Source organism: Orcinus orca, chromosome 5 (assembly GCF_937001465.1).
Source record: "Orcinus orca chromosome 5, mOrcOrc1.1, whole genome shotgun sequence".
Taxonomy (NCBI): Eukaryota; Metazoa; Chordata; class Mammalia; order Artiodactyla; family Delphinidae; genus Orcinus; species Orcinus orca.
In genome coordinates, this window is record NC_064563.1 from 113,890,948 (window position 1) to 113,963,036 (window position 72,089).

The following is a 72,089-nucleotide window of genomic DNA, read 5'->3' on the forward strand; positions in this document are numbered from 1 at the left end:
AGAGCAGTTTTATATTCCCCTTTAGATTTCAGCATTTTTTTCTCTTCCCTTAGCTTCTTCCCTGTTCTGCTTCTTCTCAGACCATTTTTGACATTAAAAAAAAAATTATAACTTCAGGGAGTTTACAATCTAGTTGGAAACAACAATACAAGACAGGAATCTGAAAACATACTTTATGCTATAGGGATTAAGAAAAGATCAAAATGTAGAAAAATAATTAAGGATAATTTTAAGACTGAATTATCCTTATACAATTATATTGAACACTGAAGTGTTGCAAGGCAGACAAATATATAGAAGACTGAAAAATCCAGTTGGATGGAAAACAACAGTGCATACAGGAAAAATCATTTTGTTTTTCTGGAGCCAATACTTTGCACTGTGATGTAAGGACTCCTAGGATTATATTAGTAGTATAGAACCAGAATACTAAGGACTATGAAAAATACTTCAAAGAATTGGAGACCAGTTATCAAAACTTTTAAAATTGCTGACTGTCTCAATACAAAATGTTTACACATTCACTAAATACATAAATATTTTCATTTATATAAAATTATTATATTAATTGATATAAATATTTTTTCATAAGACACTGTATAATGTGCATTATATATATATATACACATTTAGAAATTAAAATTATCACATACAGAGGAGCTAAGTAACATTTTAAAATGTAAAGCTATACACAATGCTACCATTAGCTAAAATTCCATTTACACTTAGGGAAACTTTTACACTTAGGGAAACACACTCCTGAGAATTGCTATTTGGGGGCTGAATTCTCGTCAGATAGCACTGTCTTTTTAAAATGTATATTAACTTAACAACATACTTGCTGAATTCATAAATAGTGTTAAGTGTAACATTAGGTCTGCTCATTTCTTGTTTAACTCTGCTGATTCAATATGCTACCCAGAGGAATCATTTTAGACAACATCAGCACTTTATGGTGATAATTTCATTGGTAATATATATTTAAAACCCTGGACACAGTTAAATTATAATACATAGAAATGCACTTAAAGCAAACAGAAGAGTGGAAGTATCACTGTCGACCCTTCTGTGTGGTAAAACCTCAACCATTCCTCAGGATGCCTTTGATACCTTGTGTGACACATACAACAGCATTGATATTTATGTAACTTATTAATAAAGAATAATTATAGATTTTAAGTCAAAATGTTGACGTAAAGATAAATTCTCATGTTTCCTTTACACATTAATGAAGGTAGACTGGGTAACCAGGATTTAATGCTTAGAAATTTAACATGAAACTTTAGAAGGAAACAATATAAGACCTGTAGGTGACTATGGCTTCAGACAACAGAGAGTAACTGTAAGAAATTTATAAGGAGATAGAGTGTCCCTGTTAAAAATTGTCTTGTATAATTTGATAGAAAAGTGCTCAGAAAAAAGAAAATCTGAGTGAGGAAGTGTGGTTGACTATTGATTCCTGCCTGACAATGCTTTGCTTTGCCCCATTTTCTCCTGATCATTTATTTTCACTAAGGTTGCTGATATTACCTTGGCTTCCTCCAGTTTTGAAAGGAATGTTGAATCTCATTTATAATTTTAGCCTGGAATCTCCAATTTAAAGTCATATTCATTCAAGACATAAATTATAGAAAAAATAAATAAAATTGTATCACCCACAAAGACAAAAAGATTGGAAGGTGATTCAGATGCAGAAAACAACGTTTGGGCTATGTCAAGCGACTTTGGATATGGGGTAAGTTGGCAAAACAGCTTGGATTCTTCTCCAGAGTTAAAAACAAAATTTTGATGAAATGTAGGGAAGGGGAAAGACATGATTCAGGTTTTAGCCTAATTAATTTAGACCAATTAAATTAGACAAAATTTAGAGAAGAAACAAAAAGAGGCTTCAGAGGAGACAGACATTGATGAGATACCTAAACACGTAGCAGAGGTAGACAAAGAAGAAAAGGGGAAAATGAATATGAAAAGGAGAAAGACAAACTCTAAATTTACAACCATATCTAGGACCAGGCTAAGAATGGGGTCTTGAACGTGTTTGATATGTGTGTTCAATTGAAATGGCAAACAATTCTTTGCTTTTACTCCCATCAGTAGACGAGATCTAATTCCTCTCTGCTTGATGACTCAGTTTACCAATAAAATTTGGCAGAAGTGATGTTCTGGGCTTGCTAATACTAAGTCAAAAGAAGATTTGCATGTTCTACCTGGCTCTCATAGCACACTCACTACTGGAATCCATCTGTAATGTTGAAATGACCATGAAGTCTCAAGGAGAGACTCACATAGAGAGAACGAAACCTCCAACCAAAAGCCCCAGCTGAGCTCAAAACAGACAGCCAACATCAACTTGGCAATCATATCACTAAGCACACATGCGAATAGGTCCTCCAGCCCAACTGAGCCACTCTAACTTATGCTATAGAAGGCAGAGATCTTACAAGCCATATTTTTGTTCAGTTCTTAACCCCTAGCACACTGACACATATAGAAAATATTTAATGGATATTTGTTGAATGAATGAATGAACAAATGCACTGTTATGCTCAAAAGCATACTTCACTGACCAGTAGGTTTTTAAAAATTAGGAGTAGGTTATCACTCGCAAGTCTCAGGAGTTTCTCACCTTCAAGCAGTCTCACATATTGGGTAAGTTTCACTTTATTTTGGCACATCCACCATGATATGGCCATTTTGATGGCGTGGCCATTGAGAAACAGAATGTAAAAACCTCCAGGCAAAACTGTTTTTATTTATATTTGGTGATAGTCTCCACTCGTCAATCAGAATTGGCACTCTGGTGGAAACTAATTAACCAACTTGACCTAGATTCCAGAATATACTCTTAGGAAAAACCATCTTTAATGTACTTTATGAATCTTGAGGATGTGAATCAAGTTGTGGCTCTAACACTCCTCACCCCATTTTTATTAGATGTTGAAAAAAGAAATTAAAATATATCACAAATTATAATTTTTTTTTAAAATGTGGTTGAATAAATCTATTTTCTCCTGAAAATTAGATGTTTTTTAATATAAGTTTAGACTTCTACAACTGATATTTGATCCTAGGCATCAAATTTTTCAGTCTGATGTAAACATTTGTTTTTAAAGTGTACATTTAAAAAACTTTAAAATGTTAAAACCAGATTTTATTCTATCAAATATTATCTTTGTTCATACCTGTGGAGGCACTTCATGAAGTCAGATATAGCTAGGAAATGTGAAACAAAATATATAATTTTCCAATGTTTAATACCACAGAGAATGAAATATTATTCAAACATACAAACGTCCTTCTGTGGATGATGACTACTGCAGTAAGGATAGGGTTTCACAACTTAAAATTTGGTTTTTATTTTAAAATGCTTTGTAAAACTAAAAAGTACAGAGTAATTTAACATAGACATGTAGTATCTCCAAAAAAGACAGAGTGTAGATAATACTCATGCCTATTTTAGCCTCCTTTTATGCCTTTTCTCCATTCTACATGCTGCTACAACCAATTAATTCAAAGTTCTCTGCACATGGCAGTGTTTTTCAAAGTGTAGTTTATGAAGTTCTCTTGGCCTATGAAACAAATACAGTAGCAAATGTTACTTATACTACTACTAACAATGATAATATATTTTTAGCCTCATAATAATATTTTGAATATAGAATAAATAATAGAATCATATTACCTTCAAGTGTGCCTTCATGACACTTTTGTTTCACTGTATATGTTGGTATGTGCTGATCTCACGTGTACTATAAATAAATATACTTGAGTAAGTAATACCGAAGAAAATTTGAAAGCCATTGTATGAAGAGTGATAGCAAGTTGAATTGGATATTCTGCCTGTTGTTAGAATTAGAATTTGTGCCAAAGCCAAGAGTTCACTAAAGAGAAGCCAGCTGATATTCTCTCCCAAGTTTCTTGTTCTTAGAGAGGAAAGTTATTGCCACTTATTCTTAAGCATGATTTAGTCTATTTCTGTACTTCAGATATTTAAAGAGACTATTTTCAGTGTTGCTTTGAAATTAAGTGACTCACAACTTCAATCCCATAATCTTTAGACTAGTTATGAAGCTCTTGGAAGTATAATCATGCTTCAGATATTTTCACCTCCATTAAGATTGAAGTTACCCAGTAGAAAAATCCCCAGAGCCCACGAGGGAAGAAGAGGCAAGTAGGTCATCCCAGCTCCTAGTCAAGTCTTCCAGAATAGTTTAGCTGGTTCAACATGCCTTTTATGATAAAGGCACAGAATTAAAGAACAAAGTCAGTAATGAGAAATGTCACATGAATTGTATGGAAAGGAGTTTATAAGAAAACAGAAGATAATAAATTTGGATAAACTCAATTTAGGCTATTAAATAGACGTAGACACTGAAATGCATTTCAAAATGAAAAATAGAGGTAAGCTTTGATGAAAATATGATAAGCTCTGGCCTTGAAGAGGTTCCATGAGTCCACAATCACTCACTTATTTTTTTACTCAACAAATATTAAAGGAGAATATAATGATGAAAATTCTAACTTTAAGGAAGTTTTATAAAAAATTTGATAGAAATATGAGCCAAGTGCATGTAATCCCCATAAAGCCTTGCTACCTGCAGTCAAGTCTGAGTTTCACATAAAATTCAAAGAAATGCCAACCAGTTCAAAATCTAATAAGGATTTGAAAGGCATTATATTTACTGTTCCTTAAAAAATGCAAATATAACTTATTATAAAATCCATTATGCAATTTATTATAGGTTATAAAAACTTATCTACCATATGTTCAAGTTTTTCTTTCTATAAAGTCTCTAAAACTTTTCCCCAAACTAAGCACATACTGATTTTCTCTTCTCTGTTCATCTCATCTTTAGGTCTATTAACTGATCTTCTGACTGAGATTGCCTGTACTTGCCTATTTAAACCTATCAAACCTATAAATATTCATACATATTTTCTGTCCCATGTAAAAGTAAAGAAAATATTGATACAATATGGAAAATATAATGGGAAAATGATACTAATAGAAAAAAAGAGCACTGAAAAAAAATAATGTTGAGAGAGAGAAGATTCATTCAGTGCCAGAGGCATTAATGCAAGTTGTTGGTAAAATTCAAAATGGATTATTTCCAATGAATACTTTCAAATGTTGGGTATAAACTTTAGTGAGGTAAAATATTTGGATTTGTAAGAATAGGGAGGTATTGTTACATCGTAAATTGCATGAGACTGCAAAGAGTGAGAGTTTTGTTGATGAAGAGACAAGTTTTAAGGAAGATTCCTGGGAAACAACTCTATTAAGTGGATAAGACAAAAGAATGAGCCAGATAACAGATGGCAAGAGGAAAAGAAGACTGAATAATTCTGTGTCAGGTAATAAACAAGTTTAGAAAATAACAGATGCCACAAAGAGATCAAGAAGTTCAATTATATACAGGGCTATCTGATATATACTATGAGACTATTCTTGTGCTGTGGGTAAAATTTCCTTTGAAAAATATAAAAAATAATGTCAGAAAATTGTTCACTTTTTCAAACATATTAACAATTTTGCCTATTTTTGAGAAAAATGATTGTAGGATATAAACTGTCTGCTAAGACTAAAATAAAAATTACAATATAGCAATACCATACTCTATGAACGTACTTAGGGAATTTTTTGTTTGCTTATTTGATATTTTTTGTTTTTTAAAATTAAGATGAGCTATCAAAGAATGAAAGATGTAAAATTACTCCTAAATAAATGTGCTTAGAAAATAATATGAACAACAGTTTCTTTGACTCAAAATTATGTTAGTGAATATATCCTGGAAAAGAATTAATGGAGATATAGGAATTACTGTCTTGTTTTGCTTTAAGTAAGCATAATATAATTCAGTATCCCATTTTATATCAAATAATAATTGACAAAGATCATTAATTACCTGAGTCTGTCCCCTTTTTTCTACTTTTACTTCATATGGATTAATGAATACTAGAAATTGATAAAACACTGTATGCTATTTAAAATATAGCTTTTTACTTATTCTAATATGTAAATGTATTCTAATTTAAGCAACAAAGTAATTTTTATCTAAGAATATTACTTCTCTGACTTAAAATCAGTGACTCCTTCAGGTTATCAGATGGATTTATAGAAAATAAACATAGCTGAGCAACTCTCATGTGGTATCTAACAGTTAAGGAATGCAAATGACATTTGTTGGATTTCATTCACCACAGTGAGGCAAATTATAAAGCCAGGTAAGAGTGAGAAATAAGGAATACTTTCCCCTAATCTAAGTAAACATAAGAACATAAGCTAGGAACATAAGCTAGGAACCTACTGCCGAAAACTTAACTTTCTTATTTTTCTTGTCTGTCTTCAGGCTTGATTAGCTGAGCTGCTCTGAGTCAATTTTAAGATTAATCCAGGTAGTGTTGATCTGACCAGCTGACTGAAAAATATCTGCCCTTGGTAAACAAAGGGACCAGGAATTAGAAAGTGAAAATTTCACTACTATGGGTCAGGCAATTTAAACATGTTCTACAATAACTCCTAATATGTTAAAAAAATATTATATTACCTTATGTGCTGTGTGTTATTTGCACTTACAGAAAGTTAGCCTTTGTGATTAAATGAAGTTTTATTGGAAAAATGGTTACATGAATGCATTCTCACAGTTTATTCACCCTTCTTTTGAAGAATGTCATCTTTCAATTTTTTCTTTTTATGTTATTAGTTTTTGAGCTTCTTCTTTTTCACTTTAGCTCAATTTTATCTAACACTTTGGTTTTGCCTCAGTGAGATTCAAACTTTTCAAGTTTATACCTGTCTTAACATGTTAACCTTATAAAGCCTCTGTATCCATCTATTCCTCTAGAGATCAGATTGTCAATTATAGTTGCAATTTACAATGCATCTACTTTTTAAAAACTTCTACTAGCACCAGTAAGTTATACTCCAGTAATTACTCTACTTCACTTTTTTCCATGTTATTTTCCCTAATTACTTAACTGGAATCCAAATGATTAAGATAACTATGTTCAAAAATCAATAGTTTGAAATCATTTTTAACCCCACTGAGGTATAATGATTTTAGGAAGATTCTGTAGTTATTCTTAAAAAGTAGTATATAAACCTGTCTGGTGCATTCCATATATCTCGAGTGAGTCTAGATTTAAACCTGAGGTGGCATAACAGACAACTAATTTTATTGAAACTTGCTAACAAAGAATCCAATGTCTAGGTAACCAGAAAATGATTTGATTTTTGTTTTCAGTCTAATCCCCAATATTCTTATTTTACCAATCTTCCCTTCAGCATTCTACTACTTTCAAAGTTACTTGTTATAGGATGTCTTTTCTTTTGCTTCATAAGCAAAGTAATTTAAACAAAAAAAGAAGTATTCAACTGCTCTCAAACTAATGCATTATCTTTCTGCATAACAGGATTGAAACTGTGACTTTAGAAAAAGGACTTGAGAAATAATAGCTAAAAGACAATTGTCACATTTGACACTTACACCAAAAGGCCCAAAACTTTTACTCTCTTAGATGAGGGGAAATAATGTACAAAAATAGCATCGGTTCTTAAAAATTGATTCATTCACCCATTCAATAAATTGTTGTTAAGCATTTCCAAATATTCTAACAAATAAATGGACAATCACATGCTGAGAAAAGTGTTCAAAAGGAAGTGATAATAGTTTCACAAAACATTACTTTAAAATCTTGATTCATTTTAGGAGGGGAGAATAGGAAAGCTGTCTCTAAAAAGCAATAATTGTGCTGGATTTGGGGAGTGAACTTATTATCTCAGCAAAGTTATCCCAATTACATTTCCTTACACAAAACTCTTTTTAAAGAATTTATAACACCATACCAGTAAGGAAGGTTTAAAAAATAGGGTAATATATTACCCAGGACTCTCTCAGCTGCAGGTATGAAAACACAGTTCTCATGATGCTAAAAGAAGCAACAGTATGTTCATAGTTGAGATCCAGCTATTGAATCCAATTGTCAAGATTAATGCCCTGGTTCCTCTTGTGAAATCCTGAACTAGTTACTGTGGTAGACACAGTGATATACACCCAGATCCCCCTTCAGTGAGGGACTTGATGCCATGTCTGTGGAAAGTGCCCTGGCAGAAGCCTTCAACTGTTAGTCCCTCCAATAATTACCTCAAGTGAAGAGATCCACCTTTTCTAAAGTCCCACCCTCTTCCCGAGATGAGGCAAATCTAAGAACTGATGAATTGGTCTATAAAGAACCAATCTCTTGCCCCAATGGCATATCAATGAAGTAGAGTTACAGACCCAGAGCTCCCAGAGACAATTCCAAGACTGTCTTTAGGTCTGCACTACAGCTCAACTTCTCTCTCTACCCACTTGTACTTGCTTCCCTTCCCTTTCACAGGTATTGGTCTCAAGAGCAGTCCTTAATAAACACCCTGAATGCTAAACTCCATACAAGGGTCTGTTTCCTGGGAAATGTCATCTGTGACACCTATACTCTCTGACCTCTGTTTTCCCATCTATAAAAAGAGAATAAGAGAACCTTTCTCCCTGGATTTTTATGAAACTTCATTGAGGACATTCATAGAAGGTACTTAGTCTGATTATTTATATATAGTAAATAGTCTATAGATTTTATTTATGATGATGATGATTATGATGATTGGGGAAGAGAAACTGGGATGTACAGGTATGGTTGAATTCAGGATTCCAAATGATGTCATTATCTTCTATCACTTTCTTGCTCTCTCCAATTTATTTATTTATTTTTTAACGAGCAACCATATTTTCTCAGCTTCATGTGTTTTCCTCATTTGTTCTAACTACAAACCAGCACTATCTATGTGGTAGAAAGAGGCCAGACATGAACTGAATGACAGAATAAATATTTTCTTTTCCTCCTCTTCAGGAGGGATGTACTTTGATTTTATGCTTGGTCTGGGTCATGTAATGTTACTTATTACCCTGTAACTTTTACCAACACTCCAGATAAAATCTACCTGAAATACTGACAGTGGTCAAATTTTTTCTGCAAGTTAAAGCTTTTGTCCTTTTTGAAATGTTCATCTTCTAGGAAGAGCTAATTCTTTACATACTTTAATAGATGAATGAAACTTTTTTCTTTTTCTCAGATCCTTTCCTGAGAGTAGACACTGACAAAGAGAATAAAACAGAGAGAAATGAAGGGTACCATAGGGGAGGGCTGGAAAAAAGGGGAAGAAAAAAGAACTAAGAAGCTAACACTCCTAAAGATACATGTTCTCTACTTTATAATACAGAATTGGGCCAGTGTTACATCAGTGTCAAATATAAATATTTGTGAAAAAATGTGTTCTTCCTTGATGGTGACATCAAAATTGATATTACTATTATAAAGTACAGTAACACTTAACCTATTCAGAAGATGTTTATCTATCTGTTGGCTATTTGGAAAACAAACAGTGAAATAATAAAATGGAAAAAATATACATAAAAATATTAATACCTTTTTCCTCTTCACAGTCACAAAGTAAGGACACTGGAGGAGAAGGGAAATATTACAAGAGAACTCAAGAACCCTGAACTGACTTTCATCAATTCAAGGATCCAGAGGAGACTGCTCCCTTGCTGAAGGATATGCAATTCCTACAGATGCTGTCAGACCCAAGGAAGATGAAAACATAATCTCTGGACATAGGAACTTGAATTTGTCTTTCAAAAATAAAAAATCCTAACTTACAAAATATTTTTATCTTGGACTATGGTAGTTTGGCTTTCTACCTGAGTAAATCATGTAATTTAGCTTGCCTGGCAGAATAGGGCAGCCTCAGGTTAAAAAGAAAAGTCTTTATTCCATTCACACTTTTGTCTGAGCACCTAAATCTCCTCAGTTAGTTTTTGTGTTTGCCTCTTGACCCAACTTTCTGTCTACCTAGACAGACAAGTCTGTATTTTTTTCCTTTTTTAATTTATTTTTTTAATTTAATTATAAAAACTATTAAACATAATTAGGACTCCAGAAGAAAATGATTAAAATAATTATAATCCAACCATTCTACTGTAACTCTTCCTATCATTTTAATATATTATTTCGTAGTCATTTTTTTCTCCAATGCATATTCTTGTTGTCACTGAATGATATTTTCTATCCTGCGTTTTCTACTTAACATCTTATAATATGCATTTACTTGTGTATTTACCAAGGCTTCATAACTAATTTCTAATGGTTGCAATTATTCCAAACAAATTTTTTATTATTTTCCTAATTCAGATATCAAAAATATCTGTTTGATATTTTCCAATATTCACAATTGTAATTAATACTTACCTGGCAAAATTTTTTACACACACAAGTTTTTCTATATTTTGTATTATTTCTTCTTTAGAATAAAGGTCTAATAAGATATTGTTGAATAAAGTTAAGAGCCTTTTCAAATTTGACAGTGAACTGGATGAGAAAAAACTGTGTATGTTTAAATGTTTCAAGCATCAGGGTAACATTTCTTTTTAAGGTGAAAGCGCAGTGGTCAGAGACACTGCCCCACGTGCTCAGACATTGCTTGCCATCCGTCTGCCTGCAAACTATGCTCCTTTCTTTGGAAGTTTATCTCTTACAGTCTTAGGAAATCCTCCCCTCAATCTGATACTGATCTTCTCTGGGGCACTTGGTTTCCTTGGGCAAAGAGCCAAGCCTCAGCTTCCTTCGATGCTACACACTTCACTGAAAGCTTAGAAAAAACACAACTAAATTCCAATAAAGATATTTTTAAATGTCACACTAAATATGACTTCCTTAAGAGTCCAAAGGCCCAATTCCTCCTACAGAATTTTCCACAGATTTGCAGTTTCTTACTAAGCTTCTGTCTTGTTTCACTGCAGTAGAGGAAAGACAATCACATCTGGCCAGCATTCCCATTCACAGTGAGGAAGGCCCTGGGCATCAATTCCTCCTGTCTCTCCAAGGTTTAGAGAGAGACAACTCTTCACCCTTCACACCAATGTAGTCCTACCCTCCAAGTACTAATCTTCTGCTAGAGAATTAGATTTGGACACCAAGATGATAATCAGGAGACAGTAAACACCACCTCCAGCCTCAAGAGTATGGTTACGAAAGGACAAGGATTTAACTTCCAAAGTATACAAATAGCTCATACAACTCAGCAACAAAAAAGCAGACAACCCAATTGAAAAATGGGCAGAAGACCTAAATAGACAGTTCTCCAAAGAAGACATACAGATGACACATGAAAAAATTGTTCAACATTGTGAATGATTAGAGAAATGCAAACCAAAACACCACCTCAGCCAGTCAGAATGGCCATCAATAAAAAAATCTACAAATAACAAATGCTGGAGAGGGTGTGGAGAAAAGGGAGCCCTCCTACACTGTTAGTGGGAATGTAAACTCATGCAGCCACTATGGAAAACTGTATGGAGGTTCTTCAAAAAACTAAAAATAGAGTTGCCATTTGCAGCAACATGAATGGACTTAGAGATTATCATATTAAGTAAAATAAGTCAGAAAGAGAAAAACCATATGATATCACTTATATGTGGAATCTAAAATATGACACAAATGAACTTATCTATGAAACAGAAACTTTCTCACAGACATAGAGAACAGACTTGTGGTTGCCAAGTTGCAGGTGGGAAGGGATGGACTGGGAATTTGGGATTAGCAGATGCAAACTATTATATATAGAATGGATAAACAAAATGGTCTTACTGTATAGCACAGGGAAATATATTCAATATCCTGTAATAAGCCATAATGGAAAAGAATATGAAAAAGAGTGTATATATATGCAAAACGGAATCAATTTGCTGTACAGCAGAAATTAATAAAACATTGTTAATCAACTATACTTCAAAAAATAAATTTTTTTAGAAAACAGAGTACAGTTAGAAAATGAAATAAAAAACCCAGTCTAATTTCAAGGTATTTGCAAAGGTCTAAGTTATTGGGTATGAAGTAACTCCACATATAGGACTTAACAGTATAATCCATATTGCACAGCATAAAGCTTTTTTCTGCTTCTATTTGGTTTCTCCAGGCTTTAGGTGGAGGGACAGTATGGCTCTATATGTCTCTGCCAGCCTCTCCTTGTGATGGCTCAAGTAACAGTACACAGAACACTGAATAGACATGTGTTCATATATAATCATGGCACTTGTGGAAAGGAGAGGTGTGACTCCATATTTTAAGACACAAATATATACCAGGAACATAATTTATGGAGGGAAAATTACTTAAAAATACAACTAATTATATTACTAAACAGGATTTTTTAAGAAGATTCTTTGTTAAGTTTTAGATGCACTTAATTTAAATGATCACTCAAAGGCTTTTTCAAAGAAGAGAGAGACAATTAGCTCCAAAGTTAAATTTAAAAACCCACTCAGCAGAAGCTGCTTGCAACTTTTTTTTTTTAATTTTTATTGGAGTATAGCTGATTTACAATGTTGTGTTAGTTTCAGCTGTACAGCAAAGTGGCAACTTTATTTTCTTTCATATATTTACTGCTATTCCTGAACATGTTTAAGATAATAATAATACCAACCACAACAACAACAACAATGAAGATACCCTGCTATATTGGGACTCTTCCATACCGATATCTAAGAAACTTGAAGTTTCAAAATGAAAAGCTGTCTGGAAGTATTAAATAGAGGTGATGAAAGCTGCAAAAATTTGAATGAAGAGTGTTGAAGATTTCAATATATTAGAATGTTTTAAAAGGTGACTCACTTATTTGAGGACGAATTGGGTTAAATACAATTCTTAGGCTTTGGGGTAGGCTGTGGCTGTCAATGAAAAATTTAAGGCAAGTAAAAATGACTTACACCCACCAACATTTTGCTGCCAAATTATAACTAGAACACACTTTAGACCAAACTTTGCCACGATTATTTTTACCATACAAACACTTGTTAAACAATATTAACAAGAAAGTACATAACATAATATATCTTATTCTTTAAAACAAATGAAGTCAGCTTTTGGTCATTTTAGTTGTTTTGGACACTACATTGCATAAAAGGTTTATTTAAATCTTACCAGCCAACGGTCTGGAAGTAGGACTCTGTTACATTTATAGTTGACATTAGGCAACCGCATCTTCAATATTCTCAGCCAAACAAATTTATTTGGGAAAGTAGTTTAGAATATCATCCTTAAAGATATATGCTATTTACCTAGCAGAGTTGTCTCTTTCATGTAATAGTCAGAGGCTGTCTCTAAGATACTTCAGTCATCCAGATATGTAGGATACCATTCATTTAATAAGTGAAAGTCTATTTCTAACATTTGTTACATTAGTTAGCAAAGCCTTGGCTTTTGATCGAGATATGGATTACAAAAGCAATTTTTATAGCCATCTGTGGATTAAGTAGAATTCTGCATAACTTTGTCTTAAGTGTGATTGCCTTATGATGAATCTTGAAATCAGTTAATTAAGTCCTCCAACTTTGTTATTTTTTTCAAAGTTGTTTTAGCTGTTCTAGATCCTTGTATTTCTATATGAATATTAGAATCAGTGTGTCAGTTTCTACAAAAATGCCTGATAGGATTTTGATTTAGATAGCTATGAGTCTAAACATTAGTTTGGAGAAAATTAACAGTTTAGCAACATTGAATCTTCTGACCCATGAATACATTATACATCTCCATTTATTTATTCTTTGATATATCATAGAAGTATTTTGCACATTTCAATGTATAATTTTGCATGGCTTTAACTCATGTTTATCCTAAAGTATTTCATATTATTGATGTTGATATAAATTTTATTGAATTTTTATTTCAATTTCCCAGTGTACACTGTTAGAATATAAAAACAATTTATTGGGAGTATATGAATCTTTTACCCTATAAAATTATTAGTTTATACTACTGGTGATACTAAAATACCTATTATTTTAGCAGCTTTTTTGTTGATTCCATAGGATTTCCATATAGATGACTTTCTGAGAATAAAGATAACTTTACTCCTTTTACCCATCTAAGTGACTTTAATTTATTTCAGTTTTATTGAGGTAAAATTGACATACAAAATTGTAAGATTTAAAGTGTACATCATGGCGATTTAATATATGAGTACATTGTGAAAGGATTTCCCCCCATCTAATTAATAGTTAATTGACATATCCATCAGCTCACATAATTATCTTTTTATTTCCTTTTTCCTATTTTTTCTTTTTCTTTTTTTCTTTTATTTTGGTGAAAACATTTAAGTTCTACTCTCTTAGCAAACTTCACTTATATGATACAGTGTTATCAACTATTGTAATCATGTTTACATTAGATCCTCAAACCTTACTTACCTTAGGGTATTTTTTTTCTTAATCACAAGTGGAAAACATTCATTCTTTCACAATTAAATATGATATTAGGTATGGGTTTTTCATAGATACTCTATGAGACAGATTTTTTTTTTTTCCGCAGATTGCTGAGATTTTTTTTTTAATGGATTTCTTTTTTGTCAATTGTTTTTTCTGTCTCTAGTGAAATGACTATGTGGGTTCCCATTTTCATTTTTTGAATGGCAAACCACCCTTGCATTCCTGGAATAACCCTCATTTACTTGGGATATAGTATCAATTTGGTGTATTATTGAATTCAATTTGTTAAGGTTTTATTTAAAAATTTTGTATCTATGTTGTTGAGAGATATTTATCCTCTAGTTTTCTTATGATATCTTTGTCTTGTTTTGGTATCAGGTTAAATTCTGGCTTCATAGAATTGTGTTGGAAAGTATTCTATCTGTGATTTCTGCAAGAGTTTGTTTAGAATTGCTTTTTAAATTCTTTCTTAAATGTTTCTTTCATGGCATTTGCCAAAGGTAACTACTTGATATTAATTTCAATTTTCCAACAGAAATCATGCCTGTTTTTCTTGTCATTATATCTTTAGAGTCTAAAAGAATGCTGGCTTCATAGTAGCAGCCCAGGAAATATATATGGATTGTATAAAAGATTAAAAAAAAAAACAATACAATGAATTCCAGTCTTATTATGTTCTTTGCTGTTGATTTAGGAAACACTGAGTTTTCATCTTAACATTAATTCAAAATTCTATTACCATTAATTAATTTTTAAAATGTACACCTGAGGTCTTATTTTATGCATTTATTTATTTTTTTATATCAGGCATAGCTTTAACAATTTAGTGATGAAATTATTTATTGAAAGTAATTAGCAGCTTCCATATGTAGACATACAAGTAAAATACCTATCACCTTTTCTGCCTTTTTAAAAGAACAGTATTCATTTAATTATTGTCTTACTAAAAAGGACATAATATGTTTAAATGCTTAAATATTTTCTATTGCACATGCCAAAGAACAAGTGGCTTTAATAGTGTTTTCTCAGCTCTATGTTTGTAGTTCAACAACATCCAATGTTTCTGTTCAGTTTCACTACTCAGTATAAATTTGCAACTTCAACTTGGTATTTACTAATTATCCACCACCCTGACATCTAATTTTTTAAAATAATTTGAATTTCTAAATCACTTCAAAACCTAATGGAACTCAAATGCTATTACAGCTGAAACCACTTAATAGGGCCTTGATAACAAAGACAATCTAGTTAAATTAGGCCCTTTCAGTGAACATATTTTATCTTGACCACTTGACGTAATCCAAAATAATAATAATGGCTAATAAGTACATCCTGATAACAGGATATTTTCTCCATTAACCATTTGCCTGGGTTGTTGGGATTTTTCTTCTTCAGGGTTAAGAAGAGTCACTGATTTGAGAGATTCCATTATAAATTCTGATTTGTGGTTTACAGAGAAGAAAACAAGTACTCATAACGTAGTGATATCAGTATAATTTAAGTACGTATACAAAAGCCTGTTCAATAACATATAATTGTTATATCCCTTCCCAGAAAACTAACCATATTTAGATCCTTCTTGAAATAGGTCATTGCTATTTTTATTTTAGTTCTATTAGCTATCAGAATTGAAATATCACAAACTCTCATTAACACTATCTTACATGGGTGAAACACTTTGCAAACTGCAATATTATAGTTATCAATTCTAAGATACTTAAAATACTACAAGTTTATAGAACAGCTAACAATTTCAAAAATTCATCATAAACATTGAAATACAATGTGTCATATTAGAGTTTATTTTTTCTATCTCTTCATTGTAATTTAGTCAAATGTTAAGCTGCTTTTCTAAACAGCATGACACTTCACTTAAGTGCATTTTATATGCTCCGTTTAAGAAGAATAAAGGAGATATTTCATTCAAACAAAAGTTTTGATGAATATTATAGTGACAATATAATATTATAACTACTAAAAGTAGTTTTCTTTTTCCAAAAGTTTATGAATCTTTAAACAAATTTGTATAACCAATTCCTTACCAGAACTGATTCTTTCATTCAGTCTTCAATATTTATCAAGTACCAAATACATATTAAATATTACGCTATGCTTCATTAACATAAATATGAATAGTGCCAAATTTTCCATTGTCAACTTGGCATTATCCTACCCATTCTATATTCTTTCCAGTAGGAGAGAAGCCCAGAACTACATTTGTTTGAATTCTTTTACACTGTTATTCTGGGTTAGATCTACCAATGAGGGCTCTCTAATGAGATCTTTAGGAGAAAACTAGGCCATTTTTCTATAGTTGTGCTGTGTTCAGGCAGTTAAGATCATCTACAATGTCTTCTCCTGGCTTTCAGGGGTCCTTCTGGAAGTCACTGTTATGAGCATCCAACTAACATCTCCAGTGCAGACTTCTCTTGGATTCCAAATTGGTAAGGTTGGTTACTCTGGAAAATCACTCACTATGGGTTTGTAGGTCATTGACATCACTAGAAGAAACTTGCCAGAAATTTTTGTACTTTAGGATATCTTGGAAAAGGTTTTTCTGATCTTAGGCTCCAAAACTCCCAAAGGTTGTATGATTTCTAATTCCTGATTTAAATTATTTTTCTACTTTAGCTTTTAGCTAAAACCGAGAAATGAATTTGCCCTGTCATCTAAAACAAATTAAAAAATGAGATAAACTATAAAACAGGGGTCCCCAACCCCCGGGCCACAGACTGGTACTAGTCCGCAGCCTGTTAGGAACTGGACTGCACAGCAGGATGTGAGCAACAGCTTCATCTGCCACTCCCCATCGCTCTCCATTGTTCACATTACCACCTGCACCATTCCCCACCCCCGTGCCATCCGTGGAAAAATTGTCTTCTACGAAACCAGTCTCTGGTGCCAAAAACGTCAGGGACCGGTGCTATAAAACATGTTTTTCAAGGATTGTGTACCAGGCAATCCAAAACATTGATCCTTGTAAGACAGAAAACAAACAGAATTCAATGATTGGCTCACTTTACTGTCCAGAGAGAACTTTTTAGCCACAGTCCAGGGAAGGGGAACACAGGTAGATCTTGGCGGTCTCCCTGAGTTGAGGATATGGAGAAAAATGTTCACGAACTTACCACAAACTTGGTGGCTTGAGGTTTACAAGACAGTATACCAAAGAAGAGAGACTTACACAGTCTCTCTGGAGGCTTCTCCAGAGACCTACAGAAGATTCCTTTTGAGTCTTTAGCTTACTGAGAAAATTACCCAAGAACTACCTAAAAGGAGCCTGTAGAGCTATCTTCAGAACTTACACAGGGCTGCTCTCAAATAACTTAGAACCTAGCAGAAGTCAGAAATGTTACATATACTAAATTGTGTGTAATACAATGTGTTACAACAGTAGTCTGAAGAATATGAACACACGCAACTAGGATCTAAAAATAAATGGCTAATAGGCAGAAGATAAGTAGCTCAGTATAGCTGACATAGAGGAGAAGAGGAGAATATAGACAAAATACAAAGCTCAACAGATAAATATGAAACCAATCTTGAGCAGCCTTTTTTGTACAAAGAAGGGCTATAGGTGTTAAGAAGTCATAAAGGATATTTATAGGAGAGCAACATGAGGATATATATCAAGACACACATGGAAAAATTAACTGCAGTTTAGAAACTTTTGGTTGAAAGTGACAGAAAATTGAACTCAAATTGTCTTAGGCAAATAAGTTTAAAAAATTTATTGGCTCATATATTTTAAAATGAAATATTCGGCTAAACCACTGTTTGATTCAGAGACTAAAATGATGTTTCTGGATAGGGTTTCTCTCCATTATTTTGCTCTTTAATATCCAAGCTCACTGACTTCTCAATCTCCATTTAGTATTACGATAATCTACCAGTAGTTCTCATTCTATAAGTTCCAAGGTATAAAACCAGTGAGAAAAGGTCTACACTTCCTTTCCAGTAGTCCTACCAAATATTTACTTGAATCTCAATAGCCTTGATTGGGTCAAAAGTCCTTAATTGATCCATGTCAAGATAGTGCTATGTTCTGATTATCTAACTTGCAAACAAGTCATATTGTTACACCTGTTACTGTGAGGTTAGGGGATAGAGTGGTTGCACAAAGGGAAATTTGGATAATGTTAGCAGAAAAATTGAAATGACATGTAAATGACAAAAAGCTACAGGGATAAATAAAAGTTTCCTATGGGGAAGAAATGTGTAATGAGTGCATTTGTAAAGTTATCTGTAGTTCCAGAGGCTGTTAACTGTGGGATTTCCTTTATTTTTTGGTGTTCTCTGGGAAGTAAAAATGACATATATTATACCAAAAAATATTTACTGAGTGTCCACTGAGAGCTAATTATTTTGCTGTGTAATAAAGATACTAAATCAAACAAGATGTGGTTCCCGTCCACAGTACATTTATAGCTTAGTGTGGGAAATAAGCAAGTTTGTTAAATGCTACAGAAAAAATTTGCAAGGAGCCCGAGGAAGAACTTCAAGATCATAGTCGGAGTGAGCACTGTTGTTTCTTCAGCCAAATTTGAAAGGACAGGAGTTAGTTAAATGAAACAATATCACAGAGTGGGGATAATAAGAATATTACGGCAGAGGTATCAGTATAGAACCCGTTAAAGACTTTGTATATTAATGATACTGATGTAGAGAATAGTGGAGTGTGGGAATATGAGAGTAAATAAAGTTAGACACATAGACAGGGAGCATACCAACAAAGACTCTGTATACTAAGCTAAGAAGCTTGAAGCTTTTGTGGAAAGTATTGTGGACCTACCAAGTTATTGCAGTGATGGAATAACTACCAAGTTATTATGTTACAGGAAGACCCTTTTGACAACTGAATGGAAAATACATATATTGGAGGAGGTCCAGAGTGTCAACAGGGAGATTCCCTAAAAGGTTCTGGCAATAATTAAAATGAGTGACAATAAGAGCCAGGAAAATAGAAACGAGGCAGTTGAGCAGATGTTATGATAAAAGACACTATGCTCCTCAGGAGAATGGAGGCTTTGGTGATTTTTGTCTGGATGGGATTGTGAAGTGAATGAGAGAGTGCAAGGGAAGAACTTATGGTGATTCTAAGTTTTATGTCTTGTAAGAATGAGGAAATATGGTACTATTTAACAACAACAAAAATAACTGAATTACTTTTATTCTGCATTTATCACTTAGAATCTGGAAACCCAAAAATGGTGACCTTTTAATTATTTCCTTAAAAATAATGTATCTCCCTGCCTTTGTGTGTCCAGGTTCCTAGGATTCATCTTTTACTAAGGTTATATACTTGTTTTAGCCTAAAAAACCTCACTTATGTAAAGTTCCAGCCTAGGGGTTGAGTTCCTACTACTACATCTCCATGGACTGGGGTCCTATTCCCAAGGGATGGCAGATCAGGAAATGTGCTAGGAGAAATTGTTTTTCACTTCCGTAACTAGAAGTTTTTTGATTACCTTTATGTAAGTAGTCAAACAGAAAATATTAGGAGCAGAATCAAAAGTGCAAAGACCTGGGCTTCCCTGGTTTCGCAGTGGTTGAGAGTCCGCCTGCCAATGCAGTGGACATGGGTTTGTGTCCCGGTCCGGGAAGATCCCACATGCCGTGGAGCGGCTGGGCCCGTGAGCCATGGCCACTGAGCCTGCGCGTCCAGAGCCTGTGCTCCGCATTGGGAGAGGCCACAACAGTGAGAGGCCCGTGTACCGCAAAATAAATAAATAAATAAATAAATAAATAAAGTGCAAAGGCTTAAAATGTTAATGGAGATCAATCTTTCAATAAATTTAAAGAAAGAGTTTCATGGGAGAGTTTGAGAACAACTCAAACCTAACCAGGTGTGGATAGGGGGTTACCTCTTTAAGAATATAGGAGATCTAGGCATCCATATGAATAAAGTGATAGCAATTATGAGAAAGTTACTGAAAATGTAAGAGTTAGATAATTGAAGGAACAAAATCCTTCCTCAGTCTATAGTAAAGGTAAAAAAAGAAATAGGTGATACTGAAGAGAAATTTTGAGATGGAGTGAAAAGAAGTTGCAGTGACATTTTGAGGGTCTTCAGTTTTATTGGTTGAGTAGGAATCAAGGTCATCCAGCTATACATTGTTCTACTGAAATGTGCTGAAAAGCTGAGAATACGAACTTAAGCACATGATTACATAAACAGAGATAATGTTCTGCATTTCAGTTAACAAGATCTCCTGTACCAATCTGCTTTAATAGAAACCTACCTAAAAAAAAATCTTTGTGTTCTGATTGACTATAAGGTCAATATGAACCAAAAGATGGCATGGCACCTGATGCAATATTGAGCAAAATATCACAAGTCTAGAGTCAGGTAAAAAGGGTAATCATCCTACTGAAATCAGCAATATTTGGGCCACAACTGAGTGTATATGTTCTATGCTGGGCTCTACAGTTTATGCAAAGTTTATTTTTTTCTTAGTCACAGTAATATGCTCTTTGTAAAATGTTTGGAAAGTGTACAAAAATACAAAGAAGATAATAAACATTTTTCACAATCCCACCAACCTTAGATGATGACTAATAACAATGCAGAATATTTCTTCAAGTTTTTTTCTTAATGCACACAATCATGCAGAGGCATAGCAAATCTAAATATTGATCTGAACTAAACACCCAATTACTGAACTATATTAAGCATTAAATCATTTAGATGATTCTGAAATCATTATTTACTGAATTGGGGTCTTTTCTGGGAATATTGTGTGGATATTTGCTGTATAATAATCCAAAATTATGTACTCAAGGACATTTGTCCAGAAATAGACAGTACATATCAGAGGAAAATCCAGACCTATAACTCTTAGTAGGCAAAAAGTTGCTACAGTTTTTAAGTGAGAGTATTTCCCTTTTCAATAGTCAAGATTTGAAAGAAAAATTTTAGAGTTCAATTTTATCCAGGATATCTACACGCATGTAAATATGTATACCTATATTTACATAAAGATCTTACATGTTATACAGTTTTATAATTACAATTCTACAGTTTACTCATTTACTTCAGGTTTTTTTTTATTTTATTGTTATTTTTGGTTGTGTTGGGTCTTCGTTGCTGCATGGGCTTTCTCTAGTTGTGGCAAGTGGGGGCTACTCTTCATTGTGGTGTGCAGGCTTCTCATTGAGGTGGCTTTTCTTGTTGTGGAGTATGGGTTCTAAGTACAGAGCCTTCAGTAGTTGCAGCACATGGGCTCAGTAGTTCTGGTGTGTGGGCTCTAGGGCATGTGGGCTTAAGTAGTTGTGGCATATAGGTTTAGTTGCTCCACGGCATGTGGGATCTTCTCTGACCAGGGATTGAACCCGTGTCCCCTGTATTGGCAGGTGTAATCTTAACCACTGCACCACCAGGGAGGACCTACTTCAGATTTTAAGTATAAAAATACCACACATACAAAATGTATAGAATGTGCATGTACAGTTTTACAGCAACAATATAAAAAATTAGTATGTGGTTACCACAAACTAGCTGAAAATAAAATATTGCCAAATCCTTTGAAGCCCCTCTGTGTCTTTCACTAACCATATTCTTCTTTGTCACCCAAAGATAACCACTGTCCTGAATTATTCCCTGTTTTTCTTTTTAGCTTTGCCATACACAAAAAAACTGTACCCCCAAACAATCTATTTGTGAAGTTTTACATTTTAAGTACATGACAATCCCTGGCTGGACTTGTATTTAAATGATATTAAATCTACACAGCAATTTTGGGAGAAATGACATCCTTTCATTATTAAATCCCTTCTCTGTGAACCTAGCTTAGGTTTTCTTTAATGTTTTTCTATAAAATTTTATATATCAATGTATCAAAATTTGTGTCATATTCTTCTATATTTTTTGCAACAGATAGGATAAATTATTTTTAAGAAATATATGCATTTATGATTTAAATTTTATTTGCATAAGATTTTTATAACATATTATCACTTTAATGTTAGTATAATTTTTAATAATCCTTTACATTCCTTTTTTTTTCTTTTTTACATCAGTCTTATATGATGTTCAATTTTATTGGTCTTTCAAAGAAACATTTCATTTTGATAATACTTTGTATTTTATGTCTGTATTCTATTTAATTCATTTCTTCTATTTACTTTGCATTTATTTTATTGTTCTTTTTTGTTGAGATGGAGGTTTATTAATTTTCCACCTTTCTTATTTTCTGTCCCATATTTGTAAATTTGTCTACTTGTTAAAATTTATTTGTAATAAGCTATAGACTGAATGTTTGTGTTCCTCCAAAATCTGTATGTTGAAACTTAATCCCCAGTGAAATGGCATTTCAAATTGGGGCATTTTGGAGGTGATTAGGTAATGAGGGGGAAACCCTCATGAAGGGAATTAGTGTTCCTATGAAAGAGACTCCAGAGAGTTCCCTCAGCCCTTCTACCATGTGAGGAGGGTACAACAAGAAGACACCAATCTATGAACTAGGAAGTCACTCTCACCAGACATTGAATATGTCAACACCCTGATCTTGATCTTGGACTTCCCAGTCTCCAGGACTGTCAAAAATAAATTTCTGTTGTTGATAAGTCACCCAGTGTATGGTAGTCTTTTATAGCAGCCAAAAAACACTAAGACATAACCTCAAAATCAATACTTATGGTGTTTTTACAGTCACCTGTGGACATGCACAAAGATGTGAAATATTTGAGTCTCTGATATGCGTATGTTTCCAGATGAGTCAAATGAAGTAACATTCTGCCCTCTTGTTTCAGTTCTCATGCTGTAAGTAAGTGCCCTTTTCATGGTCTATATAAGTGTTTCATTTTAGTGTCATATTTTACATGTTTTTGCTTTTCGTTGGTGATTTTGCTGTTTAAAATACCCCCAAATAAATGGAAAAAGAAATTTCACGGAAACAGAAACGACAAGAAAGCAGGGGTCACAATACACATATCAGACGAAACAGACTTTAAAACAAAGGCCATAAAGAAAGATAAAGAAAGGCACTATATGATGGTAAAAGGATCAACACAAGAGGAGGATATTCTATTCATCAACATATATAGGAACACTCAAATATATTAAACAAATACTAACAGACATAAAGGGAGAAATTAATGGGAATACAATAATAGTAGGAGACTTTAACACCTCACTCATATTAATGGATAGATCTTCTAGACAGGAAATCAATACGGCAACAGAGATTCTAAGTGACACAATAGAACAGTTAGACTTAATTGATATTTTTAGGACATTACATCCAAAAAAACCAGAATACACATTCTTTTCAAGTGCACATGGAATATTTTGTAGGATTGACCACACACAAGGGCACAAAACAAGCCTTAAAAAATTTAAGAGTATAGAAATTATTTCAAGCATCTTTTCTAAACACAAGGGCATGAAATTAGAGATCAACCACAGAGAAAGAAATGAGAAAAAAATGGTTACATGGAGACTAAACAACATGCTACTAGTGGGTCTAATGGATCACCAATGAAATCAAAGAGGAAATTAAAATGCCCCCCAATATAGTGCTGAAGTGCTGCTTAGTATTCCTAAGCATAAGAAGGCTGTCATGTGCTTTACAGAGAAAATACATGTGTTAGATAAAATTCATTCAAGCATGAGCTTTAGTGCTGTTGACTACAAGTTCAATGTTAATATATTTTGAAGCATCTTTAAAGAGAAACACACATAAAACAAGGTTATGTATTGATGAAAGTTGATGAAAATGTGACCAGAGGCTCGTGAGAACCTAATCCCATATTTCCCTTTGGAACAATGGTTTAGTATTCACTAATTTAGTGTTTACAGAAAACTTCTAGAACATAACTACTGTAAAAAATGAGAATCAATTGTTATAGCTTTAACAGTATCTTCTATGTCACTTTCTTTATTTTTCTTTCTTTTCTCTCTGTTTTATTCTGGATATTTTCTTCTGATTTATATTCCAGTTTTAATCTGTTAGCGAATTCATAATTCACTTATCTTATTTTCTGGTGCTGGAATATCTATACTTTTTCATGTTTACGTCTATCTTATTTCAATTTATCTGGAAATTCCTCAATCTTGTCTTTTGTTTTCTTGAAAACATTAAACTTAACTTTTTTAAAATCTATATCTGATAATTCCAAATAATAGTAGCTGTTGTGGGTCTGTTTTTATTGGCTATTGTTTCACCTGGGTCTCACTCATTTGTCTTATCTCATTGGATGCCTGGTTATTTATTATTATTATTATTGTTTGCAGGACACTGTAGTTGAAAAATTACAAAAATGATGTTAAGACCCAGGATGATGTTATCTTATTTCAGATTTTTTTTTTTCTTTTTTTGCCTCTCACAGATTCCTGGGGATATAGCAATGTCCTATGACCTGAATTCAATTTCAAAGATTGAGATGATTCAGATTTGGGCTAAAGTCCCTGTGGAGAGTGAACTACTTTAGATTCACTGTTATTTCTGATGTATACTTCTTTGGAGTCCTTGGCGGGTACCAGTATTCAGCTTGTATCCTGCTAGCCCAGAAGGTTGACAAAAGTGCTATGCAACTTCTTAGTCTCTCAACCACCAATTGTGACATCGGCAGTCATCCCTAGGGGAAAAGTGGCTCCCAACATCATACTTATCGCCGAATTTCCATCTTACTTCAGATGTTGGCTTTACAAAAGCCTTTTTATAAATATATATATTTTGATCAGAGTGACAAACTTAGCACAAATTACCTAGTCAGTTATTACTGGAAGCCTCCTTAAATTTTTAATATTCAATTATTCATTACTTCTAAATCCTCTACTTAGTTATCAAATTTGTTTAGTTAAGTTTAATAATTTTATTACCTTTTACTTTCACTCTTTTATATTTTTATTCAGATTAAAATATTTATTTATATTCTATGATTAATAATTCCCTGTGGTTCTCTTACTGTTGTTATTTCTGATGACTCCTGATCATATTGGCTAATTACTTTTGGGTTTAGTAATTTTTTAATTATAAACTTGTATTTATTTGAAAATTACTCAGGGGAATCTTATTATATTTGTGTTTAAACTGTATTACTAAACAGACATTTTGATTTGATCTAGCACTTTTCTTTTTTTAAATAACAATATAACGAAAAATACTTACATTTAAACATTTGTCTACAAGTTTAATTATTTTCTTAGGACAAAATCCTATATTTGGGATTACTGGGTCAAAGTAGTGCATATTACATTTTAATATGGATTACCAAATTTATGCTCTAAAAGTCACTGTAATTTATATTGCAGCAATATTTGGACTCCATATTTTAAGATGAATATTGACAAAAATACTTACCCTGAAAAGGGTAACTAGTATGATGATAAGACTGAAGCTCAGGCTCCATATAAAAAGATAAAAGAATATTAGTGTATATACTATTATGTGTTTTCACCTGCTAACTTTGTCAAACATAAGTCTAGGCAATAAACATGCCAAGTTTATGATAAGTTCCCTTTGAGTGTATTGATTAATCCACTTGCTTACTCATTTACAATATTTTCTGAGTGACTAATATATGTCAGGCAATAAACAAGACATGAGGGATTCAACTAAGATAGTATGAAATTTACAGTCTGGTGGAGGAGACTCTTAATAAGCAGGTTAAAAACAAAATACATAAAGTGAAGAGAAAAAAAGGTATGGAGCACTAGAGAAGAGACTTCTATTAGCTTGCTTATCTAGAGTGGTTTAGGGAAGTCTGTTGTATTATATTATCATTTAGGTGTGTGTAGGTGATGTATTAAGGGTAGAAATAAACCCCAAGAAAAAGTACAAACATCCTGAAGAAAGATGCTTGCATGGTGGCAAACTTAGTGATAGAGTAACATGAGGTAAATTTGCAAAAGAAAAGCAGTGACTAAGTCAAGCAAAGTTCTGTAGATCCAGGTAAGGAATTTGGATATAATTCTCAGGACACCAACACATTTTTGAAGGTTGTTTTTAGCAGATTTATCATAGAAACTGACATATTTTTAGACGTTTACTCTACATTCTTTGAAATGAATGGTTTGTAGACCATCAACAGTGGAAGCAGGAAGACAAAGTAGGAAATTATTGCAGTAGTCTAATTGAGAGATGGTGATGGCTTGGAATGCAGAGCTTGTAGGGAGATTGAAAGATATGAATGCATTCAAGCTACATTTTAGAGGTATAAACAATAAAACTAAATGATAGACTGGCTAAGGGAGTGAGGAAAAATGTAGAATCAAGAATGATTTTTGGTTTTCTGGCTTGAAAAACTGAATACATAATGGTTTAAATGAATGATATGGAAACAGAAAGAGAGGCACCTAGAATCCTGTATGTCATCCTGTTACCTTGTTTATGTTTGTCCAAAACAATGCTCTAAACCTCCCCTGGATAGGACTTTCTTTATCTACTCTTGCATCCCTGTCGTCTAGCACAATGACTAGCATGGGTAATGCACCGAGTAAGTGCTTGCTGAATGATGGATGAATACATGATTAAAAGAAAAAATGATTATCCTTTTTCTTTTCATACTGGACAACTAGAAATAATGGCTCATAATTACAGGCAGACCGATTTCATTTCCATGTAAATATTGCCAGATAATTAGAACTCCACAAATGAAAGAGTTTGATTCCAGAATAGCATGTTCTCTGATAACTAGAAATATTTAAACAGAATTTTGTTGAAAATAAGACAGGTGTCTAATTTTGAAATAGAATTGGAAATTAACTCAGGCAGAAAATATTATTTCTTCTAGCCTTCTACTTAATCCCTCTTTGAGTTCAGAATACTTTTCATTGTCTATACCTCTGAACAATGACTTTTATTTCCTGTTAATTGAGTTAGTGAACTTATGCTAAAAGAATGTCTTCAAATACTGGAAAGAAAACTAAAATAACTGCTTTTTCTTTTCAGATGCATAAAATCTAGGGTTTATACTTTCCAATGTTCAGCCAGGGTACCAAGATGTCTGGTCCAACTGATCTTGACTAAAGAGAGAGCACAAAGCATTTGCTTGCTCCCCCGATGAGATTCTCTTTCCATGCCTTATCAAGTAATAAGGATGTAGGGAGTTAGGGTATTTTGTTTACAAGACGATTGCTAGAACTGTAGGATTGGACTTTACTAGTTGGTAGACTTTTTGAGTTTAGGAAATCTTTCTGTAAGCCTCTATTCTGCACTGGGCCTAAGACTCTACTTAGGCCCCATGGCATAGAGAAGGCAAAGGGCCTAAAAAAAATCTGATTCTTCCAGAAAAAGTATATCGTTCTCTTATATTCTTATTTAAAAATTTAGAGACCAGAACTACGAAAATAGATAGATCTTGGTAACCATAATGATTCTGGTTGAATATCAGTTAGAATGTTCTTTTCCTTGTAGGGGAGGGGACAGTAGAGTGAGTGGGGATCCCCAATCGCTACTGCCATTTTCACCTAAAGCAGTCAGCTTTACAGGTTTTATTACATTCCCCACTCAGTTTATTTTGAAGAAAAAAACTATACCTAGAAAGAGTCTCGATATCAGTGGACAATTTCACTTTCATGACATTTTATATCTTAAATGTCTCATGGATACGTCTCACTATTCAATTTATCTAATTACTCAGACAGGATAGCCCTTCTATTGTATATTAAGAGTACATTGTTGCTTTGATTTGGATATACAGAACCTAGAAAATGACATGTACAAGATAAGTTAGAAGTGCATGCTCTTTTGCTCTTACCAAATTTTATCAGAAACTTTTAGAAACTCTGCATAAAAGGGGGATCCCAAAAAAATCAGTAATTAAAAGTCTGGCATACTGAGCTGAAATTCCTGTACATCAAGAGTATGAGGTAAATACTTATTAAAATAATGTTTTTGCAGCTGTGTTACTTTGGTTTTGTGAATTAGTATAGTTGATTTTTTTTTAGATCATCTAAACTTTTAAATGTTTTATCATGACATAAAAAATTTTGCAGATGTTCTTTTATATAATATGATTTTGTCTAGTTTTTATCTTTATTTCAATCATATATGAAAAGCATGAACAGACACAAGGAAAATAATGAAAAGCTATCCATTAAAGTCTCTCCACAGCCAGTCAGCTACATATTGTAGCATGTTTATGGGCAAGTTCTTTGTAATTACTTTTAGAGTGATTGAAAAAGGATCCCCTCTTTCTTTCCTTTGTTATTAGCTACTTGCAATACTTTTAAATTATCTTTTAGTCTCATTTTATTTCCGTGGTCTTGGCCCTACATTTAGCTTTTCTCCTTTTCTCTGTACTACATCTCCTCAACACATACTCCCATGGAACTGACAATACTCTATAGGCGTGTTTAATAAGATTTTTTTTTAACCCCTTGAAAGATATGTCCCATTCCCACACACATTTCCCTGTAGAAGATTTCTACCATCAATTATAAAAAATAACACAGTGAAGATTAGGTAGTTCTGAAAAAGACTGTCTTGAAATTAAATTGTCAAAATGTCTGGATCAAACACTAGTAGCTTGAAAATTAGAGCAACAACGATAATCAAAATATCACTAAACACTAAATATAGTGTGTACCAATAAATTAATTAATTGATTAATTTATTCAGCAAGCACATATTAAAAACCCTTTTATATTAGGTACAACTTTAGAAGCTAGGGATAGAGCAGTGATCACTCCCCACTTACACAACCTTTATAATCTAATGAGACAATACAGGAAAAGAAGGAAAATAATATGATTTCAGTTAAAGATGACTGCTATAAAGAAAATAAAGCAGGGTCTTGATAAGGAGGATCACAAGGAATTTGATAATTATGCTTGGTAGAATGGTTAAGGAAGTCTTATCATCTGGATAAGTCTTATCTTAGATAGCCTTTGGCTGACTCCATTGGCTTTATTCCCACCATAAGTAGATCAAGAGTGTTGTATAATCATCACTGTAAAAGGATATGAGTTGGAAAGAGGAGATATAGCCATAATCTATGGCAATAATTTTTGAAAAGCTGGCAGAGCAGATACACTGACTAATCCTGACTATAGGATGCACTTACCTTTTATATCACACAAATATTTTCTCAACACAGCATTTTAATCTTCTACATCTATATTGTAGGGAAGTGATGGGAAAAAAATTTCATCAGGAGAAGGATCATCCTGATTGATGCTTGGTTCTTTAGTTTCAGATGGGCCAGACTCCAAGGTGCCCAAGCCCAACACAGGAAAACATACACCCTACAGTTTATGGATCTGATAAGAGAAAGTGGTCATTTTTAAATTTTCTCCAGTATTTGAAGGCATTCTTTCAGTATAACTTTGCCAACTTTAAATCAGGAAATAGTCTCAGGGGTTGGTGACAACCCCTCTGTTAAAATTTAAAGTAAACTACCAAGAATCAATCCAATCTTTTTTTTTTTTTCCAAATAGAAACATCTCTACAAATGACTCATTTTGGCATCACTTTGCCATAGTTAGCCTAAATATGTCTATCCTTGGTTCATTTGACAGCATTTTTTGCATTTTATTTTTACTTAGCAACTTGCTTGCTAGTTTTTCAAATTCCTATGAAATTCAATTGCACAACTCAACTTTCAAAGTCAATAAAGTATAAGCAGATAATAATTCAAAAGAAGTCTGTAGGTTATGTTATTAGGAAAAAGGAGGCACTTGCTAATGTGAATCTTGGTAATTTAAATTGGTTTATACATTTAGAAATTTCTAGCATTTTTCCCTTTTTAAAAAAAACAATATTACTATTTTGTCTTTCAAGATGGTAGTTTCTGGCTTTTTAAAATAAATTTTTCTCAAATACTTTTACATGTGATGTCATCTACCACATTGCTGCCAAAAATAACAAAATGAACTTCACAAGTACATGTTTAAAATCCTCATAAATGACAACTCTGTTAAGAATGATTCATTCAACACAGCAAGAATCAAACCTCAGGAACTGTAGGAACGTAGATGTATTCTTACACTAGGAAGTTAGAGATAATGGCCATTACACCCAATCTAGGCTCAGACCTTGGTTGTACTAATCCATTCAAGTGTTTTTCTGAGACTATTTCCTGGCTCTAACAAAGCTTACCCAACTAGAAGAGCTGGATTAGAGAAAATGATATCAGCCATGAATTCTGACACCCCAGTTATTGTGCCTCCTTATTCCTTAAGTACAGCTCTAAATTCAATATCTGTGGGAAGCATATCAGGCTTGCATTAGTCATGTGATAAAGTGAAAAGAAAAAAATAAACCTGTCAGGAACTTAGGCTATCTATGATTTATTCTAGACTCTACTAGGAATTTGATGACCTTGCACAAGACATTTCAGTTCTTCAGGGAAGGCCCTAATTTCTCACCTGTAAAATAAGAATATTGAACTAGGTATCTTACAGATGTAGACTTCTGAGTGTGTTGTAGACTGAACTGTGTCCCCCCAAAATTAATACACTGAAGTCCTAAACCCGGTACCTCAGAATGTAACTATACTCAGAGAAGGGACATTTAAAGAGGTGACTAAGTTAAAATAAGGCCGTTAGGGTTAGCTCTAATCCATCTGACTCGTATTCTTATAAAAAGAGAAAATTTGGGCACACAAAGAACATCCAAGGATGCATGTGCACAGAGGAAAGACCATGTGATGACACAGTGAGAAGGTGGCTATCTGCGAGCCAAAGAGAGAGTCCTCAGAAGATACCAACTCTGTCAACACTTTGACCTTGTACTTGTACCCTACAGAACTGTGAGAATAAGTTTCTATTGTTTAAGCCATCCAGTCTCTGGTATTTTGTTATGGTAGCCCTAGCAAATTAGTACAAAGTAGAATTACAGAATAGTGTTCACAAAGCTCTCTCAACCAAAAATAGCACTCACTGAAAAGCACTCACTTGTTGGACAATTCTTTCGGCCAACACTATCCATACTGCTTTGAAATAGTATTGCATTGTTATTTTATTCATATTCATATTATTTTTAATTCTCCCTAATAACCATCACAGTGTCTTGCACAGTCTTCAACAATTGTATTATTTTTAATTGATTGATTTTGTCCTACCCCACCACTTTTTCTCACCTGCAAAATGAGTTCCTTAAAACAAACCAAAAAAAAGCCTGTTGTAGTACTTGATAAACCACCAATATTCTCTCATCCCTATAGCAAGTGTAGCTCAAGAATAGACAAATGAATATAAAGATATGTAAGAAAGATTTTGTTATTAGAAATATCTAAAGCAGGGAGTCAAACATAGAGCAAAAGAATATGTATGTGCCAGATCATTTATTAAAAACTTGTTTTAGGTTTAAGATATTTGGGATATTTGACATCCAGAGTTCGGGCATCTATTAACTTTTAATATTTTTAGAGATATTCCAGTGCCACATAAATTCTCTTTTATTTTCTCAGCACAGTGTTTATGAGAGCTGTTATACATCTATAGCTAATCATCTTCCCAGAATCGCTCATTGAAGTATAGTCTACTTAGCTTTCAGAACAGATCTGGTCTAAACCATAGTATCTGTAGTGAGTGTTGTTTATCACCAGGCAAAATACAGATTTTCATACTAATTTACAATGGGATATACCCATCCTTTCCTTCACAGTTGGTTTTTCATTCACAGTTCATGAGTTGTGGCTTTAAGATGCAAATAAGATTTTACTTCAATTCATTGGCATTCCAAAAGACTTTATAACAGTTTAAAAACACTTCAACTCTTTCTTAATACACTTTATCTCAAAAGCTTTCTGAAATATTTGCCTATGAAAGGCCAACAATTTGCCATAATTCAACAGGTTAGAACCAACCAATACAAATCAATATTGGACAAATGACCCACAGGACAGCTGCAAAAATTCAGTGTTAATATGGCAGTGGAACAGAATGTTCTACATAGATAAGATTCAATAAATTGGGTTTTCTTATGTACCTGATTATTAATTTTCCTATTAACTATTATTCTCTCTGGAGATAAAATTTATATAAAATTATTATTTTTGTTACTATTATTATTATTAAACCATTGTTTTGAAATAAAGACTACTCAGTTTTTTTTCATGGACCATAAACATCAATTATCACCTAGGAGCTGGTTAGAAACACAGAATCTCAGGCTCCACCTCAGACTGTCTGAATGAGAATCTTCATTTTTAACAAGGTTTCCAAGTGCTTAGTCTGCACCTTCATATCTGAGAAGCGCTCAATGAAAGGATTTAGTCTTGGTATTTAATAAATACTCCTGAAATTTCCATTACAGATATCTTATCAGTCAAATATAGAAAATAATAGAAAGACCTTAAAAAATAATTTAAAATTTGATGCTAAAACAAAAAGAAGAGAGATGTTCATTTGGGTTAAATTCATTGTGAGCAGCTAATATTAAAAACAACTTTGTAATATATTTTAAATGTATAATCTCACATGCTATTACTGTAAGATATAAAACAAAGTTTCTTCCATAAAATGAAGGAAAGCAGAAATTCTATTTCTCTCTTATGTCTTTGTCTCTGTCTGTCTCACACACCACATCCACACACCCCCCCACACACACACACAGGGAAATTTCTGATAGAGCAAACCTATGTGACAGTCCTATCCTTCTCATACCATTTAACATCTATCCCTCTATGACATTAAAGCTTGATCTCTTTAAAAATGTTATGTATCCTCTGTAGCTATATTTATCATAGCACTTTTTCTTTTCTCCTTTCAGAACTGACATATTATAAGTTAATATACTGAACATTTTTCAGCTTTACAAAAATGAGAAAGGAGGTGGCAAAGGGTTAGAGTTACTATTTATACTAAGAATGAATGAACATTTTCTGTCTGCTTTATTCCTGGAAAGTCAAATGCCTAGTCATAAAAATGGTTGCTTTTTGCTTTGGTGTTCTTTTCTTTTTTGTAATGAAAAGCAAAAAATTACATGTACCAGAAATTTACAGCCTTATAAACTCTCTTTCTCTCTCTCTACACACACACACACACACACACACACACACACACACACACACTCTATATATGTATATCACACACACAATAAATATCTCTACTTATATATACATACTAAATATATAGTATAAATAGCATAGATGTTAGTATGTATATATCTATACATATATACACATTATATAGATCTATACAGATGTTATATAGATATGCATACACACATACATTGTATATATGTATGTATATACCTACATACTAAATATATACTCTATATATATACTCAAGAAAACTATCAGAAAACCAACTGTATTTAAAATTGAAATTTACATCAAAAATGAAGCACTGTGGGCTTCCCTGGTGGCGCAGTGGTTGAGAGTCTGCCTGCCGATGCAGGGGACACGGGTTCGTGCCCCGGTTCGGGAAGATCCCACATGCCGCGGAGTGGCTGGGCCCGTGAGCCATGGCTGCTGAGCCTGCACGTCCGGAGCCTGTGCTCCGCAACGGGAGAGGCCACAGCAGTGAGAGTCCCATGTACCGCAAAAAAAAAAAAAAAAAAATGAAGCACTGTGAGGTGTCTGTAATTAATTTTAATACAAATAAAAATAGGGCAAAATTAAATGTACTGACAATTTAAGACTTCAGCGATCTGCTTTGTACGTATGTGAGTAGTTTCTGATGCACTCACAACATTGCGAAGATATGGCATTTTCAAGTTGTCATCATGAATACTTGGGGGAGGAGAGAACCAAGGTCAATCAAGCAAGAAAAAAAGTTAAACAGGCAAATTGGGCATAACTGTGATTTGGCAGCCAATCTAAGTGGCTGATTATAGTTTGCTTGACTACTTAAACTTGCAGCTGTGCTTAGGAGGAAAAAGAAGTAGGGAGGGAGCAGAACCACTATGAAAAGGTCGTAAATAGACTGGTTTTGAAAGTGAGCTTTATTCTCCACCTATGTCAGCCTCTTCAAGTGCTTCCAGAAGGAAATGTCTGAATCAAGGAATATTAAAGTGACGTTAGCAATGTAATAAGACCTGACACAACAGAGTTTTAACGTAACATCATGGACTGGATTTCTATCATAGCAATCACAAAAGCCATTCTCATTTGAAACCCATCACTTCTTTAACATACTGTAAGTCTAATGAAATTCTTTTCCAGTGTTTTTTTTTTAAATTTTGCTTTTAATTTAAATTCTTTCACACTATAGATTATTTTGAATATGTTTAGAACTGCATGCATATGTGTGGCTGCGTGGGCATAGTTGTGTGTTGTGGCTAGGGAGAGAACAGAGTTGAACAGAAATGGGTAAGCCAATTTCACAATATCAACATTGAATGTTAACATTGGATAGAGGCTTAAAGACTACTTTGTTCCACTAGTCAAGGGAATAGGCTGAAATAGGTAAATAACCCTCATATGCACATATGACATAATTATTTAATGGTCAAACCAGAACTAAATTCCAGCCTCTTAATTCCTAATCCTGAGGTTCTTTACACTTTTTTAATCTTTCTAGGCCTTGATGAATTTTTATCTTTAAGAAAGGAAGGTAAGAAAGACGGATAGGTCTTAACTGCTGTCAAGGCCCTTTCCATTCTCATTTTATGACCCTTCAAAGTTAATCAAATTGTGACTCCCAACTAAAGTGAATGAAAGCTAATTTTTCCTAAGCATCAACTCTCATCCTGTCATTTATTTAAAAGATTAATAATATCTTACTTAATGAATTCAACTTACCAATAATATGTCACTATCATCAATTCCTTTTGATAAATGTAAAATTTACAACTGAAAGCAGTTAAATAACTTGTCCAAGATATACCAATTATAAGTAGCAGATCAATTATTTAAACCCAGGTCATTCTATCAGACACTAAAGCCCATGCTTTTCCCATTAGGTCAAACTGCTTTATCTGAATGTCAGCCCTGCTTATAAGAAAAAGTGTGGTAGTGTGGAACCATGGTAGATATCACTGGACTTTTCACTGATCAATCCATTCATTCTTTCATTAATATTCTATCAAGTGTCTCCTATGTGATCACAGATATTAAGTGTCATAAGTGATATGAAAATACAAGACCAATATCCTACCTTCAAGCAAGTTATGATCTAGTAAATTTCACTGAACAGACTCCAGAGCAGTAGTTGTCAATGCTCAGAAATATTTTAGACTAGAGATTGTCAAACTATAGCCCATAGTTCAAATCTAGCCTGCTGCCTGTTTTTATTAAAAATAATTTTTAGAGAGCATTTACTGTCTATGGTTGCTTTGTGCTGCAACAGCAGAGTTGAATGTTACCAGAGGTATTATTATACACACAGTTTAAAATATTTACTATCTGGCCTCTTACAGAAAAACTTTGCTAACCCCTTTCCAAGACAATTTTATGATTTAATTTAGACATGCATCATCTAATTTCCCTTATCACCCTAGGTGATATATCATTCTATGACAACACTTTCGTATCTTATACTTGAATACATGTCTTGTTAGGTAAATCTGCCCTCAGGTTCAATAGTTGCATGAATCTGGTTCTCTGATAAAAAAATATGGACTATTATTATAAAATAGTTGGGAAATTTTAAATATGTATAAACAAATAGTTTTGTTATAATAAAATATAGTTATGTTTATATATAGTTTATATATATACCTCAAAGTCCAAATCATATACTTTTGTCTCTTTTTCTCTTACCATTACAATATCATGAGAATTTCCCCATAGAACTAAATTTTCATAATTACCATGCTGTTCTGCCCTGACATATATATATATATATATATATATATATATATATATATATATATGAAAGAGAAAGAGAGACAGACAGGTAATCATACTGACTCTGATTTTGAACATTACTCATGCTTTGTAAATTCAAGTTCACATTAGTTATATAAGGTCCAAAAGTAAAGAGAAGCAAACCCAATTTCCTATATGACTCAGACAAAAAAAATAAAATAAAATAAATGAATCAGGTTAGGTACACAACACTACACAGAGGAATCAAGTTTATGATGACATGGAAGTACTAAAGTGTCATAGCCAAACAAGATGAGTTCTTAAGTTCAATAAACTATAGTTGACTCTTAAACAACTGAGGTTTGAACTGCATAGTTTCACTATTTGTAGATATTTTTCAATAGTGAATACTACAGTACTACAATGATCCACAGTTGTTTGAATAGTGGATTCGGAACCACAGATATGAAGGTCTGCTATAAGCTATGTGCAATTTTTTTACTAACTCTAACCCCCATGTTGTTCAAGTGTCACTGTACAAGTTTGAAATTCCTTGAGGAAAATATTGCTTACTATTCCTTTTCCAAATTCTTTGTCAATATGAACTACCATTCTTCTCATCTATTCTCATCTACCATTTATTCCTCCCTTTAACTAGTATAACTGAGAGTATTAATAATTTTTTCTCTTCCCAACATGGACAATTTAAAGCCTTCTTGATTAGGTTGACCTGCATACAATGTCAAGTTAGATGGTATCCAAGTTAAATATAAGCACGCGTAGCTGGTTAGTAGATCATATAACTTCTTATATCACTTGAACCAGTATTTGAAATGTCAAAAGACAATGATATATGGATTTTTAAAACATTATGAAACTGCTAATATCTCTGTTTTTGTCAATAGCACCATTAATCACTAAGGAAATCATGTTTAAATTTTTGTATTATCACTTATTCAATGCATTCCTTTCTCTCAATAGTGATGCAAGTAATACAGTACTGTTTTCTAGGTCTTCAAAGTACCTTTTCTTTACTAATCCTTTATGTTAGATTATATGTAACAATATTCTCTGAATTATAATAATTACAATGAAATTTTTTGCATTTGACAATCTTCTCACTCACATAGAATAAAATATACCAATGAGGTGCTCTAACTCATTTTGGCTTTTGGTAAGTTTGTCTAAACATGTGCTATACTACTCTGAAATGAAGTTTGAGTGTTGCTTCATGAATTTTGGTAAAGGACTTTTTTTTCTGAAATAACAAGATAGACTTCATATATCTCTATTTTAAATTTTGATTTTTCCTACTAATTTTATTTATTTGACTCCCATTTTGAGACACAGTACCCTATTTATTGGTATTACACATAACTTAAAGATGTTGAAATGTATTCACAAATCTTTACATTCAGAAAGAAAACTTGTGTATTTATTTGCTTGGTTAATAAATATGTGTCATTAGCTATTAATGATTTTAATAAGTAATTCTCAAATAGTTTTTACCTCTGACATCTATCTTACGGATCACTTTAGTAACTGACTAAACCCCTCACACATCTATAAACTGTTCTTTTCTATATCCAACAATCAGAACTTTAACCCTTCAGTTCACATTACTCAGAATCATTTAGTGAGTGCAATAATAAGCTGATAAAACAATTATGTGAGCACTGAGTGTAGGAAAACTTGCAGTAGAAGTGTACTCTATTTGAAGAATTTTGCTATACAATAATGCATGATTACATGGTATCTTGTTTGAACAAAGCACCAGTTAAAAGACCTTCAGTCTGCAGATTCATAATAAGAATTCTTTTATAAAATATAGAAGTATAAGATACAGAAAACTGTCTATTATATTAAATTTTAGTGTTACTTGATTATCAAAGTTGATGGGAGACAAATGTGCATATGGCATGTTTAGGAAGCTTCAGTGTGTCATAGAAAGCAGTGCATTCTCTTTTGAAGTACTTGGTGTGAGAAGCAAAGAAAGTATCTCAGAGGCAGCCTCTGTGACTTCATGTAGGGATTATATGCCATCCCTCCAAAGCAAAGCAAAGAATTCTTGCAAAATCTATTTTGCAATTTCTTCTGAAGTACTGCGGTGGAAAAAAAAAAAAAGTGGCTTTCAAACTTTCAAAGTCCCAGATTCAATTAAAAATAAAACAGAGGAATTCCCTAAGCTAAGAATTGTCCATTGTTGAACTTGAACAACAACAAAGAAAGAAACTGCCCAAAGAATAAAATCAGGGGCTTCCCTGGTGGCGCAGTTGTTGGGAGTCTGCCTGCCGATGCAGGGGATGTGGGTTCGTGCCCCAGTCCGGGAGGATCCCGCGCGCCGCAGAGAGGCTGGGCCCGTGGGCCGTGGCCGCTGAGCCTGTGCATCCAGAGCCTGTGCTCCGCAACGGGAGAGGCCACAGCAGTGAGTGGCCCACGTACCGCAAAAAAAAAAAAAAAAAAAAAAAAGAATAAAATCAGGATATGGAAACACAGCAAAAAAAAAAAAAGTTTAAAATTTTTACTACAAATAGGCTACTTGTGGAAACTAGTTTTGTCTTATAGTCATTTACTTACTCTTATAGTCATTTACTTAAGTTACTTACCATTTCTAGAAGGAATGCAGAAAGGATATTGGAGAACAATTAACATGGCTTTTCTTTTTAGAAAAGACTTTCATTTAACTTCTTGCCATAATTTTGTGTGTAAAATGGGGTTTACAATTAAACTTTTCACAATGACAAAATCCTTGAACTTATTTTTCTTTCTTATTCACATGATTTTCTCAGCTTACATCTGACTTTATACATTCCCTTTATGCTGATTGTCACCAAAAATGTATCAGATAAAACCTCCTCTCTCAACTCCATATTTGACTCTCAAATTGAGTATCCAATGGATGTCTCAAATTAACTTATACAAAAATAAACTTTTGCCTGAAACCTTAGTGTTCCTCACCTGCCCAGTACACTGACAGCACAGTAGGTAAACTCAAAATTTTGACACCATACTTGTCTGCTATTTTTCCTCATATCTCATATGGTAGAGATGACTAACTTTCCACTAATGATTCATTTCTCACTTTGCATAGCAGTTATTATAGGAAAGTAGCTGCCTAAGAAGCAACTGTAATTCCCAGCCCATGTGCATATAATTTAGAGCACAGTGGCTCATCACTGGAAATGATATTTGCTCAAGATGAGGGCAATATGATTAAGAAGTGAATGTGCTATCTCCATTTTTTTCTTTCTCCATCAGCCAGTTGGATGTCAACACCTGGGCAACCATGGAAGCTACACGTTGAGGTTAGCAGAGTCTCCATCACCCTGCCTCCCTGAATGACTGTGTGAAAAGTACTCCTACCACTACCACCACCACCACCACCACTCACACACTGACCAGAAACACCACAGTGGACTGTTTAGAGAGCAAAATGAAATTTTAGTTATTCTAAGCCACTGTTAAAATGGAGTGTGTTTGTTACAATAGCTAGTGTTAAAATAACCAACATTCTTCATATCTAACCCAACAGCAAGTCCTTCAAAATATATCCCAAATCCAGCCATCTCTCTCCACTTCTTGTGCCACAATAATGACACAATAGTCCAAGCCACCATCAATTTTCACTTGAATTATTGCAATAGTCTACTAATTGGTCTCCTTGCTTTGACTTTTAGCTGTTTTTATCTTTTAGCCATTCAGTAGCTAAAGTAATTCTTTTAAAACAGAAGTATGCTTATGGAACTTTTCTGCTTGAAATATTTCAGTGGATTTCTAGTACATTTAGAATGGAATCCCAAATCCCAACATGATTTCAAGGTGCTATGTGATCTGAGTCTAGCTACATCTATAATATCACCCCTTTTATGTCTCCTGTCTTATAGCTAATCCTCAAACAGTTCACTCAGCTCTCACTCCAGATCTTTGCATTCACTAAGCCCTCTTCCCAGGACAGTCTTCCTTCAGATGTCTGCATGGCTTGTTACCTTACTTTGTTCATGTCTCCATTCCAATCTCCCTTCATTAGAAAATAATTTGCTGATGAAAATGGCACCCATCTTGTCTGATGCAACATTGCAGCACATTATCACCTTATTCTGTTTTATTTTCCTTAGCGATACTTTTTACTACCTAATATATATTTACTTGTGCTTATTTTTTTTCCTATTTCCCTCAGTAGAACATGAGAAGTGTATATCCCCTGCCTTTGAAAAGAGCTCCTAAAATCATGTCATGCCATGGAGAATAAATATTGTGATAGAAACTACCAATCTCTGTATAATTTGTTGAATGAATGAACATGTCAAAGAAGGAACTAATAAAATGCTAAAAATGTTGCAGGTTACATTGAATTGAAATTAAGTTAATATTGAAATTAACTAAATATTAATTACTTGAATTAATATTCTTATTTCTGCCTAACACTTAACAATATTTCTCTTCAGAGATTCTCTTTCCTAACCTCCATTATCTAATGTTTGTATCATCATTTTTTTTTTTTGCGGTACGCGGGCCTCTCACTGTTGTGGCCTCTCCCGTTGTGGAGCACAGGCTCCGGACGCACGGGCCCAGCGGCCATGGCTCATGGGCTTAGTTGCTCCGTGGCATGTGGGATCTTCCCAGACCAGGGCACGAACCCGTGTCCCCTGCCTCGGCAGGCGGACTCTCAACCACTGTGCCACCAGGGAAGCCCTGTATCATCTTGATAGAAGTGTTCAGATAAAAAATTAAATCAACTGTCAATAATTTAATTCATAGTCTTCTTTAATATATCAGCTTTTTAAATGAATAAAATAGGAGATAAGGAAATTTTTATAACTTTGAACATGCTTCTAAATTTATATTTATTGTTTTATATTATTTTTCTACATGATTTCAAAATACAGTATAAAAATCATAAAATCATATCAATAGATGCAGTAAAAGCATTTAACAAAATCCAACACCCATTCATGATAAAAAACTCTCAGAAAACTAGTAATAGGGGAGAACTCCCTCAGCTTGATAAAGCACATCTACAAAAGCCTACAATTAATATCATAGTTTAATGTGAGAAACTAGATGTTTTCCCACCAAGATGAAGAACAAGACAAGAATGTCTGCTCTCGCCACTCGTATTCAACAATTAAGTCCTAGCTAATGCAAAAATAATACCAGAAAAGAAAATAAAGTGTATACAGATTTGGAAGGAAGAAATAAAACTGTCTTATCTTGCAGACATAACTACTGTCTTTGTAGGAAATCCAAAATAATTGCCACATACACACACAAAAAAGCAAACTCCTGGAACTAGCAAACGATTATAGCAATGTTACAGGATAAATCATTAATATACAAATGTCAATTGCTTTCTTGTATACCAGTAAGGAAAATTAAAATTTTCAATAAAAATCACAATACCATTACATTAGCACCAAAAAAGAGAGAAATATTTAGGTATAAATCTAACAAAATATCTACACAAGCTCAATGAGGAAAACTACAAAACTGATGAAAAAAAAAAGTAGATCTAAATAAATGAAGATATATTCCACGTTCATGGATAGAAAGAGTCAACATGGCTAAAACTGAAGTACAATTCATGAAGGAAAAATGATGTTAGACTTCATTAAAATTAAAAACTTCTATTTTGTGAAAGACAGTTAAGATAATGAAAAGATAAGACACAGATTGAAAGGAAATCTTTGCAAAACATTTATTTGATAAAGTAATGGTATCCAAAATATACAAAGAACTCTTAAAACTCAAAAAGAGGAAAACAAACAACCCAATTAAGAAATGGGAAAAAGATCTAAACAGACACCTCACCAAAGAAGTTATATAGGTGTCAAATAAATATAGTAAAAGATATTCAACATTATATGTCATTAGGGTATCACAAATTAAGACAACAATGAGATTCCACTACACTCATTAAAATGGTTAAAATCCAGAGCACTGACACCAAATGCTGGCAAGGATGAACATGATTTTTCACTGCTGGTGGGGACAGCAGTAACAGCCATTTAGGAAGACAGTTTGGCAGTTTCATACAAAACTAAATATATTCCAAATATATGATCCGTCAACTGCATTCCTTGTTATTTACCCAAATAAGTTGAAAACTTATATCCAAACAAAAAACCTGCACATAGATATTTATAGCAACTTTATGCATATAGCCCAAACTTGGAAGCAATATGGAGGTCCTCCAATAGGAGATGGATAAACTCTAATATATAGATACAATAGAATATAATTCATCAATAATTTTACATGAGCTATCAAGCCACCAAAAGGCATGGAGGGAACATAAATATATATGGGTAAGTGGAAGAAGTCAATCTGAAAAGGCTACAAATTTCAACTATATGACAGTCTGCCCTACCACATTTTTTTGATTACTGTAATTTTGTAGTAGAGTTTGAAATCAGGGAGTGATTTCAACTTTGTTCTTCTTAATACTGCTTTGGCTATTCAGGGTCTTTTGTGTTTCCATACAAACTTTGGAATTATTTCTTCTATTTCTGTGAAAAATGCCATTTGATGGGGCTTGCATTAAATCTATAGATTGCCTTGGATAGGATGGACATTTTAACAATATTAATTCTTCCAATCCATGAGCACCGTATATCTTTTCATTTGTTGTGTTATCTTTAATTTATTTCATCAGTGTGTTATAGATTTCTGAGTACAGATATTTTACCTGCTTGGTTAGATTTATTCCTAGTTATTTTATTCTCTTTGATGTGATTGTAAATGGGATGGTTTATTTAATTTCTCTTTCTGATAGTTTATTGTTATTATATAGAATCACCACAGATTTCTGTATATTAATTTTGTCTACAACTTTACTGAATTCATTGATGAGTTCCAATAGTTATTTGGTATTGTCTTTAGGATTTTCTATATGACATCAAGACATCTCAAAAGTGACAGTTTTACTTCTTCCTTTCCAATTTAGATTCCTTTTATTGACTTTTCTTGTCAGATTTCTATGGCTAGGACTTCCTAGCCATGGAATAAATTCCAATAATATGTTGAATAAAAATGATGAGAGTGGACATCCTTGTCTTGTTCCTGATCTTAGAGGAAATACTTTCAGCTTTTCACCATTGAGTATGCTGTTAGCTCTGCAGTTGTCAATATATGGCCTTTATTATGTTGAGACATGTTCCCTCTATGCCCACTTTTGGAAGAGCTTTTATGATAAATGGATGTTGAATTTTGTCACAGTTGTTTTTGCATGTATTGAGACAATCATATGGCTTTTATTCTTCAGTTTGTTAATGTGATGTACAACATTGATTGATTTGTGGATATTGAACCATACTTGTATCCCTGGGATAAATCCCACTTGATAATGGTGTATGATCTTTTAAGAATATCGTTGGACTTGGTTTCCTAATATTTTGTTGAGGATTTTTGCATCTATGTTCATCAGTGATATTACCCTGTGATTTTCTTTTTGTGTGATATCTTTATCTGGTTTTGGTATCAGAGAGATGTTGGCCTCGTAGAATGAGTTCTGAAGTGTTCCTCCTTCTGCAATTTTTTTAAGTAGTTTGAGAAGGATACATGTTAACTCTTCTGTAAATGTTTGATAGAATTCAACTGTGAAACCCTCTGGTCTTACACTTCTGCTGGGAGGTTTTGTGGATTTTTCTTTTACTGATTCAATTTTATTACTGGTAGTTGGTCTGTTCATATTTTCTTTTTCCTCCTAATTCAATGTTGAGAGATTATACATTTCTTAGAATTTGTCCATTACTTCTAGGTTGTCCATTTTATTGGCATATAATAGATCTCAGCAATCTCTTATGAATTTTTGTATTTCTGTGATGTCAGTTTTAATTCTCCTTTTTTATTTCTGATTTTATTGATTTGGGCCCTCTTTTTCTTGATGAGTTTGGCTAAAGTTTTATCAACTTTATCTTTTCAAAGAACAAGTTCTTAGTTTCATTGATCTTTTCTATTGCTTTTTTTAGTCTCTATTTATTTATTTCTGCTCTGATCTTTATGATTTATTTCCTTCTACTAACTTTCGGTTCTGTTTGTTCTTCTATTTCTAGTTCCTCTAGGTTGCTTTTTGATTTTTTTTTTTCTTGTTTCCTGTGTTAAGCTTGTATAAGCTATAAACTTCCCTCTTAGAACTTCTTTTGCTGGGTCTCAAAGATTTTGGATTACTGTGTTTTCATTTTCATTTGACTCCAAGTATTTGTTGATTTCCTCTTCGATTTCTTCAGTGAGCCATTGGTTGTTTAGCAGCATAATATTTAGCCTCCACAAACACTATTTATGTTTTTTTTCAGTTTTTTCTTATAGTTGATTTCTAGTCTTAACAATTTGACATTCTGGAAAAGGCAAAACTATGGAGATAGTAATAAGATCAATAACGTTGACAGAGGTTTAGGGGAAGGGAGGGAGGGGAAAGGAGGGAGGGATAAATAGGAGGAGCACAGGTAATTTTTAGGGCAGTGAAAGTATTCAGTATGATACAAAAATGGTAGATATGTGTCATTATATATTTTTCAAAGTCTATGTAATTACATAAGGACTGAACCCTAATGTAAACTATGGACTTTAGTTAATAATAATGGATCAGTATTGTTTCATCAATTGCAAAAATATACCACATATTTTCCTCTCTATCACAAAGCAGTAAGTAGGACAAAATTTCTTTTACCAACTGGGTTTTACTGTTTATCCCCATTAACCATTAATAACTAAAAACCAGTTTTTTCATTTGCCCTCTTCTTTTTGTCTTACATTGTTCTACCAGAAAATAAAAAGCTAACCTGTCTAGATTATTAATCAAATAATAATTCATACAAAATAACCAGATGTATTATCTGCAGTTTATTTTTTAAATGTATGCTTCACTAAAATTATGTTATATTTGATAGTAGGTAAATGATCCTTAATTTAAAACATGAAATGTAGGCTATTTGTATGCAAAGTATTTTTTAATCTTAGAGTTTTAATTTAAGGTCTTATGAAAGAAACATGCCATAAAGCTAAATAATTCATTTTTAATAAGTTACTTTAAAGAAAAGGAATTGTCCATTGCAAACAGTCTCATTTTCTCTAGCATCTATGATAGAAAGGGTTGATATTTAATTATTTTCTTAAGAGTAGGCTGACTCATTCAATCTAAACTTTTATCCCTACTACCTTTACAACAATTAATCTAAGTGGATGATGATTTCACAGGTTTGTCATGTTTCTTCAAATATATTTGTATTGTGTTTCTTAAACCATTATTTCTATAGGACAATATGTTGCAATGTCAAACTCCTTGAAGTAAATATCAAAGCATATAAGAAATACCAATAAAAGTATGCACACAGTGATACTCTGAAATGGCCTCATATCCTTAAATGCATACATAGCAGGTATGCATGTGGGAAAAAGTATATATATTAATGTGTCTGTTATTTTTCATGTAAGTAGAATGATTGACACTGCCTTAATCATCTAATTTGAAACACGTTTATTTAATTTACATCATTTATTTTAATCAGCTTTTAGTTCCTAGTGAAAACCTCACAATTTACTAAGCATCACTAATATTTCTTGTTTTCTTCGCAAATTGAAGTGAAATAATTATACCAGTTCCTTAAAAAGAAAAACACAAAATAAGACAAAAAAATATTTTGTCATTTAATGGGCACCTACTATTGTGTCCAACTTAAAACTATCAGTAGTCATGATTTCTAAGAGGTGTCTTGTATTTTTCCTTGATTTTCAATTTCATTGTGTTACAATGTCATTAATTGATTTATATGTACAGTATACAACCTACTTTCACTTAATTCAGAAAAATTTATTACATTAAGATAGTATAGATAAGCCCACTCTTGTGATTTAAATGAATTGTGTTCAGCCTCAAAATGAGGTCAAATTTTGAAAACATATTTGGGCTAGTTTTTTAGAAGACATAAAATAAATGCAGTACAACAAACATGTCTTACATTAACTCAGTTTTAAAGTAACAGTATCCAGTAACACCAATATATGAAAATTCCTCTTTATTCCCACCTCTGTAGTTTGATTATAAATTAGGCCCCTACTTCATGTGATACCACATAAATGAGTCAGTTGATAGATGTAAGCTACCTTTTTTCTTTATATTTATTTTGTATATTATATTTATTTAATATTTCTATTATATTTATAATTTAAGAGTAAAGAATCAAAGTGTGGTCATCTATTTGTTCCATCTAAATGAGTTAAGTTCAGTTATTTTAAACCAGAATAGTGTTTTGTATTGTTTTGCTTTAAGATATTACTGATCTCAATCCATTAATAAGACATAGTATAAAACAGATAACCATAGTAACATTAAAAATTAATTAAGTTTGCAACGATATACAAAAATATATTAAGGGTCCATGAATTTCCTTCTAGACATTTTGAGACTTCACTCTCAATACCTGAAAAACCAAGCAAGAAACAAAAAGTCAAGATGCAAAATATCAGATTTCATTTTATTCTTCCATGTTTAGAGGTTTTTCTCAGAGTTTCTGGTGATTCTTGAAAAGCCTTTCACCTTTTGGAAGGTGACTCTAAAAAGCTGATGATTGTTCCATGTGCATGAGTGGGACTGAGTACCTAGGAAATCAGGCCAGGCTGTCAGTGATCTTGGAGCCCAAAGGAGAGAAAAGGAGTAGAGATCTCACTTTTCAACATACAGACTTCCACTTATCCCCTCAGTCTCAAAGAGACACCCCACAATCTGCACCTGCTGTTCCTTAGTCCCTAGGCCCTCTGGTTGAACCTCTCCAGAGGGTAAAAGTCCTGGATCCTTTTGGAGTAAGAAGTGGAGAATAATGTTCTGGCTATGAAGAGTGGTGATGAAAGTTCAAGGCCCTATGAATTTATACAGATTTTTAATCAATCCTTCAATTTCAGCAACACTCCCCATCCTCACCCCAAACATCCACCAACTACAGAGGTAGGTGATGCTTTAGATTTGAGCCTTTTCTCAATACTGCAGCATAAATGGGTTGTGTATTGACTTTTCCAAACTTCCACTCTTATTTGCTTTATCCATTCATCTGTTGATGGACGCTTAGGTTGCTTCCATGTCTTAGCTATTGTAGATAGTGCTGCTAAGAACATAGGGGTGCATGTACCTTTTCGAATTATAGTTTTGTCTGGATATATGCCCAGGAGTGGTATTGCTGGGTCATATGGTAACTCTACTTTTAGTTTTTAAAGAAGCCTCCATACCCCATAGTGGCTGCACCAATTTATATTCCCACCAACAGTGTAGGAGGGCTCCCTTTTCTCCATACCCTCTCCGTCATTTGTTATTTATAGACTTTTTTTTTTTACATCGTTATTGGAGTATAATTCCTTTACAATGGTGTGTTAGTTTCTGCTTTATAACAAAGTGAATCAGCTATACATATACATATGTTCCCATCTCTCTTCCCTCTTGCATCTCCCTTCCTCCCACCCCTCTAGGTGGTCACAAAGCACTGAGCTGATCTCCCTGTGCTATGCGGCTGCTTCCCACTAGCTATCTATTTTACATTTGGTAGTGTATATATGTCCATGCCACTCTCTCGCTTTGTCACATCTTACCCTTCCCCCTCCCCATATCCTCAAATCCATTCTCTAGTAGGTCTGTGTCTTTATTCCTGTCTTACCCCTAGGTTCTTCATGACATTTTTTTTTCTTAAATTCCATATATATGTGTTAGCATATGGTATTTGTCTTTCTCTTTCTGACTTACTTCACTCTGTATGACAGACTCTAGATCCATCCACCTCATTACAAATAGCTCAATTTCATTTCTTTTTATGGCTGAGTAATATTCCATTGTATATATATGCCACATCTTCTTTATCCATTCATCCGATGATGGACACTTAGGTTGTTTCCATCTCTGGGCTATTGTAAATAGAGCTGCAATGAATATTTTGGTACATGACTCTTTTTGCATTATGGTTTCCTCAGGGTATATGCCCAGTAGTGGGATTGCTGGGTCATATGGTAGTTCTATTTGTAGTTTCTTAAGGAACCTCCATACTGTTCTCCATAGTGGCTGTACCAATTCACATTCCCATCAGCAGTGGGAATTTCTCCACACCCTCTCCAGAATTTATTGTTTCTAGATTATTTGATGATGGCCATTCTGACTGGTGTGAGATGCTATCTCATTGTAGTTATAGACTTTTTGATGATGGCCATTCTGACTGGTGTGAGGTGATAACCTCATCGTAGTCTTGATTTGCATTTACCTAATAATCAGCATTGTTGAGCATCTTTTCATGTGTCTGTTGGCCATCTGTATGACTTCTTTAGAGAAATATCTATTTAGGTGTTCTGCCCATTTTTTGACTGGGTTGTTTTTTGATTTGGTTTTTTTTTTTTAATATTTAGTTGTATGAGCTGTTTGTATATTTTGGAAATTAAATCCTTGTTGGTCGCATCATTTGTGAATATTTTCTCCCAGCCCATAGGTTGTCTTTCCATTTTGTTTATGAAATGAGCTGTGCAAAATCTTGTAAGTTTGATTAGGTCCCATCAGTTTATTTTTGCTTTAATTTCTTTTGCCTTGGGAGATCGACCTAAGAAAAATTTCTATAATTTATGTCAGAGAATGTTTTGCCCATGTTCTCTCCAGGAGTTTTACGGTATCATGTCTTATATTTGTCTTTAATCCATTTTGAGTTTATTTTTCTGTATGGTATAAGGGGGTGTTCTAACTTTGTTGATTTACATATGACTGTCCAGCTTTCCCAACACCACTTGCTGAAGAGACTGTCTTTTCCCCATTGTATATTCTTGCCTCCTTTGTCAAAGATTAATTGGCCTTACATGTGTGGGTTTATTTCTGGGCTCAATGATAAACTAATTTTATAATTGATATTTCTGACTCTCAATTTTCATCTGAGGTCCAGAATCCCATTTCTAAAGGTCTTCTCAATACTGCTCCCTGGATACATGGTAACATCTGTAATTCTATAGGTTCACAGATAAACTCATTGCCTTCTCTTCAAAAACATGTATTCTTATTATATTTATTGTGATGTTAATGTCCTGAGCACCCATTTAGTTTCTCATGCTGAAAGCCTCCAAATTATCTTCAACTTCTTCTCTTCTTTATCTCATAAGACCAAATTATTAACCACATGTGCCTTATTCAACAGTAAAATCTCCCTTAAATCAGAGTTATTACCACTTTTCACATAATTATTGCAAAACAAAACTGCCTCTAGTTTTTTATTTCCCTTCTCTCAAAGGCTCACCTGTGCTAATTGAATAAAACAGAGCTGGTTTTGTCACCTCCACTTAAAAAGAAAGAAAAACACACTTTGCTGGAAAAAACATACATACACATAAGCACACATACACACATACAAACAATATTTCATGAGTTTCTAGTATTCATTTCTAATTGTATAGAATAGTATTTGTAACTCTGATTTCTAACTTAAAGTCAGATGATTCTTTGATTCTACTTCCTTACAGATTATAGCTCTTTGATATGCACACTCAGTTCTAGTAAAACAACACTGCTGACTATTCTCTAATTCTCTTGCCAGTATAATGGAAAATCTTTTTCTTACCCTTTCTTCTTCTGGTCATATTGAATTCATTCTTGTAGGCCTAGCTCAGTTTTATGTCCTCAAGAAATCTTGTCCATTCTTTAACCAACCTTAATCTTTCATTTGTTTGCAACCATATTGTGAGGTGTATGCGTACATATATCTATCTACAATATATACATTTCCCTATGAAGAAACTGAGTGTTTATTTATCTACTTTATATTTCCACAGAGGTCCTGGCATAAGTATTTGGACCATCATGATTAATACTCATAATGTGCTTGTTCTAGCTAGATGCAAACAGTTAGGGACATAAACTTATTAGTCCTAAAATATAAAACAATTGCAGCTGATAATGATCCCAGACTATTTTCAAGAATTGTGAAAGTCTGAGATTTTAAATCTATTTTCAACCTAACCTCTGTTTCATGGATGGTGGAAGGAATATGACACTGTTGAATTAGAGACAAAGTATTTTATTACTTACATCAATAGCAGTAATCAGATCATCAGTATTTGTGCCAGTCTTTCAAACCCTAATACCCACAGTGTAACACAAAGAGGAACAAGTGATGCTGCAGTGGGTTATGTTAAAGAACAGGGATTCTGAGTTTAGAGAGCCCCAATCTTTTATAAAGGACAGAAATCTTTCCCAAATTTTGTCCTGAAGATACTATCTTTACTACTCTGTCAAGAAATAAATCTACCCTCTGCCCCAGAGGGACACATGGTTTCTGTCTTATAAGGCTGTCTATAAACATCCTTGAAAAATTAATGCAGAACAAAAGAAGTCAGTGACTCTGCTCACAAGATAGGCGGAAAAGCAAGAAACCAACTGAGAATTGTCTCCTAATGCCTATTTTTACCCATAACATTCTGATGCATATATAAAGAACAATTACAATAGGGGGAAACTGAAGCATTTGGAGTACAAGACTAGAAGTATCATTCAGTCACTCATCAGTTCAATTAATATTTATCAAGTGTCTCCTACAGACCAGACACTTATCAAATTCTGGTGATAGAGCAGTGAACAAAACAGTGTTTCTGCCTTCTTGAATTTTACATTCTACAAAGACGGGAGTCAGCTCAATTCCAAAATTTCTAGTCTAATCAATTATAAGCAGGAAAAAACCATCAGGAAGATACTACATAAGCACCCTTTTTAATCATACTCTTATATTTTCCCACTATATATTTCTGAAGGCATATTTTTTCAATATTATCTTAGCATGTTCCATATTTTTCATTAAATTACTTGCAATCATCAAAGTACTTAGAAAGCTCAGAGCAAACTCTATTAAAAGTAGGATGTTCCAGATTCTAATTTTCATGCTGAAATGTATAAATATTTCAGCACAAGTATTTTCATAGGTACGATTTTTACTTGCATAAAAAGTGAGGCTCATTGACAAAATATTTTGCAAGACAAAAATTTTCAAATAAATTATCATTATAAATAATTTTTTGCATATTTTACCAATTTCAGTCTAAAAATTCATAGAAATTCTCAATTTAATTCCATTTTTATACAGAACATATCTTTATACTAAATAGAAATTTTTATCAAATATTTTTCTACAAATGAAGATATTTTAAAACAAAATCACAGAATTTCAAGGGCTCAAATAATCCTAAAGTTATAATGAACACCACAGAGAGAAAGCACATACTGCCACAATGAAAGAGGTTTTCATTAAAAACATCAGCTTTCTGGGACTTCCCTGTTGGTCCAGTGGTAAAGAATCTGCCTTACAATGCAGGGGATGTGGGTTCGATTCCTGGTCAGGGAACTAAGTTTCCACATTCTGCGGGGCAACTAAGCTCACACGCACAACTACTGAACTTGTATTCTTCAAACTACAGAGCCCATGCACTCTGGAACCCACGCACCACAACTACAGAGCCCATGTGCCCTGGAGCCTGTGTGCCATAACTAGAGAGAGAAAAACCCCCATGCCACAGCTAGAGAGAAACTTGTGTGCCACAATGAAGATCATGTGTGCCTCAACTAAGACCCAATGCAGTCAAAAATTAAATAAATAAATAGAAACCAAAACACCAGCTTTCCACAAACATATTGTGGCTCAGTTATTCTGTGTATGTATAAAAATATTTATTTGGTAACCATAGTTTCTTTTTCAATTAGTAGAACATCATTTCTGTGTCAATTCTGGTCATCTGAAAAGGAGAAGCCAAGATAGGATAGACTGCAAGAGAATTATTGGGAATCACCAGTGAAGGCTAAAGGGCAGAGAACAAAGGAAGGCAGGGAGAGCTTTAGACAGCAATGCATATCTGACACCTGAAAAAAAAAGTGTAAAGGAAGAAGGATTGGGTAGAAAGAGCTTCAGTCTACACTTCTAGTGCAGTTTTGAGAGAGTCTCATTCAGGACAATGGGGAGTCCCTGAGCAAAGACTGCTCAATAGAGTTGTCCTGTATTGGGCAGGAATTGTCTGGCTCTAGTACCACTGCCATGCTCAGACACTTGCTGGAGAAGTTGGGGGGTGGGGGTGGGGAGCAGGGCTTTGACAGGAATATCACAATGAATCTGAGGAAGCATAGATTCAACTATACTCCCCTTGGCACATTCTCTTGAAGGGAGAGTTGAGCAGTGCACCTCACCGCTGCCATGGTCTCTGATTGGAATTAATTGATATTCTTTATGAAATGTAAGGTAACAAACATTAAGATAAACCCTTCATTACTTAACTCTTTTCAAGTATTTTATTCTGCTAATGGAGTCAACTAAGTAACTGCTATAACTTCACTTTGCATACGTACGAATAAAAATTGGCATCAACAATGAACAAAATTAATTTAGAAGAACATTTTTTGGACTAAATGAAATGTGTTTTACAGAGTGATAAGTAAACACAACTTCTTCAGCTGCATGTGTTAAACTGTCATCTCTAGGCACATTCTACTAAAATAACTGATATTTCTTTAACAGATTTGTGTCTTCTGGTTCTCTTGTGGCCACTATGATCCTTATGTTGGATCATAAATGTTGAGATGCATTTTGTGCAAGTTAATTTTTCATCATCAAAACTTCCTTACTCTTGCATTGTAAAAATTCATTTTCATTTTTCTTTTTACTTATGGCAAATGGGTTCATTACAAAATAAAAAGCATTACTAAACATTAAAATTAATAGTTGTAGATTTATACCTCTGTAGTGAGAGTAATCAGATTACTTTCTATAAAACCACATCACAATCGCTCAGACTTTATTCTTCATACATATTTCATGTACACCTAACCTCTCATTTACCAAATTTTCCATGATGACTGCTGGCTGTGTATGGTCACTGCTGACCCCTATATGGATCACAGCAACTAGCTGTTACACATACAGACAGCAAGACTACAGTAGCAACCATTTCTTTCATCACAGCCACACACAAGACAAAGTTAGCTGTCCTGATTTCTCTTATGGAAGCATCTTTTCTTTAATTAGTGTGTATCCTGCATGTTCTCTTGAAGGAAGGGTTTAACTAAGTAGAGTTTGAAAATGGTCAGAAAAAGAGAGTTATTCTTTCAGATTAAACCATGTGTTAAAAGTGAGAATTCTGTTCACCACATATGAATAACACAAATTACTAAATGATATTATGACAAAAACTAGAATTACATGGTGAAGGTCTTGCTAACCTATCTCAGCTCATTTTCATGCAACTGTTAATCAAAACAACACATTGTTTATAAATGAACAATTCAGGAAAAATCCTAACGAAGATAGTACACTGAGACAACAGGCATAAACCAAGACTGTCTCTGGCAAACTGAGACACAGTCACTCTAGGAGAACCTATGTTTTCTGAACAGGAAATATATATATTCTATAGTAAGTGAGGATGAGTTTGAACACTGATCATAGAAAAGGTGTTAAAAATGAAAATACCAGTAAGCTTCAAACTGAGACTTTTACTCTGAAAAGAAAAGGAAAAGTCAATCAGAAAATCCTATCAAGGGGCTTCCCTGGTGGTGCGGTGGTTGAGAGTCCGCCTGCCGGTGCAGGGGACGCGGGTTCATGCCCCGGTCCGGGAGGATTCCACATGCCGCGGAGTGGCTAGGCCCGTGGGCCATGGCTGTTGGGCCTGCGCGTCCGGAGCCTGTGCTCCACAGTGGGAGAGGCCACGGCAGTGGGGGACCCGCATACCACAAAAAACAAAAAAAAGAAAATCCTATCAAGTTTGAATGAGATTTAAAAGTTAATGATGTGGAGGAGGAGATAAAGATGGCAGAGTAGGAGGATGTGGAACACACCTTCCCCCAGGAACACATCAAAAATACGTCTACATGTGGAACAATTTTCACTGAAAACTGACTGCAAACTGGCAGAAAGACTCCTATATAAACAACGCTGTAAGAAAGATCCACACAAAATCAGACATGAGGGGAAGAGAATTGATCAGATGGGGACCTGTGCCCCAAGGAGGGTACTCAGAGGATAAAAGAGATTACATGGGTGGAGATCCTCCCTGGGGACTGAGCTGTTTGAATCACATATTGGGTGCCCCAGCCCTGAGGTCTGAAACAGAGAAGACGAGCATCCTTGGCTGGTTGGAGGGCTGGTGGGACTAACACGAGGGCTATGGGAAGCCTAGACTTTGCTCATGAGGAATGCATGCACACTTGCTTGCTCCCAAAGCAGGGGCAGAGAGGGCAGATGGAAAACTGCTCCAGCACCTGGCCAGTTTCCTGAAACCTTCCCCTTGTGTCAAGTGAACATTCCAGCCCCACTTGCTTCATCACTCAGCTCCACCTTAAGGTGAGGACTCAGCTGTGAGACTCCGAGGAGGCTCAGACCTGAAGTAGCATCTGAACAGGGTGGGGGAGCCATTACTGGCACTTACATAGCCAGCACGTCAGAAACAGTTTGGGACTTTGTTCGGAGCTGGACTGCTACAGCCTGCATCCCGACCCACAGCATGTGCCCACACTGTTCTCACTTACTCCAGCACTGTTCCTTCCTAGGGCAAGGGTGTCAGTGCAGGAAGCAGGGAGAGTACACAATTAAAGAGAATAAAGCCAGCTCAGGCCCGACCCTCAGGGTTTCTGCTCCAGCAACCTGAACCCTGATCCCACCCCTGGTAAGGTGGTTATGGCCACTGAGCAGAGGGGAAGCTCCTGCTCACACCTGGCTCTGGCCTTGGCCCCTCCACCTCCAGCCCCACTTCCTACCAAGGTGATAGTGTGCAAGCACACACTGAGGAATGACGTGACTTGTATACACATCAAATCCAGCTCTCCCATCAAAGCCATTGCACATACACAGACTGTATAGGGACACTCCTACCTAAGGACATGTCTTCAGTACTGCAATAGGTAACTGTTTCACCTAACTTCATTGAGACAGAGTTAAGCAAAATGAGAAGACAAAAGCATTTGTCTCAACTGAAAGAGCAAGAGAAAAATCACTGAAAAGACAAAAGCGAAGCAGAAATTAAAATTTACCATATAAAAAAGGCAAAGTATTAATAAGAATCTTAACTGAATTAGGGAAAAGAATAGATAAATGCAGTGAGAATTTTAACAAGAAACTAGAAAATATAAAAAAGAACCAGTCAGAACTGAAAAATAAAATAACTGAAATTAAAAACATACTAGAAGGAATTAATAGCAAACTAGGTGATACAGAAGAACACATATGTGTTCTGGAAGACAGAATAATGGAAAGTTCCCATTCAGAACAGCAAAAAGAAAAAAATGTGATCTAGAACATAGAATAATGAAAATTTCCCAATCATAACAGCATAAAGAAAAAGAAAAAAAAAGAATAGTTTAAGGGGTCTCTGTGACAACATCAGGTGTACCAACATTTGCATTATAGGGGTCCCAGAAGGAGAGGATAGAGAGAAGGGGATCAAAAAAGTAATTTGAGAAAATTATGGCTGAAAATTTCCCAAACCAGAAGGAAATGGATGTCCAGGTACAGAAAGCCCAGAGAGTCCCAAACAAGATGAACCTAAAGAGACCCATGCCAAGATATATTATAAGTAAAATGGAAAAAAGTTAAAGAGAGAATTCTAAAGGCAGCAAGAGAAAAACAAAGAGTCATATATAAGGGAACATCCATGAGACAGTCAGCTGATTTTTCTGCAGAAACTTTGTGGTCAACAAGGAAGTGGCATGATGTATACAAAGTGCTGAAAGGGAAAAACTTGTAACCTAGGATATTCTACCCAGCAAGATTGTAATTTAGAATTAAAGGAGAGATAAGGAACTTTTCAGACGAGCAAAAAATAAGAGCTCATCAATACTAAACCTACCCTAAAAGACATATTAAAGGGTCTTCTCTAAGGAAAATAAAAGGCTATAACAAGAAGAAGGAATATATAAGAAAAGGGAAAATCCCAATAACAAACACAAATATAACAGCTGAGTATCAACCACTTAAATAAGCTAGTAAAAAGACTATTAGTTTAAAACAAGTAGACACAGTTATAGGTTGTATTTTGTATATATTTGTATGTGTATATGTATGTTTTGTATATATATATATATATATGTTGTATCTATATATATATATGCTGTTTACAAAAGACTCACTTCAGAGGTAAATATACACACAGACTGAAAGTGAGGGGATGGAAAAAGATATTTCATGCAAATGGAAACAAGAAAATGGGAGTAAGTAATACATCAAACAAAGTAGATTTTAATACACAGTCTGTAACTAAAGACAAAGGAAAGCATTATATAATGATAAAAGGATCAATACAAGAAGAGGATATTACACTCACTCATTAACATATATGCACACAATATAGAAGTGCCTAAATATATAAAGCAAATATTAACAGACATAAAAGGAGAAATGGACAACACCACCATAATAGTGGGGAAATTTAACATCCCACTTACATCAATGGACAGATCATCCAGACAGTAAATCAATAAGGAAATTTGTCTCCAATAGACCAACTGGAGTTAATAGATATCTACAGGACATTTCCCCCCAGAATAGAATAATTTTTTTTTTCAAGTACACATGAATGCTTTCCTGGATAGATCACATGCTAGGCCACAAAACAAGTCTCAACAAATTTAAGAGGATAGAAATTATATCAAGCATTTTTTCCTACCACAGTGGTGTGAAACTAGAAATCAACTACAGAAAAAAAATAATGGAAAAAGAACAAACATGTGGAGACAAAGCAACATGCTTCTAAAAAACCAATGCATCAATGATGAATTCATGGGGAAATCAGAAAATACTTTGAGAAAAATAAAAATAGAAACACAGCTTTTCAAAATCTAAGGGTTAAAGCAAAAGCAGTTTCAAGAGGGAAGTTCATAGCAATACAAGCTTTCCTCAAGAAACAACAAAAATCTCAAATAAACAAACTAACCTACCACCTAAAAGAATTAGAAGAAGAACAAACAAAGCCCAAAGTCAGCTGAAGGAAGGAAATAATAAAGATCAGAGAGGAAATAAATAAAATAGAGATTAAAAAAATACAAAAGATCAATGAAACAAAAAACTGTTGTTGTTTTTTTTTTAAATGATAAACAAAATTGATAAATCTTTAGCCAGGCTCACCAAGAAGAAAAGAGATATGACCCAAATAAACAAAATAAGAAAATTAAATAGGAGAAATAACAACTGATACCTCAGAGATACAAAAATTCATAAGTGAATAATATGAAGAGTCATATGTCAACAAATTGGACAGCCTAGAAAAGATAAACATAGTTCTAGAAATATACAACCTCCCAAGACTAAATCAGGAAGAAACAGACAATCCAAACAGACTGATCACTAGTAGTAAAATTAAATTTGCAATTAAAAAAACTCCCAGAAAACAAAAGTCCAGGACCAGACAGAGTGACAGGGGAATTCCCCCCAAAATATAAAAGAGCTAATAACTATCCTCCTCAAACTATTCCAAAAAACTGAAGAGGATGAAGATTTCCAGATTCATTCTATGAGGCCACCATTACCCTAATAGCAAAACCAAAGACAATACAAAAAAATGAAAATTACAGGCAGATAGCTTTGATGAATACATACTCAAAAATCCACAACAAAATATTAGCAAACCAACTTCAACAATATACTAAAAGGATAATACACCATAATCAAGTGGAGTTTACTCCAGGGATGCAAGGATGTTTCGACATTCACAAATCAATCAATGTGATAAACTATATTAACAAAAGGAAGGATAAAAATCACATGTTTATCTCAATATATGCCAAAAAAATTTTGATAAAATTCAACATTCATTCATGATAAAAACTTTCATTAAAGTCTGTGTAGAGGGAACATATTTTAACATAATAAAGGCCATTTATGACAAACCTACAGCTAACATCATACTCAAAGGTGAAAAGCTGAAAGTCTTTCCTCTAAAATCAGGAATAAGACAAGGATGCCCACTCTTGACACTTCTATATAACACAGTATTGGAAGTCCTAGCCACAGCACTCAGACAAGAAAAATAAATAAAAGGCATCCAAATTGGAAGGGAAGAAGTAAAACTCTTACTATTTGCAGATGAGATGATACTATATTTAGAAAACCCTAAAGACTCCACCCAAAAGCTATTAGAAATAATAAATTACTTCTGTCAAGTTGCAGGATACATGACCAATATACAGAAATCTGTTCCTTTCTGTACACTAATAATGAACTATCACAAAGAGAAAGCAAGAAAATGATCCATTTAAAATTGCATGAAAAAGAATAAAATACCTAGGAATAAACTTACCCAAGGAGTTGAAAGGCCTATACTCTGAAAACAATAAAACACTGATGAAAGAGTCTGAAAATTATACAAAGAAATGGAAAGATAACCAAAGCAATCTACAGATTTAATGCAATCTCTATCAAAATACCAATGACATTTTTCACAGGACTAGAACAAATAATCATAAAATTTATATGAAACCAGGAAAGACTGCAAATTGCCAAAGCAATCTTGAGAAAAAAGAATAAAGCTGGAGGTATCATGTCCCAGACTTTAAACAATACCACAATTCTACAGTAATCAAAGCAGCACAGTACTGACACAAAAAACAGACACAAAGATCAATGGAACAGAATAGAGAGCCCAGAAATAAACCCACACACTTACAGTCAATTAATCTACAATAAAGAATATATAATGGAGGAAAGACCTGATTAAACTTAGAATTTTGGCACAGCAAAGAAAACCATCAACAAAATAAAAAGACAACGTACTGAATGGGTGAAAATATTGGCAAATGACATGATCAATAAGGGGTTAATATCCAAAATATATAAACAGCTCATAAAACTCTATATCAAAATTTCTTCAATAAATGATGTTGGGAAAACTGGACAGCTACGTGTAAAAGAATGTGATTAGAACATTTCCTCACACCACATACCAAATAAAATGAATTATTTTATAGACCTAAATGTAAGACCTGAAACTATAAAACTCCTAGAAGAGAACATGGGCAGAATCCTCATTGACATAACTGTTGCAATATTCTTTGATCTGTAATCTAAGGCAAAGAAATAAAAGCAAAAGTAAACAAATGGGACCTAAGTAAACTTAAAACTTTTACACAGCAAAGAAAACCATCAACAAAATAAAAAGACAACTTACTGAATGGGTGAAAATATATTTGCAAATGACATGACCAATAAGGGGTTAATATTCAAAATATATAAACAGCTCATAAAACTCTATATCAAAAATCAAGCATACCAATTTAAAAATGAGCAGAAGACCTGAACAGACATTTTTCCATAGAAGACATACTGATAGCCAATAGGCACATGAAAAGATGCTCAACATCTCTAATCTTCAGAGAAATGCAAATCAAAAGAAATAAGATATTACCTCACACCTGTCAGAATGGCTATCATCAAAATAATCACAAATAACAAATGTTGGTGAGGATGTGGAAAAAAGGGAACACTTGTACACTACTGGTGGGACTGTAAATTGGTACAGCCACTATGGAAAACAGTGTGGAGGTTCCTCAAAAAAAACTAAAACTTGAACTACCCTTGGATCCAGGAATCCTTCTCCTGTGTAGACTTCCAAAGAATGTAAAAACACTGATTCAAAAAGATACATACACCCCAATGTTCCTAGCAGCAGTATTTATAATAGCCAAGATAGAGAAGCAACCTAAGTGTCCAAGTGTCCATCAATAGATGAAAGGATACAAAACAGGCGGGTATATATATACATATATATGCATATATGTATATGCAACTATATATTATTACATATTATTCCATTATAAAAAAAATAAAATTCTGCTGTTTGCAACATCAGTGGACCTAGAGAGTATTACTACTTTCTAGCAGTGAAATAGTTCAGACAGAGAAAGACAAACACTGTGTTATCACTTCTGTATAGAATCCAAAAGACAAAACAAATGTATATGGCAAAACAGAAACAGATTGACAAATATAGAGAATAAACTAGTAGTGGTGGAGAGGGAAGGGGGCCAAGATAGGGGTATAGAATTAAGATATATAATTGTATAATTTGTATAAAAAAGAAGCAACATGGATATATTATATAACACAGGGCAATATAGCCATTATTTTGTAATAATCTTTTTGGAGTATAATCTATAAAAATATTGAATCACTAGTTATACACCTAAAACTAACATAATATTATAAATCAACTGTACTTCAATTAAAGAATGGTGTGTTTAGGCATGGCAGAAGTGTGGGATTTATACTAAACATTCCTGGGCTTGGATTTTTCCTCCTCTTCATACGACACTGGGATAAATGAATTTATCTCCTCAGTTTCAGTGTCTTTAAATGTAAAATGAGACAATAATGACAACAGTAAGTCTGTTGTGAGTATTAAATAATATAAGTAGATAATTCTCTTGACACTAATGTGTTGCTCTAGAGAATATTAGAGTGTATTAGTGCGAACATATACATCTGTAGTACCAACAGTTCTGAAAAGAACTTGAAAGGCGGGCATTTAAGGAATTTTAGACATGTTGAGATTTAAATACTATTTCCCTTTCTCTTATAAAAGTGCTAATGCAAGCAAAGGAAGCTATCAGCATCATTAAGGAGTTTGGTAAAATCAAATACAGTGTAACTGCCCCTGAGAAATCTAAAGTAAAACTAATAGACAAATGTCTTTCAATCAGTAAATGCTTTTCAGGGAAAGTTTGAGATCACCTGATCACTGTGAAGGAATTCTAACAATTCTATCCTTGTTAAGATTCCACATCTTCTAGTGTGTAGTAATAATTTTTCAGTCTTGTAACAAAATCTCCTTTAGTAAGACTTTTTCAGGACAATACAATACAGTATCATACGGATCATTCAGTTTGAATAATAATTTTTCAACTGATACCCTCTTCAGCCAGCCTTTCACTTAACAATGCATCTTCTGTCCAGCCTCATGCTCTACTGGCTTTCAAATGTCTTGCACTACTGGCTTTCTGAATTTAACTGATGTATCTCTAGTGTTAAGGAAATTCACAGAGGATGTGACTTTTTGCATAATATTACTTCTTTAAACCAAGTCACATAAAACTTTACTCCCTAGGTTCTGATCTAGCAAACATGTTTTGCTGCCATTAGAGGACATTGATGTTAAAACTCTACCAGACTAAAAACAAGAGTAATAGCTACCTTTATTTAGAGCTTACTGTTTGCCATTGTCTTAAATGATGACCTTCCACATCTCGCTATTTTGTACACATTTTACATAAGTGAACTGAAGTTTAAAGAGGAGAAGTAATTTGGAAGAGATCATGGATGAGTAAGCTATGAAACCTGGATCAGAGGAATCCAGTTCTGACTTCAGAGTCTATACTCTCAACATCAGACCACCTGCCTCCCTTGTTTTTTTGCTCATCTGTCTGACAGCCAGCGAAAATATTCCCTTAAACTACTAAAGAAGGAAAAACATATAATTTAATTTAATTTAAAAATAATGATTCATAATATTATGAGAAGCAGATTATATAACTGTAAAAAACTGGATTGAGATTTTAGATGTCTGAGAGATACCTAGAACTCTGCCACTGACCAGCAAGGCTGAATTACCTACCCTATCTAAAAACAAGTTTCCACCACTGTAAAGTGAATGAGTTATATTAAATTACAAAAACTTAGAAGTGTCCAAAATCCTTTCTAACATTTAAATGTTATTAATGGACTATATGTTACTAATATATTACTATTATGTTTAGTAATATATAGCACACAGCAAATGTTTTAGCTATGTATCTACTCACCTTCATGTCATTCTACAGTGGGTGTTTCACTTGTGACAACTCATTTAAACTTCACAACAAAAGCAATCATATAATTCATATTTTGTGATTAGGAATATTACATAACTAGCCCAATGTCAGACAACTAGCTCAGAGTATAGATGTGGACTTGAAATTAAGTCCCCAAAGGTTAAAATATTTCCACTATAGTACAGAAATATTAGAAATATTGAACTTCATGTTACATAAGCATGGTGCCTCAGTTCTGCATCAATTTTGGATGGGACATTTGTAGAAAATTGCATGAGATTTGGAAGGCAGAAGTGAAGCAATCTCCCTGTTTAAGGGTTAGTGTAGGGAGACTTCCCTGGTAGTGCAGTGGTTGAGAATCTTCCTGACAATGCAGGGGACACAGGTTCCATCCCTGGTGCAAGAAGACCCTACATGCCACGGAACCACTAAGTCCATGTGCCACAAGTACTGAGCCTGTGTGCCTAAAGCCTGTGCTCCACAGCAAGAGAGGCCACCACAATGTGAAGTCCCTGCACCGTAACGAAGAGTAGCCCCTGCTCACCACAAGTAGAGAAAGCCCACACGCAGCAAAGAAGACCCAACACAGCCAAAAATAAATAAATAAATAAATTTTTTTAAAGGTGCTGTTTCTCGACACTTTTTTTCATTGTTGCTTTCCACAGGAATCTTTATTTAACTTCTTTTTCTCCGAATTGACCTTCCCGCCCTCCTGAAATTAAATACTAAAGAACAAGAGTTTGCCTATTTGGACTAAGCTTTGGAGGACCAAAGTTGATGTAACTGAGCAAGGGGGCTGGTTGTGTGCCACACAACAGAAAGACCAAATACTGAGGCAATGGTCTTCTGCAGAGATAAAAAGGCTTTATTGCAGGATCGCCAAGCAAGGAGACAGGAGACAAAGCTCCAATGTCTCTCTCATTGGCTGTTGATTGGGATATTTATCATGGAAGCAGAAATTAACAGGGGGAGGGTCTCAGAAATGATTGGTGGAAAACAATTTGGAGGTTTCAAGAGTTCTGTATTCAGGTGCAGCTGCCTTTTCATGGGTTACATGTGAAAATTTGGGGTGTTCCCTATGTAACATGCAGTGGATTTTCGGCCTGATGTCTAAAGTTCACTGTCAGTCATGATAGTCCGTGGTCCCTACTGCACCTGCATAATGCTCAGTCAAAAGGGCTATCGGTAAGTTGTTTCCTTATCTGTGGTTTCCTGGTACTCTGCAAAATAAGTGTGGTGTTTTCTTGGTGTATCATTTTGTTTCTACCTTATGAGCCTTGTAAGTTACAGGGTACAGTTTCAACTATTGTAATAAGATTGCTTTTACTCCACCCCCAAACCATTGTTTTTCTCCTTGGGAAGGAGAGGATATCATCCTTATTGATATGGGGTCAAATAGTGCTGCTACTTATGAAGGTTGCCATTAATGTTGTCTCATCCTATGGCCCTAGGGCAGCAGCTGGGCCTGAACCTTTGCCAGCTCCTGCTGCATTTCCTCTTCCTTTTCTCCTCTCTTCCTTCTAACAGTCTTGGGTCAGATACATGTACACCTCTGTTCATGAAGGACAACAGCATACTCTGCACATCACCCATATCATCAAGTTTGCAGGAGGTAAGAAAGAGGCACACAGGTTCTAGTTCATCCTTTTGGATTTCAGTGATTCTCCCAAATTCCAGTTTGTCATCACTCTCCTCCACTTCATGGCCATCTTTTCTTTCCTGCTGCTGACCATGTTGACTTCAAGCCCAACACAAGACAAGGAGCCTGAGCCTGAATGGGATGGCTTAACCACCTCCCACAAGTGGGTAAGGACAAATGCTTGTAATAAACAGCTTACTACATATTACTCACAGATGTTTTTTTGTCTGATAGAACCCTACTTAAAAATAGGTGATTTTATAATTTATCAACCTAACTGCATTAACACATATAAATAATATTCTCAGTTCTCCTTTATTTCATTGTCTCTCCTAAGTTCTTATAAAATTAAGTCACCAAAACAAATTAAAAAAGAGGAAAAAAAGAAAGAAAATCCCTGTATACACACAGCCTCACTTTGTTCATCATGTCATATTTCCAATTATTTTCAGTATTTAATGCCTGGTTCAAATATCATTAGCACATTCAAAATGACTGACAGAGGAAACATTTTCTGATACACATGTACTTTCTAATTACAACATTTGGCATCACTGTTTGTAAAAATTACTCTTTCATCTCTGTTTATCTTTCACATAAAACTTTTAAATTAAATGGATCTCAATTAGCATTATTTCTCATTGAATAGTAATGTAAATTCTTTTTTTTAAACATCTTTATTGGAGTATGATTGCTTTACAATGTTGTGTTAGTTTCTGCTGTATAACAAAGTGAATCAGCTATATGTATGCATATACCCCCATATCCCCTCCCTCTTGCATTTCCCTCCCTCCCATTCTCCGTATCCCATCCCTCTAGGTGGACACAAAGCACTGAGCCGATCTCCCTGTGCTATGCAGCTGCTTCCAACTAGCTATCTATTTTACATTTGGTAGCGTATATATGTCAATGATACTCTCTCATTTCGTCCCAGCTTACCCTTCCCCCCCACCGTGTCCTCAAGACCAATCTATATGTCTGTCTTTATTCTTGACCTGCCCCTAGATTCATCAGAACAATTTTTTTTTTTTTAGATTCCATATATATGTGTTAGCATATGGTACTTGTTTTCACTTTATGACTTACTTCACTCTGTAGGACAGACTCTAGGTCTATCCACCTCACTACAGATAACTCAATTTCGTTTCTTTTTATGGCTGAGTAATATTCCATTGTATAAATGTGCCACATCTTCTTTATCCATTAATCTGTCGATGGACACTTAGGTTGCTTCCATGTCCTGGCCACTGTAAATAGTGCTGCAATGAACATTGTAGTACATGACTCTTTTTGAATTATGGTTTCCTCAGAGTATATGCCCAGTAGTGGGATTGCTGGGTCATATGGTAGTTCTATATTTAGTATTTTAAGGAACCTCCATACTGTTCTCCATAGTGGCTGTATCAATTTCCATTCCACCAACAGTGTAAGAGGGTTCCCTTTCCTCCACACCCTCTCCAGCATTTATTGTTTGTAGATTTTTTGATGCTGGCCATACTGACCGCTATGAGGTGATACCTCATTGTAGTTTTGATTTTCATTTCTCTAATGATTAGTGATGTTGAGTATCTTTTCATGTGTTTGTTGACAATCTGTCTATGTTCTTTGGAGAAATATCTATTTAGGTCTTCTGCCCATTTTTGGATTGGGTTGTTTTTTTGAAATTGAGGTGCATGAGCTGCTTGTATATGTGGGAAATTAAGCCTTTGTCAGTTGCTTCATTTGAAAACATTTTCTCCCATTCTGAGGGCTGTCTCTTCATCTTGTTTATGGTTTCCTTTGCTGTGCAAAAACGTTTAAGTTTCATTAGGTCCCATTTGCTTATTTTTGTTTTTATTTCCATTTCTCTAGGAGGTGGGTCAAAAAGGATCTTGCTGTGATTTATGTCATAGAGTGTCTGCCTGTGTTTTCCTCTGAGAGTTTTATAGTGTCTGACCTTACATTTAGGTCTTTAATCCATTTTGAGTTTATTTTTGTGTATAGTGTTAGGGAGTGTTCTAATTTCATTCTTTTACATGTAGCTGTCCAGTTTTCTCAGCACCACTTATTGAAGATGATGTCTTTTCTCCATTGTATATTCTTGCCTCCTTTATCAAAAATAAGGTGACCATATGTGCGTGGGTTTATCTCTGGGCTTTCTATCCTGTTCCATTAAACTATATTTCTGTTATTGTGCCAGTACCATACTGTTTTGATTACTGTAGCTTTGTAGTATAGTATGAAGTCAGGGAGCCTGATTCCTCCAGCTCCGTTTTTCTTCCTCAAGATTGCTTTGGCTATTTGGGGTCTTTTGTGTTTCCATAAAAATTGTGAAATTTTTTTCTAGTTTTGTGAATAATGCCATTGGTAGTCTGACAGGTATTGCACTGAATCTGTAGACTCCTTTGGGTAGTATAGTCATTTTCACCATGTTGATTCTTCCAATCCAAGATCATGGTATATCTCTCCATCTGTTTGTATAATCTTTAATTTCTTTGATCAGTGTCATAGTTTTCTGCATACAGATCTTTTGTCCCATTAGGTAGTTTTATACCTAGGTATTTTATTGTTTTTGTTGCAATGGTAAATGGGAGTGTTTCCTTAATTTCTCTTTCAGACTTTTCAACATTAGTGTATAGGAATGCAAAAGATTTCTGTGCATTAATTTTGTATCATGCTACTTTACCAAATTCACTGATTAGCTCTAGTAGATTTCTGGTAGCATCTATAGGATTCTCTATGTATAGTATCATGTCATCTGCAAACAGTGACAGGTTTACTTATTCTTTCCCTATTTGGATTCCTTTTATTTCTTTTTCTTCTTTGACTGCTGTGGCTAAAATTTCCAAAACTATGCTGAATAACAGTGGCAAGAGTGGGTAACCTTATCTTGTACCTGATTTTAGAGGAAATGATTTCAGTTTTCCACCATTGAGAATGATGTTGGCTGTGGGTCTGTCATATATGGCCTTTATTATGCTCAGGTAAGTTCCATCTATGCCTACTTTGTGGAGCGTTTTTATCATAAATGGGGGTTGAATTTTGTCAAAAGCTTCTTCTGCATCTATTGAGATGATAATATCGTTTTTATCCTTCAGTTTGTTAATATGGTGTATCACATTGATTGATTTGCGTATATTGAAGATTCCTTGCATTCTTGGGATAAACCCCACTTGATCATGGTGTATGATCCTTTAAATGAGCTGTTGGATTCTGTTTGCTAGTATTTTGTTGAGGATTTTTGCATCTATGTTCATCAGTGATATTGGTCTGTAGTTTTCTTTTTTTGTGACATCTTTGTCTGGTTTTGGTATCAGGGTGATGGTGGCCTCGTAGAATGAGTTTGGGAATATTCCTCCCTCTGCTATATTTTGGAAGAGTTTGAGAAGGATAGGTGTTAGCTCTTCTCTAAATGTTTGATAGAATTCACCTGTGAAGCCATCTGGTCCTGAACTTTCGTTTGTTGGAAGGTTTTTAATCACAGTTTCAATTTCAGTGCTTGTGATTGGTCCATTCATATTTTCTATTTCTTCCTGGTTCAGTCTCAGAAGGTTTTGCATTTCTAAGAATTCATCCATTTCTTCCAGGTTGTCCACTTTATTGGCATAGAGTTGCTTGTAGCAATCTCTCATGATCCTTTGTATTTCTGCAGTGTCAGTTGTTACTTCTCCTTTTTCATTTCTAATTCTGTTGATTTGAGTCTTCTCCCTTTTTTTTCTTGATGAGTCTGGCTAGTGGTTTATCCATTTTGTTTATCTTCTGAAAGAATTAGCTTTTAGTTTTATTGATCTTTGCTATAATTTCCTTCATTTATTTTTCATTTATTTCTGATCTGCTCTTTATGATTTCTTTCCTTCTGCTAACTTTGGATTTTTCTTTTTGTTCTTCTTTCTCTAATTGCTTTAGGTGTAAGGTTAAGGTATTTGAGATTTTTCTTGTTTCTTGAGGTAGCATTGTATTGCTATAAACTTCCCCCTTAGAACTGCTTTTGCTGCATCCCATAGGTTTCTGGTCATTGTGTTTTCATTGTCATTTGTTTCTAGGTATTTTTTACTTAGCTCTTTGATTTTTTCAGTGATCTCTCGGTTATTTAGTAGTGTATTATTTAGCCTCCATGTGTTTGTATTTTTTACAGTTTTTTTCCTGTAATTGATATCTAGTCTCATAGCATCATGGTCAGTAAAGATACTTGATACAATTTGAGTTTTCTTCAATTTACCATGGCTTGATTTGTGAACCAAGACATCATCTACCCTGGAGAATGTTTCATGAGCACTTGAGAAGAAAGTGTATTTTGTTGTTTTTGGATGGAATGTCCTATGAATATCAATTAAGTCCATCTTGTTTAATGTGCCATTTAAAGCTTGTATTTCCTTATTATTTTTCTCTTTGGTTGACCTGTCCATTGGTGAAAGTGGGTTGTTAAAGTCCCTACTATGATTGTGTTACTGTCAATTTCCCCTTTTATGGCTATTAGCGTTGCCTTATGTATTGAGGTGCTTCTATGTTCAGTGCAAAAATATTTAGAATTGTTATATCTTCTTCTTGGATTGATCCCTTGATCATTATGTAGTGTCCTTCTTTTTCTCTTGTAATGGTCTTTATTTTAAAGTCTATTTTGTCTGATGTGAGAATTGCTACTCCAGCTTTCTTTTGATTTCCATTTGCATGTAATATCTTTTCCATCCCCTTACTTTCAGTCTGTATCTACCCATAGTTCTGAAGTGGGTCTCTTTTACACAGTATGTATTCATGTGTTGCTTTTGTATCCATTCAGTTAGTCTATGCCTTTTGGTTGGAGCATTTATTCCATTTACATTTAAGGTAATTATCAATGTATATTCCTATCACCATATTCTTAATTGTTTTGGGTTTGTTTTTGTAAGTCTTTTCCTTCTCTTGTGTTTCCTCCCTAGAGAAGTTCCTTTAATATTTGTTGTAAAGCTGGTTTGGTGATGCTGAATTCTCTTAACTTTTGCTTGTCTGTAAAGCTTTTAATTTCTTCATCATACCTGAATGTGAACTTTTCTGGGTAGAGTAATCTTGATTGTAGGTTTTTTTCCTTTCAGCACTTTAAATATGTCCTGCCACTCCCTTCTGGCTTGCAGAGTTTCTGCTGAAGGATCAGATGTTAACCTTATGGGGATTCCCTTGTATGTTAATTGTTGCTTTCCCCTTGCTGCTTTTAATATTTTTTCTTTGTATTTAATTTTTGATATTTTGATTAATATGTGTCTTGGCATGTTTCTCCTTGGATTTATCCTGTATGAGACTCTCTCCAGTTCCTGGACTTGGGTGTTTTTTTCCTTTCCCATGTTAGGGAAGCTTTCAACTATAATCTCTGCAAATATTTTCTCAGACCCTTTCTTTTTTTATTCTTCTTCTGAAACCCCTCTAATTCGAATGTTGGTACATTTAATGTTGTCCCAGAGGTCTTTGAAACTGTCCTCAATTCTTTTCATCTTTTTTCTTTATTCTGCTCTGTGGTAGTTATTTCCACTATTTTATCTTCCAGGTCACTTATGCATTCTTCTGCCTCAGTTATTCTGCAATTGATTCCTTCTAGAGAATTTTTAATTTCATTTACTGTGTTGTTCATCATTGTTTGTTTGCTCTTTAGTTCTTCTAGGTCCTTGTTAAACTCTTCTTGTGTTTTCTCCATTCTATTTCGAAGATTTGGATTATCTTAACTATCATTACTCTGAATTCTTTTTCAGGTAGACTGCCTATTTCCTCTTCATTTCTTTGGTCAGGTGGGTTTTTACCTTGTCTCATCATCTGCTGCATATTTCTCTGTCTTCTCATTTTGCTTAATTTACTGTGTTTGCGGTCTCTGTTTTGCAGGCTGCATGTTCGTAGCTCCCATTGTTTTTCTTGTCTGGCCCCAGTGGGTAAGGTTAGTTCAGTGGCTTGTGTAGGCTTCCTGGTGGAGGGGATTTGTGACTGTGCTCTGATGGGTAGGGCTGGATCTTGTCTTTCTGGTGGACACAGTTGCGTCTGGTGGTGTGTTTTGGGATGTCTGTGAACTTAGCATGATTTTAGGCAGTGTCTCTACTAATAGGTGGGTTTGTGTTCCTTTCTTGCTAGTTGTTTGGCATGGGGCATCCAATACTGGAGCTTTCTGGCCATTGCTTGGAGCTGGGTCTTAGCGTTGAGATGGAGATCTCTGGGAGAGCTCTCGCCAATTGACATTTCATGGGGCCGGGAGGTCTCTGGTTGTACAATGTCCTAAACTTGGCTCTCCCACCTCAGAGGCTCAGGCCTGACACCAGGCTGGAGAACCAAGATCTTGTCAGCCATACGGCTCAGAAGAAAAGGGAGAAAAAAAATACATATATATATATAAAATAAAATAATTAAAATTATAAAATAAAAAATATTAAAATAAAAAGCAATTAAAAAAAAAGGAGAGAGCAAGGAAACCAATAAATGAATCCACCAATGATAACAAGCCCTAAAAACTAAACTAAGATAAATATAAAAATCAGAAAGAAATCAGTCACAGACAGCAAACCCCAAGTCTACAGTTGCTCCCAAAATCCACTGCCTCAATTTTGGGTTGATTCTTTGTCTATTCAGGTATTCCACAGATGCAGGGTACCTCAAGTTTATTGTGTGGATTTAACCCACTCCTCCTGAGACTGCACGGCAAAATTTTTATTTCCTCTCTTTGTTCGCAAAGCTCCTGGGGTTCAGCTTTGGTTTTGGCCCCACCCCTAAGAGTAGGTTGCCCTCAGGCTTCTGTTCCCGCCCAGACAGGATGGAGTTAAAGCAGTGGCTGGTTAAGGGGCTCTGGCTCACTCATGCTGGGGGTAGGGAGGGGTTCAGTAGTTATAAATGGAATGCAGGGAGAGCCTGCGGTGGCAGAGGCCAGCATCATGCTGCAACAGCCTGAGGTGAGCCATCTGTTCTCCTGGGGAAGTTGTCCCTGGATCACAGGACCCTGGCAGTGGCGGGCTGCACAGGCTCCTGGGTGGTGGTCGGGGGTGTAGTTGGGGGCGTGTGGATAGTGACCTGTGCTTGCACACAGGATTCTTGGTGACTGTAGCAGCAGTGTTAGCATTTCATCCACATCTCTGATGTCCGAGCTGATAGCCATGGCCCACACCCATCTCTGGATCTGGTTTAGGCAGTGCTCTGCCTTCTGTAGGCAGACAGGGAAGGAATCCCCTCCCCTCGCACACCTCAAAACAATGGTCTCTTGCCTCTTAGGCATGTCCAGAGTTTTTCCCAAACTCCCTCCTGGCTAGCTGTGGTGCACTAGCCCCCTTCAGTCTGTGTTCACAGAGCCAACCCCAGTCCTCTCTCTGGGATCTGACCTCTGAAGCCCAAGCCTCTGCTCTCAACCCCCACCCACCCTGGTGGGTGAGCAGACAAGCCTCTCAGGCTAGTGAGTGCTGGTTGGCTCTGATCCTCTGTGTGGGATCTCCCCACTTTGCCCTCTGCACCCCTGTGCTCTCCTCCGTTGCTCAGAAGTTTCACCCCCGCCCATCCCCTATCTCTGCCAGTGAAGGGGCTTCCTAGTGTGTGGAAACCTTTCCTCCTTCACAGCTCCCTCCCACTGGTGAAGAGATATCCTTTTGTCTCTGTTTTTTCTTTTTTCTTTTGCCCTACCCAGGTATGTGGGGATTTTCTTGCCTTTTGGGAAGTCTGAGGTCTTCTTCCAGCATTCAGTAGGTGTTCTGTAGGAGCTGTTCCACATGTAGATGTATTTTTGATGTATTTGTGGGGAGGAAGGTGATCTCCACGTTTTAGTCCTCCGCTATCTTGAAGGTCCCCCCTCTGTAAATTCTTTTCTGATTTGTTTTCCTTCCTTAGACTCTTGGGACATAAGGGTTCGATAAAACACTTATTTATCCAGTATTTCACTGTTTCTTCAAATCATTCATGATCTTCAAGATGATCCAATTGTTACAATAAAACAATAATAAAAAATAATAAGAAATAAAAAATAACAGACATTTCCTGGGAAGCTTTTTAAAGTAAGGTATAATATCAAATGTGTTGGACAATGAAAAGAAAATGCTTTCTCATTTCTATGGGAATTAGTCTCACATGGAGAAAAATTGTGTAAATCACTCTAAATGACAACTGACAGTCTCAGGGTGAGAATCTCTGTTCCAATAGTATTTGTTGAATGAAAAAGATATAAGATGGGATATGCTTTTTATATGGTTTGTGTTTTCATACAGTTTGAATGTGTAATCAGTAATTAAAATAACTGCAGTTATTTAAATATCTAATCCTCAAAATAAATACATCTATGTTTATTGCAAATCCTAGAAATAAACTTTTAAGAAGCTATTATGAGTTCTACTCTTTGGCACATTGTTTAAAATTGGTCAAAACATTGAAGATACCCTTCAAAATATTATTTGTGTGTATGTATACATATATACACATACATATATAAATTTGTGTTATAATAGAAACTTAAAGTTTTCATTATGACTTAATTTTACCTTAGTCAAAGTTTTGAAAATTAACTAAAATGTTCTATTATTTTTCTAAGCAAAGGAAATTTAAAACAGATCATGTCCAGAGAATTGTGTTCTTAGTAAAGTTGTCATCAAGATTAATTTCTGCTCTTTCCTAATTATGACATCATTCTTCCAATAAGTTATCTTTAGAGCATATACATTCAGACCCAGTTTTCAATCATATGTAAAATATGTCTTGAAACTTAGTATTAAAATTTGAGCTACTTGTCCCTTCAATGATATATTTCAGGAATTATGTGAGAAAAATATTAACATATTTCAGT